This window comes from Schistocerca piceifrons, chromosome X (genome assembly GCF_021461385.2).
Source record: "Schistocerca piceifrons isolate TAMUIC-IGC-003096 chromosome X, iqSchPice1.1, whole genome shotgun sequence".
Classification (NCBI taxonomy): Eukaryota; Metazoa; Arthropoda; class Insecta; order Orthoptera; family Acrididae; genus Schistocerca; species Schistocerca piceifrons.
In genome coordinates this window covers 165808824-165880912 of record NC_060149.1, presented here as the reverse complement: position 1 = coordinate 165880912, position 72089 = coordinate 165808824, and the positions used below count along the sequence as shown (strand labels likewise).

Sequence of the window (72089 nt, the reverse complement as noted above, 5' to 3'; positions counted from 1 at the left end):
CTAAATGTGGTTATTTGACAGCAGAAATTACCCTCTTTGCCAATATCAGGATGCACAGTAACAGGGGCATTTAGTGCTAAGGGGCAAAGGATAACAAAGCAGTTATGGGTAGCAGTAGAGCTACAAGGAATCGAAATGGAATGTACTTTCTTGATAGTATTCAGAATTTCTACACCGTGCATGTGGGGGATAGATTTTTTGTATGATTATAGTGCAATCCTTGATATTAAAGAAGGTGTTTGTACTTTGATTGTTAAAGACAAACCACTGAAGGTAACATTAATGAAGAAAAGAGTTATGTAATGAAATATTGTCAGCATTTAATTGTTAATTGTTTTCTGGTAAATGCTCTACATTGTCTGAATAATGACCATGTTAAGCCAATTGATGCTGAGGCTGATATGTCGAGCATCGACGAGAAAGTCCGGGAACCGGTATATTTATCTACACAACAATTGTATTTACCAGTATTCAATAAAAAACCAGGTGTGATTAAAATCTTCGAGTATAATATTGAAACTTACCTGCATACCACATTTTGTAATACAACGTATTCAATTCCATGGTCAAAAAGGGAAGTGGTAACTAAGGAAATAAAAAAGATGTTGGACTGGGGAATTATCGAGACCTCGATGTCCTGATATTCTAGCCCACTATTAGCAGTAACTAAGCCTAATGGTGTTATACAATTAGTCTTATACGCTCGAGATATCAAAAAAATTATTAAGCCCATTAGGACTCGACCAGAAAATGTAGAAGAACTCGTCCAGAAATTTCACGGGGTGAAGTTCCTGACCTCCCTAGACCTCAGATGCTCGTATTCGCGAATGGTGACGAATGGCTTGGTAATTTACCATATATACGTAATAAGGAAAGGGATCACAGTGAGGTTATACGTAAAGCTTATTTACAGTTAAAACATAAGGCTAATACACGAAAAATCCAATTTGATAAGAAATTAGGTGTCGCAATTAGTTATAAAGTTGGTGACTCTGTATTGTTAAAAAATCATCCGAAATCATCAAAGAAAAAGAAACTAAACCGAAAATGTAGTCTATGTAATGGACCATACCAAGTTGTGAAAATACCACACGCTGGAAGTTACCTTCTAGAAGACGAACAACAGAAGAAAATAATAGGAGTCTATCCTCACATAGAAATAGAAAAGTATTTTAGTTAAGCCAGCATTCATATTTTTATACGACAGGATCCATTGTGAAGCAAGAGATGATTAACAATGTATCATCTTTCTATCTAGATTTAGTAAATAAGTGGTTAGTAATAATAATTATTTTGATAATTAAGTTAAATTGAGTCATCCAAGAAGATGATAGGTTTTACAAAGGATCAACTAATTACTATGAGTTTTATGAAGTTGTTGCAAGAGCCATCAAGAATTGCTGGATTTTTCTTAATTAATTAAGTATGTATTTATTATAGATTAATTATAAATGTTTGTTTAAAATATTTTTATTAATAAGCCTCCACATGTGATCTTATAAAAGAGGCATCACACTCATGTACATGCAAGCACACTAAAAAATATAATCAGAATCAGTTCAGGTAGAAAATTGATGTAAAAGAAAGATCACTTATTTTGGGGGAGAGCATGTGAAAACCGTAAAGAAGGGAGACACAGAGACCGATGAGGGAAAAAGGGAGTGAGAAGCGTTTGAATGACAGGACATTAACAATAAAGTGATGATAGTGTTGAACAAAATGGGTTCAAATGGGTCTCAGCACTATGGGACTTAACATCTGTGGTCATCAGTCCCCTAGAACTTAGAACTACTTAAACCTAACTAACCTAAGGACATCACACACATCCATGCCCTAGGCAGGATTCGAACCTGCGACCGTAGCGGTCACGCGGTTCCAGACTGAAGCGCCTAGAACCACACGGCCACACCGGCCGGCAGTGTTGAACAGTCTATGTGTTAATAAACTAATGAGACTAGTATCAAAGGTCAAATATTATTCAGACTAATAAATAATATTGTTAGATAAACACAAAAACAAAGTTTTGGTAGGAACCAGTAAATGGATAGTGTCCTGTGAGTACACAAGAGAGAGAAGTGTGAATTAAGTGCTAAAGATTCGCGACAGTGGTGATGCAAACCATCAGGCTGCAGATTGTAGTGAGTCCTTAGTACAGTCTACCAGGGGCGACACCACTTCACAACAAAGGTCAACAATCAACCGCAAATAATCGGATCGTAATCGCTGCTTGGTACGATCTGATGCTGTGGGAGCTTCGCCAGGGGTTCAGAGAAGAAAAAATGGGCTTCGAACTGGGCCATGTTTCGCAGCTCACATGGTCCAGTGCTGACGCAGCGTCAGTGCGACGATGAGTCGACAACACAGTGCAATATGATGTGAATTATATAAGTGATGAACCATAAGTTCATGTTATTGTATTGATCAATGTAATAATTCAATTTTGTATATGTAGGTGTATGAGTGGTGTAATATTTCAATTTTGTACGTGTATGTGTGTGAATATGTGTGTGAAAATTAAAAACAGGGCCCTGACCTAGATGGGGACTTCGAAACGAGAAATAAAATACCCACTTCATCGTCCAGGGGGCATATGTAACACCCCAAAAAACCCGAAACCCCAAATAAGAATGTCATGATAATTTAAAGTAGGGAACAGTGTTATCCTGACAGGTACGACAACTTTGACAATAATATAACACCTTAAAGTTTTGATGAACACCAATTTCAATAATTACTGAGTATGTCATGATATAAAGCTAGAAAGAAAGTAAGGTTATTTTTTATTAGCTCCTTTACAGGTGAACCACTATTTCCTAAAATTCTACCAATAAACCGAAGTCGACCATTCGAATTCTCTACCACAGTTTTTACATGCTCGTTCCACCTCATATCGCTTTGCAACGTTACGCCCAGATATTTAAACGACTTGACTGTGACAAGCAGGACACTAGTATCACTGTATCCGAACATTACAGGTTTGTTCTTCCTATTCATTGGCATTAACTTACATTTTTCCACATTTAGAGCTAGTTGCTATTCATTACACCAACTGGAAATTTTGTCTAAGTCGTCTTGTATCCTCCTACAGTCACTCAACTTTGACATCTTACCGTACACCGTGTCATCAATCAGCAAACAAACGCAGAATGCTGCCCACCCTGTCCGTCAAATCATTTATATATATAGAAAACAACAGTGATCCTATCACACTTCACCTGGAGCACTCCTGACGATACCGTTGTCTCTGATGAACACTCGCCGTCGAGGACAACATATTGGAGTCTATTATTTAAGAATTCTTCTAGCCACTTATAGATCTGTGAACGTATTCCATATGCTCGCACCTTTGTTAACAGCCTGCAATAGAGCACAACGTCAAATGCTTACTGGAAATCTAAAAATATGGAATCTAGCTGTCGCTCTTCATCCATAGTTCTCAGTATATCATGTGAGAAAAGGGCAAGCTGAGTTTCGCACGAGCGATGCTTTCTAAAACCATGCTGATTCGCGGACATAAGTTGCTTAGCCCCAAGAAGATTTATTATATTCGAACTGAGAATGTGTTCAACGCTTCTGCAGCGAACAGAAGTTATGGATATTGTTCTATAATTTTGCGGGTCCGTTATTTTACCTTTCTTATATATTGGAGGCACCTGCGCTTTTAACCAGTCACCTGGGACTTTGTGCCAGGCGAGATATTCACGATAGATGCAAGCTAGGTAAAGGGCCAATTCCGTACAGTACTCTTTGTAAAATCGAACTGGGATTCCATCTGGACCTCTACTAATCTTCGCTTGTCATCGTTTGAACGTAGAATGCCACAGCCTCTGCTTCCTCAGCATCTTCCGAATGTCGTTATTAAACCACGGTTCTTTCTTAACCTCTATCCACTAACTATGCACGTAACTCTCCAGACCACGACTTACAATCTGCTTAAACTTAGCCCATAGTTCCTCTACATCCATCTTACTGGTACTAAGTGATGCCAGTTCACTGTCTAAGTAAGATGGTAATAACTTCTTATCTGCTCTATCTAGCAGAAACACTGTCCTAGCCTTTTTGACCGGTTTATTAACTTTCGTAATCATCGTATAATGACATCATGATCGCTAATTCCCTTTTGTATACTGACATTGCTAATAATGTCAGGCCTGTTTGTAGCTACAAAGTCCACGATATTTCCTTTGTGTGGGCTGCCGATCTACCTGCTCAAAACAATTTTCAGAAAATGAGTTCAAAAGGGTTTCGCATTACTGTCTGTACCCCTGCAATGAATCCATAGACATTCTAATCCAAATTTGGCGGGTTAAAATCGCCGCCAACTAGTATTGCATGATCTGAGTATTTACGTGTTATTGACCATAGACTTTCCTTGAACGACTCTAGAACTGTCACAGCGGAATTGAGTGCCTGGTAAAAACACCAAACAATTAAGTTAGTTTCCCCTACACTTGTTATACGTGACCCGACAACTTCACTATCACTCTCAACTTCGACGTCAATAGAGACAGTATTTTTGTCAACTGCAATGAGAAGTCCCCCTCTTATGGTGGCCTCTAAGCTGTCTTTCCGATAAACATTCCACGACTCTCTAAATATCTCAGGGCTTTTCAATTCGGGTTTCAGCCAGCTCTCAGTCCCAAGAATAATTTGAACCCGAGAACTTTCCTGGAGGGCAGTAAATTTGGGCACTTTATTACGAATACTTCGACAGTTTACTGATAAAATTGTGACAGTGGAAGTGTCTTTATTCTGAACACCGTTTGACTTCCCTTGCTGTGAATCGACTGGCAAGTGTTCATCAGAGCGCCTCAAACTACCACCTAGCCTAAAAAACCCTCATGTGCACTCGACAAGTACTGTGCTACCCGAGTAGCTGCTTCCTTTGTGTAGTGCACTACTGACCTATCAAGAGGAGTCCTACAAATCCCCACAAGATAAAGTAGGTTCAGAAATTTGCAGCCAATACCGTCAGAGAGTGGACGAAGCCTTTGGCTGACACCCTCCTCTCGGCTCCAAACCAAAGGACCCAGATCAACTCTGGGAACGATGCTGCAAATTGCGAGCCCTGCTTGCACCCTGAGGGCGAGGCCGGCAGTCTTCACTACGTCCGTCAGTCGCCTGTACGAACTGAGAATCGCCTCAGAACCCATGCGACAGGCATCGTAGGCGCCGACGTGAGAGCCTCAACTTGCAGACGACTGCACCTCGCGCACTCGATAGCCATCGGCAAGGCCGCCTCCACATCTCAGATGAGGCTCCCCATCAGACATACTGAGTGCACATTGCCTTTCTTTCCATCTGTGAACGTTGTCTGCCAAAGAGGCTACATAACGCACCTAACATTGAAGCTCTCAATAACCAGTAAACCCGTTCCTCCGTGTACCTGCTCGGACCCTGCTGAAGGAGCGGACACCTGTCCATTAACAGTGTGAATGGGCGGGTCCAGGCTGCCAGTATCCACATTGGCCCTCCGGCTCGAGCGACGACAACGCGTTACCACCCGCTACTCACCTTGCTGCTGTGAGGGCAGATCCACCGTGTCGTGTGCACTAGGAGGTGCCTTGGTAGCAGAGACCATGGGCAAAACAAGTGATACCTGAGGTGTCCCATGCGACACGCCAGATTTTCCGCCCCCGCTACACCTTGAGGCAGCAGCCTGAAGGTGATTGGCTGTAGCCAGTAGCACATTTAGCTGTTCACGAACTGTGGCCAGCTGCTCCTTCGTCCATACACAAAATGCACACATCCTACCTATCCTAACAAGACTAACTGAAAACTATAAAATCAGACAATCGTAGATATGTGACTTGCTATCCTCCTGATGTGTCACCATTGGATGCTGATGCATTAAAGAGTTACATAGCTTGCTGTTCAGTAAGTCACGTTGGGAATTACTGTCAGTTTTCCACAATATGTTTCGTTTGCTAGGCATTTAATATTTCATTGATTTTGTTCATCATTTCATCTGAATGTAGAAATTTGAAGTAAATTTGCCAAGAACTTTAACGTAAAACGTTCAGATATATACACTGGTGTTCAAAATTAGAGCAACAAACTACTATTTTCCCATTCTGTGTCTCATGAACGATATAATCATACAAACTCTCGACAGATGTGTATATGATCATGTTCTGCGTGGAAGATGGCATTTGGGCTATGGGCAACCACACCAACAGTGACGTCAGGGCACCTATCAAACAGGTTAGTGCTTGCCGATTAGTTCCATGTCCACAGTTGCTATGTACACAGTCACAGACAGTGATCATGACACAGAGAACACGCCTACCAGACTCTCTGCAATGGAGGGCCTAGGAAGAATGGAAGCAGGATAGTCACAAGCTGGTGTGGCCCACTGGCTTAATGTGAATCTTTCTGTTGTTTCTCAGGTGTGGCGCCAGTTTATAGAGACCGAGAAAGTATCTTGAAGACCAGGTCAGGACTAACCACGTGTAGTGCAGAAAGAGAGGACTGTTGCTTGGATGTAAAGGCAGCATGGTACCCCCTTAGTACTGCATAACAACTGGCATCTGACCTTGCAGCATTCACTGGAAACATTGTATCGAGGCAAGAAGTGTACAGAAGGCTTCAGCAGAGTGCCCTTCATTGTCGGAGACCTGCTGTATGTGTATCTCTGAGGCGTCCTCACAAAAGGAAACTTCTAGAGTGGAGCTGTCAACATGTCACGTGGATGGTCGAACAATGGGCCAATGTTCTTCTCATAGATGAGTGCCGATTTCGTTCGGAGAGTGATTCTCGATGGATTCGCATCTGGAGGGAACATGGAACACGATTTCGGGATCCAAACATTATGGAAAGAAACCACTATCTAGGAGGATGCGTAACGGTGTTGGCTGGGATTGTGCTGACCACTCGAAAATCTCTTCTTGAAATTGTATGGCTGAGCTGGCAAGGTTTAACTGCTGTCACGTATCGTGAAGAGATCTTGGGACATCGTGTGTGTTTGTAGCGAGGTGCTGTGGGTCCAGACATTGTATCGATAGACTACAATGCTCGAACTCATAGAGCACAGGTGGTTGATGTTTTCTTGGGATGAAAGATATTGTACAGATGGCGTGTCCTGCTCGCACTTCCGATTTGAATCCGATAGGGCATATGTGGGATGCACTAGGGACGCGGATTACGAACACCAACCATTCTCCAAGACTTGCTAGCAACTATGCAGGAAGAATGGGCGTTACTGAGTCAATATGAGACTGATGACATCATTCACCACATGCCCCGACGTTGTCAGACCTGTAATGCTGCCATAGGTGTTCACACCTAATACTGAGCACATTAACCAGTTGTCAGAATGTTTGTGCAAATCCGTTAAGCTGGAAAAAACGAAGAACATTTTTGTTTACCGTTGTGCATGCTGCAGTTGTTTATGTTATGTATTATTCACACTGTTTCTACTTTAATATCGACTATTTTATGATAAAGTAAGTGCATCCTTGAAAAATTTCCGTTTGTTGCTTTAATCTTGGACACACACACACACACACACACACGCACACACACACACACACACACACACACACACACACACACACACACACACACACACACACCCACACACACATGCACAAATTACCTATATTACATGTTCATTTGGGCACCATACAGAAATTTGAAGTAAATCGGACATTACTGTTAGAGATTTTTTGTAACAACTGTTGCCATTTACGTATTGCATACATATATATGTTTCAAGTAACATAACAAAATCTTATATAAACAGTGATCTTCTTCTTGTATTGAAGGTAAAGTGTGCAAAACTTCATCAAGATCGAATAAATCTGAAAATTTGTATAACCTAGAAACAAAGAAACAAAACAAATAAACAGACAATGACATGCTTCAAAATCAGGATTGATAGACTTAAAAGACTGAAGGATTACTATGAAATTAAATTAATGATTTTCAATTCACACTTTAATCATGCCAACCACGTTGAAGAACAGCATATGTCCTGCAACTGCACTTCACTTTCAACAGTGCCAGCTTTAAAATCCAATGAAGATAACACACAATACCGACGTTAATGACTGAATAGTGCCGCGAAACTTCTTTAATGACACATCCATTCGTTTCATTCATTTACATAACATTTATGACTTCCAATATAAGAATGTTCAAAGAAAAGATATCTCTTCCACCAGCTGCAGGTCACAAACTGCACACTTCGACACTATGAATAAAGCATTTTACCAACGTCAAAACAGTATTTTACAAATCTTTTACACACTCTTTTACACACGCTTTTACACACAGGGATCATGAGAATAAAATTAGAGTTATTGCTGCATGCAAAGAGGCATTCAAAAAATCATTCTTCCTGTACTCCATACATGAATGGAACAGGAGGAAACCCTAAAACCGGTACAATGGGCTGTACCCTCTGCCATGCATCTCATGATGGTTTGCTAAGTATAGATGCAGATGTAGATGTAGACTTCCAACACTAACAGGGAAGCACAATAAATCGAAGTCTACCACCCACTGAAACCATGTCTGAGCCTATGTGATCATTCCATTTCGTATATAAATGAGCCCCTCACTTTCAGACAAAAGCTTAAAACCTTTTTAGTAAGTAAAAGTTGTTATACTGTAAAAGAATATTTAACATAGATGTAGATTATTAGCAACATATGACATTATCACCAAAATATTATGTAATTATAAATATGTGTATGACTAGTTATAAAAACTACACAAAATATGAGAAACCTGTTTAATTGTAAATATAAATGTGTGCTCATGTGTTGTAATCTGACGACATCCATACAATATTTATTGTTCCACAGATGAATAAATAAATAAATAAACAAATAAATAAATCCCTACACAGTGCTACACCCAGGTATTTGTATGAGTTGTCCGATTCCAACAGTGACTCATTGATATTGTAGTCATAGGATATTACGTTTTTCCGTTTTGTGAAGTACACAATTTTACATTTCTGAACATTTAAATCAAGTTTCCAATCTTTGCAACACTTTGAAATCTTATGAAGATCTAAATGGATATTTATGCAACTTCTTTCAGATAGTACTTCATTATAAATAACTGCATCATCTGCAAAAAGCTTGTTGTTACTATTAATATTGTCTGCAAGGTCATTAAGGGATGTTAGAAGGGAAAAAATATTTTTCACCCTTTCGGATTTTTATCTCATTATAAAATTTACAATTTTCCGAATAAAATGATATATATATATATATATATATATATATATATATATATATATATATATCGCTTATAAACTCACATGGGAAGTATTCTATTTTATTTTCTTAAATATAGTCTACACCGGTTGAAAATAGTAAAATTTTTATGTGCATTATTTCAAGATCTAATAAAATCGGTAATTTTTTATACAGAAGGCTGTGGATTCCTGTGTTACAAAGGTTAACAGTATTGGTCATGTCCAGAAGAGGATGGGCATCAGGTTGAGGAAGCTGAAATAAAGTTTGAGAGATAAGAAACTTTCTGATGGTAAAACCATAAGAGGCAGGCTGACAGAAAAAATGATTGATGAACTACAGCAGTATTATGGGATGGCCATTAGAAATAATACTGAGGATTAGTTGAAAATGAAGCAGGCAGTATGGGCTTCCTTCTTCCACAGACTGTAAACTGATGAAAAACCAGTACACCACCTTTACCCTTCTGGACATGATTCATGGTGCCATTACTGCAATGCCCAGGCCGGCCGGAGTGGCCGTGCAGTTCTAGGCGCTACAGTCTGGAACCGCGAGACCGCTACGGTAGCAGGTTCGAATCCTGCCTCGGGCATGGATGTGTGTGATGTCCTTAGGTTAGTTAGGTTTAAGTAGTTCTATGTTCTAGGGGACTGATGACCTCAGAAGTTGAGTCCCATAGTGCTCAGAGCCATTTGAACCATTTTTTTGCAATGCCCTGTACTCAAACAATTCATACAGCCATAAACATTCCATCCCAGCAGCAGTCATGGGTATCATAAAACCTATTTACAGAGGCCTAGCAAATCGTGAATTACTGAAGAAGTGTCTGCATAGTCAGACACAAGATCCCAATGAGTCATTCAATATCTTATATGGACTCGCTTACCAAAAGATGTTTTTGTTGGAATGAAGACACTAAAGTGGGGGGGATCAGTGATGCTGTTATTTTTTTAATGATGGCAACATTGGTAGGGTGAAAGTGCTACAGCATATGGGAATTAATCCTGGAGCCAACTGCATCAGTGAACTTGAATGGATGAACAAGGTTTCTCATTCATAAAGCAGAGTTGGCCACTAAGGAGTCCAGAAAGAAGAAAAAACTTGGAAAAAGATCAAGAAGACGATATACAGTATGGTGCCGGGTGCTTCTGAGTGACTAAAAATATAAAATTAAGCCTATATTTATTGAGTTACAGTCTTATGAAACTTTAGAAGCCATTCGTGAAAATTTACATTTTCTGTTGTATTTTTCCCTAAATCTCAGAAACCACTTCGAGTGGAGTATTCAGATTTTCAGAGTGTAATAACATACATAACCTGAGTCTACTGAACTAAAAGAAGAACATAATGTTATGCGTAATTAAAATTATTTACGATAATGTACAAAAAAGTACACAAAATTTTAACTGTGTAATTAAAAAATTGTATTTCCGAAAGCGGTGGCTGAAATACAATTATTGTAGTTCAGTAGACTCAGAACACACGATTAAAAGTTTCATGTCAATGGCTTCAGTGGTTACTGAAATACAGGGAAGCCAAGTCACTAAATTTAACATTGTCGGGACAGGGCGTTCCAACTTCCTTCATATACAACATGATCAGCAAGGGTCCAGACACATTTCCTTATGGTACACCCAAAGTCACTTCTACATCTAATGATGAGTCTACAAGATAATATGCTGTGTCCTCCTACCAAAAAATCCAGTCACAAATTTTACTTAATGCCCCATATGATCTGACTTTTTACAATAAGTGTAGATGTGATACTGAGTAAAATCTAGCATCAGCGCTCCTTATATCAGCCATGTATGCTGATTATGAGCTGCCTCCACAAAGGTTATGTTCGACTATCAGTCGGAGACAAGGCAGTTCTTTGGTTCTGCTAATAACAGTGAAATTTAGGTACTCTTCCTACACTCCCATCCCTCTGCATATCACAACCAAATGAAGCTATTGACAAAGGATGACAGATGACATGGTGGTCAGTCAGCCCTGATAGGCCCGTCTTGGCCAGAACACAGAGTTTTGTTTTGCTTTGTTTGTAGAACCAGCCAGTTATATACTGCCTCATAGGCCATTCTAGTTTCACCCATGTGTTAGTTCAGAATTTCACTCCACTGACGTACTGAGTATCACTTCATAATATTGGACTTCTATTCAAAGGAACCTATTGCGATATCCTGCTGCCTGGTTTTTGGTTCCCTGCACAACTGAAAGAATCTTTGAATGGCATAATCGAATCATTATTGTTACTCATTCCGGACTGTAGGTTCTCTCACAGTGCACATATTGTTTTATCTGTTCTTTTGGATCTTAAAAAAACCATGGGATTGCTCGTGTCCTTGGATCAGCTGATGGCACAGGAGCAGCAACAATTCACACTATATCGAGTTGGTGTGGGAGGAGCCTTCAGCAGTACAAGCATATTACAGCACTCGACTAGCACGATATCTAATTCAACGTAACTGTGCCTACAATGACTTTGTGGCCTCCATCTACTCTGATACTGAGTGTGAGCTAGTACTGGTATTACACCCACAAGTATGAGTGTAGAACACATATAGCCATTCCAGCTAATCACAAGCATTGACCTAGCTCATGACGAATCTACCAACATAAAGTGTGAAGTTAATGACAACTTTAATTTTTCTACTGTCATGAATTACAGTTCTTTAATTAAAACTATTATTTTGTATTTAACTCATGAACTACTTACGTTTGTGACTGTTTCAAACAACAGTTCTTTATTGTTATGCTTATTTGTTCATTTGAAGCTGTTTTATTGCCAAGAGTTGTTTTTTAGACTCTTTCTTTTCAGTCTATCTGAGTTTAATTACCTTGATAACGCAGTCACATAAATTTGGGTCAGAGCAATCATTCTTCAGGTGTTTATTACATATGATTTGTTATTAATTTCTAACATGCCTTAGTGCAATGAGGAGCGTCATTTTTTTCAGTTTATCATTTTAAACTTCTGTTTCTTAAGTCTATTTAATTTAATATGTTGTTAAAGTTGATGCTCGGAAAAATTTAGTGAAGTAGATGATTTGGTCCCTGCCACACATTAATATATTTTCAGTTTTACAATGTTTCATTCGTTTCTAAATAGTTACAACATTACTTAGAAGATGTAATCGGTGGTGCTTCCCCAGTGAAAACCATGTTTTTTGCTTCAAAATTATGTTCCGTGATTTCGATCTGACTTATGATCAGATTGGCATCCATATGGTGATTATCCAGTCGCCTTAAGGACGTTGGATACTACAATCTCACAGGAAGATCTTACAAGTCATGCAGCAACTATACTATTATGAATAACCCCAGTCTGTTACCTCTTTTAATAAAACTTCATTTATGGATCCTAAAAAACCGATCTGTAAATAAGAGTTGATTATTTTCATATTGTGTTCTAATCCTTTTCATACAAGAGTTTCAGTTTCTTGCAGTCCTTAAAACTATTTCTGAAATCAGCTGTGGCTGTGCTTGTAATGTTGCCACCATCAGTCCTGTGTCACCAAGTGTAGTCACTGCATGGTGATGTAACAATTGTATTCGCATTTCAAGATTTGCATTGTTAAATGAAAATAATATATTCTTATCCTTAGATTTAGGGCCTCACTGAGGTTATCGAATTAATCTATACTGATTTTTTTCAGGAAGAGGGGAGGATATGTGAAGCTCAATCATACCTGGGGCAATGGGATGCGTGGCCCCCTCCTAGTTCGTAGGGAAAGGAAAAAAAATAGTGAAGTCAGGTGTCTTTCTTTGAAGAAAATGATTAGAAAGTCGATATTATGCAGGGTTTTAACAGGGTGGACCTAGAACTTTTTGTAGCTTTTCGTCCATCCACTTTTCACAGACACGACAGCAATAGACTGGTTCACGCAGCAATAGCTAAATCGCGTCAGCAAAGCCGCCCTACCAGTCAAATCACGCACCAGGATCACCTGACTTGTGAGACTGAGGGCTTTAGGAACAGCAGCTGCGAAAGTCTCTCTCTTCTGTTCCAAGCTTCTGCCATAGTAGGCGCTAAATGGCTTTGTCTTTATTACCTTTGCATTTCCCTTTCCCTTTTTCTCTGAGATAGTTCTGGGGCTACTGGAGCTACCTTATCTCATCCCTCTGGCGGTTCTCACCATTAACCCCTTCCCCCAAACTCGACCCCCTCCTCTCTCTCTCTCTCTCTCTCTCTCTCTCTCTCTCTCTCTCTCTCTCTCTGACCAAATAAACTGATACGGTTTGGAACATAAGTTCCACATACACTCCTGGAAATGGAAAAAAGAACACATTGACACCAGTGTGTCAGACCCACCATACTTGCTCCGGACACTGCGAGAGGGCTGTACAAGCCCGTATGTGCAGTTGACGGACTTTGAGCGAGGGCGTATAGTGGGCATGCGGGAGGCCGGGTGGACGTACCGCCGAATTGCTCAACACGTGGGGCGTGAGGTCTCCACAGTACATCGATGTTGTCGCCAGTGGTCGGCGGAAGGTGCACGTGCCCGTCGACCTGGGACCGGACCGCAGCGACGCACGGATGCACGCCAAGACCGTAGGATCCTACGCAGTGCCGTAGGGGACCGCACCGCCACTTCCCAGCAAATTAGGGACACTGTTGCTCCTGGGGTATCGGCGAGGACCATTCGCAACCGTCTCCATGAAGCTGGGCTACGGTCCCGCACACCGTTAGGCCGTCTTCCGCTCACGCCCAAACATCGTGCAGCCCGCCTCCAGTGGTGTCGCGACATGCGTGAATGGAGGGACGAATGGAGACGTGTCGTCTTCAGCGATGAAAGTCGCTTCTGCCTTGGTGCCAGTGATGGTCGTATGCGTGTTTGGCGCCGTGCAGGTGAGCGCCACAATCAGGATTGCATACGACCGAGGCACACAGGGCCAACACCCGGCATCATGGTGTGGGGAGCGATCTCCTACACTGGCCGTACACCACTGGTGATCGTCGAGGGGACACTGAGTAGTGCACGGTACATCCAAACCGTCATCGAACCCATCGTTCTACCATTCCTAGACCGGCAAGGGAACTTGCTGTTCCAACAGGACAATGCACGTCCGCATGTATCCCGTGCCACCCAACGTGCTCTAGAAGGTGTAAGTCAACTACCCTGGCCAGCAAGATCTCCGAATCTGTCCCCCATTGAGCATGTTTGGGACTGGATGAAGCGTCGTCTCACGCGGTCTGCTCGTCCAGCGCGAACACTGGTCCAACTGAGGCGCCAGGTGGAAATGGCATGGCAAGCCGTTCCACAGGACTACATCCTGCATCTCTACGATCGTCTCCATGGGAGAATAGCAGCCTGCATTGCTGCGAAAGGTGGATATACACTGTACTAGTGCCGACATTGTGCATGCTCTGTTGCCTGTGTCTATGTGCCTGTGGTTCTGTCAGTGTGATCATGTGATGTATCTGACCCCAGGAATGTGTCAATAAAGTTTCCCCTTCCTGGGACAATGAATTCACGGTGTTCTTTTTTCAATTTCCAGGAGTGTATTAATTACAAGCACACACTGCTCTCCAATACTGACTACACCCAAAAATTCGTGTACATCGATGTTTATGTAAGTGATATCATGACAAACAATGTTACCGTCATGCAGTCAGCTGCCAGTTCAGTTAACAGATATGGAAGGATAGTGCAGCACCAATAAAATTAAACACAGTCTGCAAAAATGCACTATTTTCTATTGCAACGAGAAACGTTCCATGAATGGAACATGTCTCTAGCTAAATGCCCATCAAACAGGAGGACAGCCACGTACCTTGGCTTAACTTTTGACATGAACCTTACTTTCTAACAGTGTGTCCAAGAGGAGCATCAAATATCTATGGGCATGGCAAAAGCACAGCTATTACGTTTCCAAAGACGACTGTTATAGGCAAACACTAAAGTATGTTCTGCAAAGCGATAGTTCCACCCACGATCCTATATGGAAGCTCACTATCGGGATTAACCAATAACTACACATTACATCAGATCCAGATTGTGTAAAATAAATGCGTCTAGTGTATAGAACTAACACCCATGTTCACCAGGAATGATGACCTACATCGACAGCTGAAGGTACTGGACCAAATCAAGGCGAGATTATGGCAGACCATGAGAAAATAGACAGTATCCGTCATTTCACACACTATGTCAGGCACTACGATCCTACATCCAAGGCACCACTTCAATGTGCTGAGATCATTAATTGACTGAATTTTAAAAGCTTCCAATATTTTAAATTTTATCCTCACATAGATACATAAAGGTAGCTTACTATGTCAAACTTAGGCAGAGCTAAAATACTGTCCCTCAAGCACCCTGTCAAGCATTTAATTAAAAAAGTAAATCCTCAATCTTCAACTATACATTTAAGAAATAGAACCCCAACAGAGAGGTGGGAACTTACCATGACACGTTAAAAAAACCGCGAGATTTGTGGGAATTTTTTTGAATGCACAGGCATCTATGCAGACATATTATTTGGTGTGGACTGGCCTATCCACACTAGACGTAAATGGAACGACGTTAGATGGTGGTCTGTTCACATTAGACAGAACGTCACCACAATGTTACTTTGCTTAGACCAGTGTGGGACAGTGAAGTAAGTTTTAAAGATAGCATTCATATATAAAAAGTCAGAATGTAGTATCAAAATTAATAAACTAGGAATGATAAAATTTAATTGCTGAGAAGTGAAACAACAGACAAAGTGTAAAAAACATTTCCAAACACATTTATTTTCTCGCCGAAAAATTACACACAAACTCACCTGTTTATATTACCCATTGTGTTTTCTTTCTTCTAAGTCTCAAATATATTTATTAAGGCCAGTTCACACTGTCTGTCATGGCACCATCACGTCATGCCACCACCACGTCAAGGTGTATTCACACTGTGTGTCACATCATGGCACATCAAGTCAATTCATGTCACATGATCTCAACTCGCTTTGCTCTCCTCGGCTGTTATTTTTGCGGGAATTACGATTTTAGCGAGATGATTTTCAACTGTTTCTACATGCATTGTGCCCATACACAATGCGATAGTGTATATGCAGGGATGCTGTAGTCCACATTTGTACGAAAATGACATTTATTGGACTCAAATGGTTTGCTGCTTGCAGGGATAACTTGTATAATAAGAGGAGGGAGACAGATGTACAAAAAACCACAAATCTAATGTGTTGGCCGGAAAAATGTCTTTATGTGGTACAGGGGGAAATTTCACAGACTGTTCAAGGAGCTTGAGGAACAGGAATCTGTATTTTATATTTTGGAAAGTAGAAGCATTAATTTTTTCATACGTTAAGTCAAACCACACCAATAATTACTAAATGGAACACTGTGATACGGCTGCTATCACAACGCATGAAAATTTGGTTTAATGTTAACTGTAGTTGCTAGTCCAGTCCAATTTTTTGTGAATTAGTCATATCTCCCTCAATACCATTCCCATCAAGATGAACAGGTTTTCTTCACATGTTGCGTTTAACTTTTAATAGTTCAATTGCCTTATTTGTAAGGGGATTGGCTAGTGAAACCACATATATATTGACCACTGATGCTTGCAAAACCGTTTCACGCACAGCTCAGAGAGCTGCTTAACAATAAATAGGCCTGCCATAAATACATGTTTAAACAAATAACTTGCAGTGTCTTAAGGTTTCAGTACAGTTCTTTATGTAACACTAAAAATGCCTGACAACATTCAAATAAATTCCACCTACTTATCAATCTGATTTTATTCACAGTACTTTTTTCACTTCAAATTGCAGCCATGTTGCAACTTATTTCACTGTAAAATATTAAATGCACACTAGCATCCACAAAAATCCACTTTATAAATGTAGTAGAGGGCAAGTAATGTTAGTACACTCATGTTGTACACTTGAGACTGCTGTCTCACTGGTTCAGTTAACCTGTTGTCATTTGTAATATATTTTAACAAAAGAAATAACGAAACAACACAATTTGTAGCAAGTGACGAACAAAGAACAACTGGTGTGGGCCACAAAAACTACGGCAAAATGAAATGAGAGCTCTTCCCATGGCTGTGTATTAGGAGGAAATGAGCTCGAGAGTTACATGATCAGCAATGGCTGAATAACGTCAACCACCAAAACTTTCCTCCAGAGATGCTATGATGCAACGAGATGGGATGACCATTGTGGATGCTGCCATTTGAAATGCATTGCAGAATGTTTTGATGGGACAGGATGGGAGGTGACCTGACGGCCAGTGTGAATGCTTTTCGTCAATTATACACAAATATTACGATACATATGTGTTGCATACACGAAGTTTTGTAGATTCCTATATGCAAACTTTTTTTACATAATATACAATATACATATAATCCACTAAAAGGAAACTAATATGTCAAAAAAGCTCAATTTTTCTGTTTCATTAGAGCTGACTTTTTCGACATTTAAAAAATATAATTCAATAAAAATTGCTTCATTAAGGCCAATTCACACTGGAAATCATGTAACATCACAGCACCATCATGTCAGAGTGTATTCACGCTCTCCATCACATCATGTCACGTCAGTTTGGTTAGCCTCGTGCCATACTGAAGGATGAAAGTTAGGTTACGAGACACCAGCCATGATACAAAATATCGAATTATAGAACCAGAACTGAGGAACTAACAATGATAAAAATTATACAGGATCCAAGCGAACATCATAACGTATGTTCTTGACCAGTTTTGTGTGGTATAGTGCTGAGAAGTGAAACAACATTTTAAAAGTTAGACATTTAATTGATAGCGAAAGTATATACATTACATACAAACACATCAAACAATATTTATAAGGGAATAAATAGAGACTGTTTACAGTTGCTGTTATTAGGTATACATCCTGAGTGTTTAGAAATTTTTAAATTTAGATAAATAGGAGAGTGCAAAATTAATAGCATCTGTTGTATTACAGTTATACTTATCAACGTGTTTATTCAACTATAACCACTGTCAATAATAATAATAATAATAACAGTAATAATAGTAATAGTAATAATAGGCATAGCTTGTCTCAAAAAAGAAAGAATTGTTTTTGTGAGATTATGTTGTTCTTTACACAATTAAGTACAGTTTATGGCCAGAACGAAATAATGTTTCAGCTTTCACTACTCTCTGATCCGCATTTTTGTGTAAGTGGAAGTTTACATGCTTTTGAATTTTTTCAGACAAATGAACAAGATTCCTAATTCATGAATTACACAAATCAAAAAAAGCTTTGCATCACCCCGATTCCCAGAACACCTGAAGATAGATGATGACTGTGGATACTGTATCACAGACACAGTCCCTTTGACTGCTCAGAGATATCACTAATCCCGCCCAAAGATGTAAACAACCATGCATGAGCAGCGCCTATTAAGGCCGGTTCCCACTAGAGCGCGGCAGCGCGTCGTGCAGCAACGGCAGTGGCAAGCGTTTTCCGATTTGTCGCGGCGGCTCGCGGAATTGGCGTTCCCATCTGGAAGCGGCAGACGCTAGCGGTAGCCAACGACGGACAGCCACCGAGGTACGGGGCGGGACCCACTGAAACGCCCGGTGCGTTTGATTAACTATATCTTACACCTACATGAAGGAAAGACGAAGTTGGGTGAAGACATACCAATTTTTCATTTTCTGTACAATGTACTCTTTCACATATTTCATTATTCATGTTTTCTCATTTCACCATAAACAGATTTCATGACTACCGTTCATGATTGTTCACTATCTCCTAACACATTGAAACAATGTACGACAAAAGAGATTATTCAGATAGTTAAGTGAGACAAAAATTTAAAATGTGATAGTATTCTGATAATAATCATCTGTTGAAATGCTATTCTACTGTTTTATCTATTAATGTAAGCAGTGAATTTACTCTTCCATGCACTCCTCCACAAAACATTTAAACCAAAACTGAAATCAGCTGAACACCATATCTTTCAACCACTGTCTGACAACTATTGCATTCACTTGCAGCTTTCTATAACTATCACTGGCTAGCCACACACACATACAGATATAAGGAGAACAGAAGTAAACAAACATTAGTTTTCAGCATATAATTCTTTACGTTGGCAACATGTACACAATCAAACCATACGGGAAGGGACATGAGGTGAACACACTGTAGCCAGCCGCTGTGACCATGTGGTTCTGTCGCTGCAGTCCGGAACCACGGGACTGCTACGGTCGCAGGTTCGAATCCTGCCTCGGGTATGGATGTGTGTGATGTCCTTAGGTTAGTTAGGTTTAAGTAGTACTAAGTTCTAGGGGACTTATGACCTAAGATGTTGCGTCCCGTAGTGCTCAGAGCCATTTGAACCATTTTTTGAACACACTGTAGTTACGACTTCAAATCAGTGTTTTCGGTAAAATGTCTACATCTAGTGACAGAAGAAAAAAAGAGCGAACATGGAAATGTGCTTATGTTCCATAATCTAAGTTTTAGTTCAACCTCCAGCATGTGTCCGCCAAAAACTCGATTCACTGTAAGTTATCAGTTATTCACGTAAAAAAAGATGTGAACTGTTTTATGATCTGCAAGTATCACATATCAAAACAATACTGAATCATTCTATATTCCACCGAGATGCCTTAAAGTAAAGCCGAAACGGGTTTTGAACCAATAAAGTACACTGGATAAAGGAAAAAACGTTTGTTACTTACCAAAGGAAATAATCAATAGCTGTAGATACTTAGCAAATTACATCTTATGACATACCAGCAAATTAGTCCCAGTTTAACTTCTCATTCCACGTGCTATTAAATGCCGTTTAAAAAAATTCATCTATCCCTTCTGAAAAACTGTAGTTACTTTCATATCTCGGTACATAAACAGATTTTGAATATTTATCATACGACGAAATACATGACTTTTTACGAGTTATCCTTTGAAAAAAAAAACACGTTTCGATTTCCTGAACCGTTTACGAAATTTGCAGTTGATACAACCACATGGTTTACGACGAACAGGACGAAGTATCGGTGGCGTCGCGAGCGACCTGCGCGCGGTCGCCGCACAGCCCGTCCGCCGACGTATCATTCAATATCTCGAGAACGGTGATGGCTATAGTTCTGCTCTCAGCTTTAAAAACAATTTCGATATGTTGACTAAATTTCATACGCAATAATGTATTACCTAAAATGAACTGTACGCAAAGTCCACGCAATGCGTTTTTACCTCTGCACACTCATTAAAATTTCGTGTAAAGGTTTACGTAAATGCGATACAGCAAGTAACCACGAAGAATAACGAAAAGAAATTCGGTCATTTATCTAGAGAAGATATCAGGCTGTAACATGCCCAAGGATCAAATTTTTCTACCGAATAGTTTCCTTGGAATCGGATGATATGTATTTCATAGCTGCCGCCGCGTCCGCGCCAGCGGTTCGGCGAAAGTTCGTGTGGCCCGGGATTCCGTACCTGACGCCACGCTCAGCGCGTTCTGTGATTGGCGGCGCGGACCTGGAGCGCGGCACGCGGCAGCGGAAGCGGTTCGACATGGACAAACCGCGACGCAGAGCCCACCGCGCCCTGCCGCGGACGGCGTTTCCATGGCAACCACGCCGCTGACGCGCGGTTTTGACGCGCGGCAGTCTTAGTGGGAACCGGCCCATAGACGGACGGGGTCCGACAACCGATCAGTTCCAGTCATTCCATCAGGAAGGAGGTACACGACTCGCGTTGTCTGTAGTTCAACCATGCCTAGACGGTCAATACCGCGGTTCGATCGCGTCCGCGTTGTTACTGTGTGCCATTAAGGGCTCTCAACAAGTGAAGTGTCCAGGAGTCTCGGAGTGAACCAAAGCGATGTTGTTTGGACATGGAGGAGATACAGAGAGACAGGAACTGTCGATGACATGCCTCGCTCAGGCCGCCCAAGGGCTATTACTGCAGTGGATGACCATTACCTACGGATTATGGCTCAGAGGAACCCTGAAAGCAACGCCATTATGTTGAATAATGGTTTTCGTGTAGCCACAGGAGGTCGTGTTATGACTCAAACTGGGTGTAATATGCTGTATGATGCGTAACTTCACTCCCGACATCCCCTGGCGAGGTCCATCTTTTCAACCACAACACCATACAATGCGGTGCAGATGGGCCGAATAGCATGCTAAATGGACCGCTCAGGATTGGCATCACGTTCTCTTCACCGATGAGTGTCACATATGCCATCAACCAGACAATCGTTGGAGACGTGTTTGGGGGCAACCCAGTCAGGTTGAACGCCTTAGACACACTAACCAGCGAGTGCAGCAAGATGGAAGTTCCCCGATGTTATGGGGTGGCATTATGTGGGTCCAACGTACACCGCTGGTGGTCATGGAAGGCGCCATCACAGCTGTACGATACGTGAATGCCATCCTCTGTCCGATAGTACAAACATATCAGCAGCACATTGGTGAGGCATTCGTCTTCATGGACGATAATTCACGCCCCCATCGTGCACATCTTGTAAATGGCTTCCTTCAGGATAACGACATCGCTCGACTAGAGTGGCCAGCATATTCTCCAGACATGAACCCTATCGAACAAGCCTGGGATAGACTGAAAAGGGCTGTTTATGGACGACGTGACTCGCCAACCATTCTCAGGGATCTAGGCCAAATTGCCATTGAGGAATGGGACAATCTGGACCAACACTGCCTTAATGAACTTGTGGATAGTATGCCACAAGGAATACAGGCATTCATCAATGCAAGAGGACTTGCTACCGGGTGTTAGATATAACTGTGTGTACAGCAATCTGCACCACCACCTTTGAAGGTTTCGTTGTATGGTGGTACAACATACAATGTGCGGTTTTCATGTGCAATAAAAAGGACGGAAATGATGTTTATGTTGAGCTCTATTCCAATTTTCTGTACAGGTTCCGAAACTCTCGAAGCTGAGGTGATGCATAACTTTTTTGATGTGTGTAGTTAACAAATTAACTTCCAAGCTGAAAATGAGGCATTCTTATGTTACACCCACACAACAACTTACGCTTATTATACACTTCTTTGTTAAATGTTCGCGTGCCGGCCGCGGTGGTCTTGCGGTTCTAGGCGCTGCAGTCCGGAACCGCGGGACTGCTACGGTCGCATGTTCGAATCCTGCCTCGGGCATGGATGTGTGTGATGTCCTTAGGTTAGTTAGGTTTAAGTAGTTCTAAGTTCTAGGGGACTGATGACCTAAGATGTTAAGTCCCATAGTGCTCAGAGCCTTTGAACCATTAAATGTTCGCTTATAGTCCCGCTTATTTGATTTTGTCACTTTCTCAGATAATGGATCTTGTCTGGGAGGCCCTACTTCCTTTATGGCTAGCTTTTCTTGGTAATTTTCTTTTCTGTTAGCGCTTGATACAGTTTCAACTGAGTTCATGTTGACACTTCACATGAAAACCTATTCCTGCACAGTAAAAAATAAACTTCAAACACAAACTGCCATCTAATAAAATTATTAAATTCAAGTAATACTATCGCTCAACAAGGTGGAACATGAATGAGGCGCTAAGAGACATAAGGCCCAAAAGCACACTGTCTTCATCCTCCGATATTTGAGTGAATATCATAGAAACTAGTGAGACATCTTTCCGTGAATGTTCGGATGTACATACAGTGTGGGCCTATAGTACAGATAAACCTGACTCACGATAAGATCAAAAGATGTCAGAAACATGGATATATGCTACAGTCTCACAATCGACGATAATGTACTTCATTGTTCTCAATGCGTCAAATATATTACTGTATGATAAGATGCAAAACTTTATGTCCTATATCACATTCAGAATTCCAGAAAACAGGTTTTTCTTTCGGTATAACTATAACATATTCTAATGTCCGATCTAATGTCACTATGTAGTGAGTGAATTGGCTTGTCTGAGGAATATGCTACCACCTAGTGGGATTTATGTCAATCGAATGTGAATAAGTCTGCTGCAGTGTGCTACCACCTGGTGGCATTGACTTAAAATTGAAATTGAGTGCGCGCCATGACCCATGCACATCGTTCATCAAATCCGTATGTATTTGGGCCGTAAGGCAATTACATCACGCTACCTGCACATGTACAGAAGCTCCTTAAAACGTGCACAACTGAAGACGAGCTTGCGACCCTGATGCCAACTTTCACCTAGTGTATAGGAGCAATGTAGCGCAGCATCGTAGGTTCAGTGCCGTGTATTTCGGATTACTGCATCTACATACGTTTAACAGGATTCAAAGAAAAATAATCAATAAATCCGCAAGGTGTCAAAAATTAGGGTGTTCACATGCTCTTGTGCTCTTACACAACAGCCGCCACTGCCTGTTTGACTTATTCATTATGTTTTCTTATGTAATTAAGCACATCTTTGTATTTTTCCCCTTCATTAGGGGTGACTTTTTCACTTAAAATGCTAGGCCTCTTTAATGAAAATTGCTTAATCAACTTATGTTATTATTTACATTCTATGGCAGAATGACCCATCATGGAGGAATTACACGGGAATCGGTAAATATCATGTATATGTACAGACAAACAAATGATTACAATTTCAGGAAAAATTGAATGATTTATTCAATAGGAAGAGCTTCACAAAGTGAACAAGTCAATAGCGCACTGGTCCGCCGCTGGCCCTTTTGAAGCAGTTCTTCAGCTTGGTATTGGTTGAAAGAGTTGTTGGATATCCTCCTGAGACATAATGTGCCAAATTCTGTCGAATAGGTGCGTTATATCGTCAAACGCCATCGCTGTCCAAGATGTCTCCAGAACTGGTTATCAGGGCTCGGTTCGAAGTGGGGCTTATCACTGAAGACAATTCTACTGCAGTTAATGAAATTCCACGCTGAAGAGGTGTCTGGAGACTATCGGACAGCAGTGGGATACCAACCTGAATGTCGTCTGCCACACAGCTCGACAACCAGGACTACTGGTCTGGGATACCATTTCTTCTCATAGCTGGGTCTCTTTGGTTGTCATCTGCGGCACCCTTACAGCACAGCGGTAGGTCGACGATATTCTACGCCACTTTTTGTTGCCCTTCATGGTAATCCATCATAGGCTTATATTTCAGCAAGATAATGCCCACCAGGACAAGACTAGAGTTTCTACTGCTTGTTTTCATGCTTGTCAAACACTACCGATGTTTTCCAGCAAGGTCGCCGAGTCTCTCCGCAACTGAGAATGTCTGGAGCATTATATGCAGGTCCCTCCAACCAGTTCGGCATTTTGACCTGCCATTTGGACAGATATTGGCACAATATCCCTCAGGAGGACATCCAAAAACTCTGTCACTGAGTGCCAAGTCGAAGACCTGCTTGCATAAGGACCAGAGGTGGACTAATGAGTTGTCGACTTGTTCAATTTGTGAAGCTCTTTCTCTTGAATAAGTCATTCAATTTGTCTGAAATTGTAATCATGTTTCTGTCTGTACATGTAAGTCGCATCTACCGATTTCCATCTCATTCGGATAATTTCTCCGTGGTATATCAATTGTTCTTTCCTTTTGTTTTTTTTCTTAGAGTGTATATACATCGTGGCCACTAGGTCTGTTCTGTTATTGTAAAACCTAAATAATTTTTCAATTTCAGATATCTGACCCCACTTGTAGAAGAACACTCAATGGAAAAAATACGCAAGTCGCTATGGAACCCTTTAGCAGTTGACGATAGCGTTCTTCTTCACCAACGTCATAGTCAAGCCTTTAATCCCGAGAAACCGTGACTTTGACTTTCCGTTCTGTTCCGGTCCGCTTATGGCCTTTGTGAATGCCACCATTCGCAATACAATTATGAATTGTGGAATCAGGTTTGACGAACCGTTCCGTCATGTGAATCGACCTCTCTGTGGGCCATAATCGAGGATGGCCACTCATCGATTCTCATTCCAACTATCGTACTAACAATTATCATATAAGTGTTTATTTATACGATGCTTTAGATTTACGATTAAATGTGCAATACGTATAAAAGCCGTTCAGTAAATTGATATCGAATTTGCGATTGTGTTGAGAATTCCCTGCAATTCCGAACGGAGACATTAAGAGAAAAGAACACTTACTGCTTTACGAAGTATATTTTATGCGTTCAGTCGAGTTGGGGTGCAGAAAACACACTGAAGGAACGAAGATTCTGTCAGGAGGACGTGTTGCAACAATATACGACAGCTATATTACAACGATGAAATATTCTAACTATGTTAAATTTAGGTATCCAGTTCTGTTTGGGAGTTTTCTTTTATTCGCTATAACCGCATTTAATTACCGGTGAGCATATTTCTTGGGACAGTCACCGATTAATAGCATTAAGAGATGTTAATTATACTACGTATTCCAGACATTCATTACTTGGAGATATGGAAGAAAGCCGTATTGTGATGCGGAAAGAAGATGAAGCCGGCAAGAAAGCTATCAGAGATTTCATAAGAGAGAAACGATCTACATGATTAAAAGATGGGAGGTGAGTTACATAATTGGATTTGCATTTGATAGGCATGAATTATTTGTTTCAGGTACTGCATATGTTCGTTGAATTAAGTATTACAAGTAATACATAAGCATCTCAATTAATTACACGTGAAATATCGCTCTTATACACCTAGTCAAATATTGATGAAGGCACTGTTTACAGATTAAGGATTTCAGTGACAAAGTGCAGTGCAGTACATTGCAATAATTTTATTCACCTCTGAACATTTTTGCAAGTAATAAAGATGATGTGCATACTATCATACAAAAATCTGTAGCTGCCCCTAAATGACATAAGATACCTGAACCCAGATTCCATTAAATAACTTCAACAGGTGTATGTGTCTTCTTCGTGTATCACCCCCGTGTGTGACACATAATTGTCTTATGTCACATACTATGGTATTGCTACAGTTGAAAAAAGTTGTGAATTTAGTTATGTAAATAATGAGCCACCGAGCGAGGTGGTGCAGTGGTTGGCGACTGGACTCGCATTCGGGAGGATGACGGTTCAATCCTGTGTCCGGCCATCCTGATTTAGGTTTTCCGTGATTTCCCTAAATCGCTCCAGGCAAATGCCGGGATGGTTCCTTTGAAAGGGCACGGCTGACTTCCTTCCCCGTCCTTCCCTAATCCGATGAGACCGATGACCTCACTGTTTGGTCTCTTCCCCCAAACAATCCAATCCAAATCCAATGATGAGCCGTCTTTTAGATAATCTGTTGACAGAGATAAAGCTAATATCTCTATAGACCCAAACTGTTAAGAATGTAAAAAATCGTTGAGAGAGAGAGAGAGGCGGGGAGGGGGGGGGTCATATGAAATATTAGATTTAAGATACTTTTGTGGTTTTTTGTTATTGTCATGGATTTTGTTTTAATTTTTCAGTATTGTTTTAGAATGGTGACATTCTTACGGTATATTTAGTTTGTCCCTACCCAAGACCATCAACTTTCTGCACCATTAGTTTCATTTTATTGCTGAAGTGAATATTTTATGGCTGTATTTAGTGACTTTGTTTGCCATATTGTATACACTGGGACTAAGAGTGTCTGCTATCTTGATAGCATCATGGGTCAAAGCTGACAGGCGGAATCAGACACTTCCATATTGCCCACAGCTTCTTATAGGGCAGGTGGATCACATAACAGTTTGGTGGTCAGTTTGTTGTACAGGTATCCTAATGCAGTGTTTAGTCAATGTGAAAATGCAGAAGTTTGGCTGTTATAGTATCAAAGCAACTGGAATCACTCAATAGAGGAAAGTCCACTGGACCTGACAGGATACCAATTCGATTCTACACAGAGTACGCGAAAGAACTTGCCCCCCTTCTAACAGCCATGTACCGCAAGTCTCTAGAGGAACGGAGGGTTCCAAATGATTGGAAAAGAGCACAGATAGTCCCAGTCTTCAAGAAGGGTCGTCGAGCAGATGCGCAAAACTATAGACCTATATCTCTTACGTCGATCTCTTGTAGAATTTTAGAACATGTTTTTTGCTCGCGTATCATGTCATTTCTGGAAACCCAGAATCTACTATGTAGGAATCAACATGGATTCCGGAAACAGCGATCGTGTGAGACCCAACTCGCCTTATTTGTTCATGAGACCCAGAAAATATTAGATACAGGCTCCCAGGTAGATGCTTTTTTTCTTGACTTCCGGAAGGCGTTCGATACAGTTCCGCACTGTCGCCTGATAAACAAAGTAAGAGCCTACGGAATATCAGACCAGCTGTGTGGCTGGATTGAAGAGTTTTTAGCAAACAGAACACAGCATGTTGTTATCAATGGGGAGACGTCTACAGACGTTAAAGTAACCTCTGGCGTGCCACAGGGGAGTGTTATGGGACCATTGCTTTTCACAATATATATAAATGACTTAGTAGATAGTGTCGGAAGTTCCATGCGGCTTTTCGCAGATGATGCTGTAGTATACAGAGAAGTTGCAGCATTAGAAAATTGTAGCGAAATGCAGGAAGATCTGCAGCGGATAGGCACTTGGTGCAGGGAGTGGCAACTGACCCTTAACATAGACAAATGTAATGTATTGCGAATACATAGAAAGAAGGATCCTTTATTGTATGATTATATGATAGCGGAACAAACACTGGTAGCAGTTACTTCTGTAAAATATCTGGGAGTATGCGTGCGGAACGATTTGAAGTGGAATGATCATATAAAATTAATTGTTGGTAAGGCGGGTACCAGGTTGAGATTCATTGGGAGAGTCCTTAGAAAATGTAGTCCATCAACAAAGGAGGTGGCTTACAAAACACTCGTTCGACCTATACTTGAGTATTGCTCATCAGTGTGGGATCCGTACCAGATCGGTCTGACGGAGGAGATAGAGAAGATCCAAAGAAGAGCGGCGCGTTTCGTCACAGGGTTATTTGGTAACCGTGATAGCGTTACGGAGATGTTTAATAAACTCAAGTGGCAGACTCTGCAAGAGAGGCGCTCTGCATCGCGGTGTAGCTTGCTCGCCAGGTTTCGAGAGGGTGCGTTTCTGGATGAGGTATCGAATATATTGCTTCCCTCTACTTATACCTCCCGAGGAGATCACGAATGTAAAATTAGAGAGATTAGAGCGCGCACGGAGGCTTTCAGACAGTCGTTCTTCCCGCGAACCATACGCGACTGGAACAGGAAAGGGAGGTAATGACAGTGGCACGTAAAGTGCCCTCCGCCACACACCGTTGGTTGGCTTGCGGAGTATCAATGTAGATGTAGATGCTGGAAACATACTGAAATCTGATATCGTCAGTTTTTGTTCATATATGTTGTTAACTTGCTTCAAATTAACTGGTACTGCTATCATGTTGCATCACAGCTTGTCTAGGTTTTGCATCAAGTGCCATTAATGTTGTATTCTGTGTGTACAATAGTGTATTATGTGCCATAGTACATAAGTAAATGACTTCATTTATGTAAGAAAGAAACAGGGATTGTCAAAGGATTGAGTCTTCTGGAGTACTCTTTGTTCATGGAAGTAAATTTCATATTGAGTAATTTGCTGCCAGTTTACTACTGACAATGTGAGCAATTGGGTAAAGTGCACCTTCTCTTACTCCCTAAACAGTGGAACTTTCCAATAATGCTGTGTGGAAGATCATGTCAGAAGCTTTGCAGAGGTCCAGAGGTGTTACCCTTGTCATTGATTAATTTTGAGAGCAGTCATTGACCTTTGTAATGATATTTTCAACTCCATTGACTGTAAAAACTCTTATTCTGAACTGTATGCTAAGCAGATTATTACTTTCAAAAAATGACTCAGCTTTTTGTCTATACAGTATTCGGATCTAGTGAACAATGTGAGCCAGTGGAGTATTCTTTTGAGTGTGACATCATATGTTATATAATTGGCATCAGTGACGTTCCTGTTTTATCCTTTAGCTGTAGTGTGGTTTGTGTTCTCTAACAATATGTTGTTTAGTTATTGATGGTAGATAAGCTTGTGCTGTGTACGGAACCTATATAGTTCTGATTTAGATGGGAGGTGTATTGAAGATAGTGCTACTGCCATTTTGTTTCTCATCTTTATGGTGGTTGTGACTGTTGGTCTGTAGTGAGCCAGAGATCTAGGTTAATTTGGAAGATAAGAGACTTTCTTTTTAACATTACATGTTACATAGATACAATTAAGTCTTTACTGAAAATCTCTCATTTTGTGCTGTGGTATGATATTGTCAAGTTTGTAATATGCATCAAAGTGTTAATAACATCCCCATCCAAAAATTGCTGTTCCTGTAGAGGACCCAGTGGGGGAGGAGAGAGACAGTATACCAATAATGTTATTATTTCTTAATATTGAAGCATTATACCGGGTGATCAAAAAGTCAGTATAAATCTGAAAACTGAATAAATCACGGAATAATGTAGATAGAGAGGTACAAATTGTCTCACATGCTTGGAATGACATGGGGTTTTATTAGAACCAAAAAAAAATACAAACGTTCAAAAAATGTTCGACAGATGCCACTTCATCTGATCAGAATAGCAATGATTAGCATAACAAAGTAAGACAAAGCAAAGATGATGTTCTTTACAGGAAATGCGCAATATGTCCACCATCATTCCTCAACAATAGCTATAGTCGAGGAATAATGTTGTGAACAGCACTGTAAAGCTGTCTTTCAGCATCCCTAGAGATGTCGGTCGATCACGATACACTTGTGACTTCCGGTAACCCCAAAACAATAATCGCACGAACTGAGGTCTGGGGACCTAGGAGGCCAAGCATGACGAAAGTGGCGGCTGAGCACACGATCGTCACCAAATGACGCGCGCAAGAGATCTTTCACGCGTCTAGCAATATGGGGTGGAGCGCCACCCTGCATAAACATCGTATGTTCCAGCAGGTGTTTATCAGCCAGGCTAGGGATGATGCGATTCTGTAACATATCGGCGTACCTCTCACCCGTCACAGTGGCAGTTTTGCTGTCCAGCACCATCTGTCGGACAGTTTGTGAACTTACTTTTTTTTTGTTCTAATAAAATCCCATGTCATTCCAAGCATGTGTGTCAATTTTTACCTCTCTGTCTACATTATTAAGTTTTCGAATTTATACTGACTTTTTGATCACCCTCTAGCTGCAGCCTCAAAATGTTCTTCTGTGCGTATCTTCCTTTCAAGTGATTCATACATTAAATTTGAACTATCCTTGACATAAATAGAACTTCCAACCTGTTTTACACTTGATCTGCCGCTGTCTCTGGAATTCCGTGGGAAGCATCCACATCTACATGGATACTCTGCAAATAAGTGCCTGGCAGAGGGTTCATGGAACCACCTTCTCAATTCTCTATTATTCCAATCTTGTATAGCGCTCAGAAAGAATGGACACCTATATCTTTTGGTACGAGCTCTGATTTCCCTTATTTTATGGTGATGATTGTTTCTCCCCCCTATGTAGGTCTGTGTCAACAAAATATTTTCACATTAGGAGGAGAAAGTTGGTGACAGAGTATTTTGTGAGAAGATTCCATTGCAAAGAAAAATGCCTTTCTTTTAATGATGTCCAGCCCAAATTCTGTATCATTTCTGTTACACACTCTCCCATATTTCGCAATAATACAAAATGTGCTGCCTTTCTTTGAACTTTTTCGATGTCCTCCATCAGTTCTATCTGATAAGGACCCCACACCGCGCAGCAGTATTCTAAAAGAGGACGGACAAGCGTAGTGTAGGCAGTCTCCTTAGTAGGTCTGTTACATTTTCTAAGTGTCCTGCCAATAAAACGCAGTCTTTGGTTAGCCTTCCCCACAACATTTTCTGTGTTCTTCCAATTTAAGTTGTTCGTAATTGTAATACCTAGGTATATAGTTGAATTTACAGCTTTTAGATTAGACTGATTTATCGTGTATCCGGGTTTAACGAGTTCCTTTAGGCACTCGTGTGGATGACCTCACACTTTTCGTTATTTAGGGTCAACTGCCACTTTTCGCACCATTCAGATATCTTTTCTAAATCGTTTTGCAGTCTGTTTTGATCTTCTGATGACTTTATTAGTCGATAAATGACAGCATCACCTGTAAACAACCTAAGACAGCTGCTCAGATTGCTCTCATATCGTTCGCAACTCCCATGCAGAATGGCTCCGCTCACAGCATGGCCCCTATGGGCTGTTGCTTAGACAGTGGGACTGGCGGCATATTACATTCAACTGAGAAAAAAATGGAAGTGTTAGGAGCAGCCTTGGAAAGGAGTTTGGTAAAAATCATTCCACTATTTGGCACTTCAGGCTGGTGTGTCACCAGTACCTGCTCATAGAGGTGTGCACAAACTCAAACTGGAACCGAAACCTTACAAAGTAACAGTAATGCATCAACTTACTGTTTGGTTACTGTTAGACATCAGTAATGCAACTGATCATTGTAGTCTGTGCATGTTGATGGAGAGGTTGATCCTGAAATGATCTTTATTTCTGATGAAGCATGTATGCATTTATTGATTTAAGCTGGCATTGATAGTCCACATAAGTTAGGTGACGAGGATCTGCATTGTGTGAAAAAATAAGTTTTGGGTGCAGTCATTTTCTACCAAATCCTTAACTTCTGAGATGTAAATTAATATTAATAATAATACTGTAACTTTTTTTGACAGAACTAACAGAGAACAGAAAGGTATATGGTTATTTCATGTTGACAATCCAAGAGCAAGCAATACAATGTCTGTGACAGTATTGTGAAGTGTTGCTAATAGGATAGTTTACACACCAGTCTGAAATGCTGAATGGCACAAAATTGTTTCCAAGGCCACCGCTAATTCATCCAGTTTATGAGTATCACCAATAACCAACCTTCCAAACAATCTGAATGGGCTATTAGATTTCTAGTAATGTCAGAGACAGCACTTGCAGCATATGTGAAAGAACAGTTCCCTTTATGGTTGTGATTAACCAGCCTTATATTTAGAGATTGTCTTTTAATATGTAAGTGAGTTATGACGGAGTGACTTATCTGACTTTCCACGTTTTTCTATACACATGGCATTTGACGAATTGCACTTAGTGGGTCCTTGTACTTCATTTTTCGATGATAAATCAACTTTTTGCAATGCAGTAGTGTTATTGATTTTGTACATAATGTAATATAATTACACAAATCTGATATTATTTCTCCTCTTTGTTGATGGAGACCCTGTCTTGTATGGCTTATTGTGTTCATCTTATTTAAATCTGTAAGTGTTATATTAATATGTTTACCAAGTATTTTGGTTGTTGTTGTTGTTGTTGTTGTTGTTGTGGTTGTTGTTGTGGTCTTCAGTCCGAGGACTGGTTGGTGCAGCTGTCCGTATACCCCATCCTCTGCGACTCCCATCATCTCTGAATAACTACTTCATCTCTTAGTCTCCCTCTACGATTTTTACCCCTCGCACTTCCCTTTATACTAAATCTGTGATCTCTTGATGTCTCAGAATGTGTCCTATCAACCAATCCCTCCTTGTGTATTCAGATTGTGCCACAAAATTCTTTTCTCCACAATTCTGTTCAGTGTCTCCTCATTAGTTACCTCATCTACCCATCTAATCTTCAGCATTTTCTGTAGCACCACATTTCAAAAGCTTCGATTCTCTTCTTGTCTAAGCTGTTCACTGTTAATGTTTCACTTCCACATGTGTCCACACTCCACACACATACTTTCAGGAAAGACTTCCTAACACACAAATCTATATTCGATGTTAACAAATTTTTCTTCTCCAAAAATGATTTTTGTGCCACTGTCAATCTAGATTTTATACTCCTTCTGTGGCCATCATCAGTTATTTTGCTGCCCAAATAGCAAAGCTCTATTACTTTCAGTGTCTCATTTCGTACTCTAATTACCTCAGCATCACCTGATGTAATTTGACTACTACATTCGATTATCCATGCTTTGCTTTTGTAGATGTTCATCTTATATCCCCCCCCCCCCCCTTTCAAGGACCATTTATTCCATCTAAATGCTCATCCAAGTCCTTTGTTATTTCTGACACAATTACTGCGTCATTGACAAACCTTAAAGCTTTTATTTCTTCTCCCTGAACTTTAATCCCTACTCCAAAATTGTCTTTGGTTTCCCTTACTGCTTGCTCAGTAGACAGATTGAATAACACTGGGGATAGGTTATTCTGGTTTCTGTAAAAGTTGTGAATAGCCTTTTGCTCCCTGTACTTTACCTTTGCTATCTTCAGAATTTCAAAGAGTATGCCAGTCAGCAATGTCAAAAGCTTTCTCCAAGTCTACAAGTGTTATGAACATAGGTTTGCCTTTTCTTAACCTATCTCCTAAGAGAAGTCATAGTGTCACTATTACCTCGTGTTCCTACATTTCTTCGGAATCCAAATTGATCTTTCCTGAGGTTGGCCTCTACCTGTTTTTCCATTCTTCTGTAAAGAATTGGTGTACATATTTTGCAACCATGATTTATTAAACTGATAGTTCGGTAATATTCACACCTGTCAGCACCTGCTTTCTTTGAAATTGGATTTCTCATATTCTTATTGAAGTCTGAGGTTATTTCTCCTGTCTCATACATCTTACACACCAGATGGAAGAGATTAGCCATGGCTATCAGTAGTTCTGATGAAATGTTGTCTGCTCAAGGGGTCTTGTTTTGACTTTGGTCTTTCAATGCTCTGAGTGATTCTTCTAACAGTATAATGTCTCCCATCTCCTCTTCACCTAAATCCTCTTCCACTTCTATTATATTTCCTTCAAGTTCATCTCCTTTGTATAGACCCTCTATACACTATTTCCACCTTTCAGTCTTCCCTTCTTTGCTTTGTACTGGTTTTCCATCTGAGCTTTTGATATTCATACAGCTGCTTCGCTTTTCTCCAAAAGTCTTCAATTTTCCTGTAGGTGGTATCTATTTTTCCACTTATGAAGTATGCTTCTAAATCCTTACATATGTCCTATAGCAATTCCTGTTTAGGCATTTTGCATTTCCTCTCAATCTCATTTTTAGATGTTTCTATTCCCTTTTGCCTAGTTCCTTCGTTGAAATTTTATATTTTCTCCTTTCATCAGTTACATTCAGTGTATCTTGTGTTATCAAAGGGTTTCTACCAGGCTTTGTCTTTTTACCTATTTTATCCCCTGCTCCCTTCACTATTTCATCTCTTATAGCTACCCATTCGTCTTCTACTCTATTCCTTTTCTCTGTTCTTGTCAACTATTGCCTAACAGTTCCTCTGAAACACTCAACTTCCTCCGGTTCTTGTAACTTATCCAGGTCTCCTTAATTTCCTACCTTTTCCCAGTTTCTTTTGTCTTGATCTACAATCATGATCAATACATTGTGGTCAGAGTTAACATCTGCACCTGAGAGTAGCTTAAAATTTAAAATCTGGTTCCTAAATCTCCATGTTACCATTATAAAATAATTTTCCGCTGTATGCAGGTCTCTTCTCTGTATGCAACCTTCTTTCGTGATTCGTAAGCCAAGAGTTCACAAGGATTAATTTATGCTTTGTGTCTCCCTGTGGGTCTGGGGCTTAGAATAGGCCCAAAGTATTCCTGCCTGTCATAAGAGGCGACTAAAAGGAGTGTCTCACTTTTCGGTCCTGTGAGTTCAGGTCCCATTCTATGGTTTGACCTGCCACTTTCAAAATTCGACAGAAGTGCGGGCCATATGGGGAAGGGTGCCTTACATAATGCACGAGTTCCCTTACATTTGACCTTCTGAATCTCTTGTCATGGCTTTGCCTCTCCACCTGCGGTTCAACTATTTGGGCGACGACACTTTCTGGTGTATGTCATCTTCTTCTGTTGTCTCCTGTCTTCATTTGCCCCCATGACAATATTGGATTTCTCTGCACCCATTATCTAGCACGGTAGCCAGTCCGTTATGGTGGGGACGTCATGTACCCATTTGGTGGTAGCCCCCTGACAACACAGGGATCACACTGCTGATGCCTGAGATGTAAACTCCCCACGTATGCGAAGGAGTAGATGCCTGTCTTCCTGGGGCATCAGGACTCCCAGCAATAGGCATCGTGCCAGTTGACCTTTGCTGTGGCTGGATGGCGCCCGTGGGGAGAGCCCCTGATCAGAGTGAGTGGCATCAGGGCGGATGACCCTCAATGAAGCGGACTAAGTCATCTCTTGCTGGTGACTGTATGGCACCAGCAGTCTCTAAGAAGGGCAAGATAGAATACAATGCCGACAGGTGTGACCCTAAATCGTTTCCCTCCCTTGCTACACCACAGGAGAAAAGTAGAGCTACAGAGCGGAGAGAGCCATATTCGCCTCAGTTTTTAGTCTTTAGCAGAACCAATGGGGACTGTTTTCTACCTACAAAGCCCCCGTTTTTCATTGAACACCTTGAGGATAAATTTGGAGAAGTGACAGCGCTGTCCAAGATGTGAAACAGCGAGGTCTTGATTCAGACAGCATCCCCAGCCCAATCCCGAGTGTTATTCACCTGTGGCAAGCTAGGTGATATTCCTGTTTTCGTCACACCCCATAAAAGCCTCAACATCGTCCAGGGGATTATTTTCCATTGTGGCCTCCTCTTGCAGTCCGACTACATGCTCTGCGCTAATTTATAACTGCAGGGTGTTCATTTCATCCTGCGCATGTATAGGGGACCCAAAGAAAACAGGGTTGCTACCAGTGGCTTCATCTTGGTCTTTGAGGGTTATTCATTGCCTGAAAAGGTCAAGGTGATGGTTTACTGCTGTGATGTTGAACCTTACGTCCTTCCCCGTATGTGGTGCTTTAAGTGCTGGAAGTTCGAGCACGTCTTCCCGCTGCACTTCCAGCACCACATGTCTAGACTGTGAACATCCACTGCATCCAGATACTCCATGTGCGCCACGTCCCACTTGCATCAACTGTGGAGAGCACCACTGCCTCTGCTCGCCAGACTGCCCAGCACTCCAAAAGGAGCGGAAAATCGTGGAGTAAAAGACCCCAGATCGGTTGACTTACACAGAGGCTAAATGTAAATTCGAAAGATTACACCCCATTTGGTTGACGTCAACATACACTGCAGGTACATCACCATCCCAAGTGCCAGTGGTTCCTCACTCTGTACCACGAACAGTGGGCCCCATTGGTGATAGGGGGCAAATCTTCCTCTGTTGCTCCCAAAGGACCTACTTTGGGAGCAAGGTCACCCCAAACGCTGGGGACATTGGTCCCCTCCCTCTGCTGGAGAAGCAACTGCCTCCTCTGGCTCCTCTCATGCGGAAGGGGTCCCTTTGGGCCCTCTCTCCCAAGGTCTCTACTATTGCCATGGCGGATACTCGCCAATGGCTCAAGGAGCCAAAAGCTGCTGGATGAAGAGCTTCATGGTCTTCCTCCATGCCTGAAGCTGCTTCAGAGAAATCTTCCCAGTAAGCCCCCTAAAGAGAAGTGAGAGAGCAAGCAAACTAAGAAGAAGTCTTCTAAGAAACAGGACCCTCTGGTGGCCCCAACACCACCACTCCCTATCAATTCTGCATCTGAGGATGCAGTGGAGATCTTAGTGTCCCCTGTGGACCTGGCTCTCACTGATGCCTCGTCCACCATAGAAATGGCTGAAAATACTCAGTTGGAAGCAGCAGGTGACCCTGAGATATAACCTGCCTCCTTGCGTGCTTCATGCCTTCCCAGCCTCACGGTAACATCATCCTCCAGTGGAATTGTGGCGGTTTTTTCCACCACCTGGCTGAGCTATGGCAACTATTAAGATTTACACCTGCTTTCTTCATTGCCCTCCAGGAAACCTGGTTCCCGGCAATGTGGACCCCTGCCCTCCGTGGCTATAAGGGATATTACAGGAACCATAGCAACTATAATAGAGTGTCAGATGGAGTTTGCGTCTATGTCCTTAACTCAGTATGCAGCGAATGTGTGCCCCATCAAAGCCCTTTAAACCCCTTTTGAAGCTGTGGCTGTCAGGATAAGGATGACGCAGGTAATAACTGCCTGCAATGTATATCTTTCTCCAGATGGTGTAGTACCCCTGAACGCATTGGCTGGACTGATTGATCAACTCCCTAAACCTTTCCTACTTTTGGGAGATTTTAATGCTCATAACCCCTTGTGGCGTGGCACAGTTCTTACTGGCAGAGGCAGAGATGTTGAAAATTTACTGTCACAACTCGAACTCTGCCTCTTAAATACTGGGGCCGCCACACATTTCAGTGTGGCACATGCACATATTCGGCCATTGATCTCTTGGTTTGCAGTCCTGTTCTTCTCCCATCTATCCACTGGAGAGCACATGACGACCTGGGTGGTAGTGACCACGTCCCCATCTTCCTGTCACTGCCCTGGTGTCAGGCCCACGGATGCCTGCCCAGATGGGCTTTAAACAAGGCAGACCAGGAAGCCTACACCTCTGCTGTCACCGTTGAATCTCCCCCACATGGTAACGTTGATGTGTTGGTTGAGCAGGTAACTACAACAATCGTTTCTGTGGCGGAAAATGTGATCCCTTGTTCTTTAGGGTGCCCCTGGTGAGAGACAGTCCCTTGGTGGGCACCGGAAGTTGCTGAGTCAATTAAGGAGCGTCAGCGAGCACTGCAGCAGCATAAGCGGCACACTTCCCTGGAGCACCTCATAGCCTTTAAATGGTTCCGTTCCGCGTTCATCAGCTTATCAAAATGCGGAAACAGGAGTGGTGGGAGAGGTATGTGTCGACCATTGGGTGCCATATGCCACCTTCCCAAGTCTGGGCAAAGGTCAAACGAGATTTTGGGTACCAGACCCCAACAGGTGTTACCATAAATGGCGTGTTATCTACCAACGCAAATGCGATTGCTGAGCACTATGCTTGCGCCTCTGCATCAGAGAATTACCCCCCAGCCTTTCACCCTATCAAATGGCAGATGGAAAGGAAAGTCCTCTCATTCACTACACACCACAGTGTACCATAAACGCCCCATTTACAGAGTGGGAGCCCCTCAGTGCCCTTGCACATTGGCCTGACACAGCTCCTGGGCCCGATCATATCCACATTCAGATGATTAAAGATCTCTCATCTGACTACAAGTGATATCTACTCGTGATCTTCAACCGGATCTGGTGCGATAGCATCTTTCCATCGCACTGGTGGGACAGCACCTTCATACCAGTGCTCAAACCCGGCAAAAACCCATTTGATGTGGATAGCTATCGGGCCATCAGCCTCACCAACGTTCTGTGTAAGCTGCTGGAACGTATGGTGTGTCGGCGGTTGGGATGGGTCCTGGAGTCACATGGCGTACTGGCTCCGTGACAGGGCAGCTTTTGCCTGGGTCGCTCTTCCACTGATAATGTTGTGTCCCTCAAGTCTGCCATCCGAACAGCCTTTTCCAGATGCCAACACCTTGTTGCTGCATTTTTTATTTACGAAAAGTGTATGACACGACCTGGCAACATCATATCCTTGCCACATTATACGAGTGGGGTATCTGAGGCCCACTCCCAATTTTTATCCAGAATTTCCTGTCGCTTCGTACTTTCCATGTCCAAGTTGGTGCCTCCCATAGTTCACCTCCCCCCCCCCCTCTCGCCCCCCCTCCCCCCCCCCTCCCCATATGCAGGAGAATGGGGTCCCACAGGACTCTGTATTGAGTGTATCTCTATTTTTAGTGGCCATTAATGGTCTAGCAGCAGCTGTAGGGCCGTCCGTCTCACCGTCTCTGTATGCAGACGACTTCTGCATTTCGTACTGCTCCACCAGTACTAGTGTTGCTGAGCAGTGCCTACAGGGAGCCATCCGCAGGGCGCAGTCATGGGCTCTAGCCCACGGCTTTTTGTTTTCGGCCGCAAAGTCGTGTGTTTTGCACTTCTGTCGTCGTCCTACTATTCATCCAGAACCAGAACTTTACCTTACTGATGATTCCCTCACTGTATTGGAGATGTATTGATTTTTAGGACTAGTTTTCGACGCCTGATTGACTAGGCTTCCTCACCTTCATCAGCTTAAGCGGAATTGCTGCCAGCACCTCAATGCCCTTCGTTGCCTGAGCAACACCGACTGTGGTGCAGATCGTTCTACACTACTGCAGCTATACAGAGCCCTTGTTCAATCCCGTCTTGACTGTGGGTGTCTGGTTTATGGTTCGGTGGTGCCCTCAGCATTGTGTTTACTCGATCCAGTGCACCACTGAGGCATTCAACTAGCGACGGAAGCTTTCAGGATGAGTCCGGTGACCAGTGTCCTTGCAGAGGTTGGAGTCCCTCCATTGCAGGACATGCATGCACAGTTGCTGCCCAGTTACGTTGCACATGTTTGTAGTTCTCCTGGGCATCCGAATTACTGTCTCCTTTTCCCACCCACACTGTTCATCTCCTGCATCGGCAGCCCTGGTCAGGGCTTGCAATTGCAGTTCGCGTCCGATCTCTTCTATCTGAACTGGTGTCCTATCCTTTACCACCTTACTCGAGGTCCAATCACGTACACCTCCATGGTGCACACTTAGGCCACAGCTTCGCCTGGACCTTTCACATGGCTCTCCGCTGTCACTTCATCTCAATTCTTGATATGTACCAAGGCCATGAACTGGTTTACACCGATGGCTGATGGTCACATCGGCATCGCATATGTCCATGGAGGACATATTGAACAGAATTCCTTGCCCGATGGCTGCAGTGTTTTCACTGCTGAGCTGGTGGCTATATCTCGTGCTCTTGAGCACATCCTTTCATGCCCTGAGGATTCGTTTCTTCTGTGTACCATTTCCTTGAGCAGCCTACAAGCTATTGACCAGTGCTACCCTCGTCATCCTTTGGTAACGATCATCCAGGAGTCCATCTATGCCCTGGAACGGTCTGGTCATTTAGTGGTGTTTGTGTGGAGCCCGGGACATGTCGGAATCCCAGGCAATGAACTTGCTGACAGGCTGGCCAAACAGGCTACATGGAAACCGCTTATGGAGTTCGGCATTCCAATAACTGACCTGCATTCGTTTTTACGTTGCCAGGTTTTTCGGCTTTAGGAGACGGAATGGCATAGTCTCAGTATGCACAACAAACTGCGTGCCATTAAGGAGACTATGAATGTGTGGCAATCCTCCTTGCGGGCCTCTCGCAGGGACTCTGTGGCTCTCCGCCGGCTCTGGATTGGCCATGCTTGGGTGACCCACGGCTACCTCCTGTGCTGTGAAGACCTGCCTCAGTGTCGATACGGCGCCCGGTTGACAGTGGACTATATTCTGCTGCACTGTCGCACTTTGAGTGCCCTGCGACGAAATCTTTGGCTACCGGACTCGTTGCCGCTAATTTTATCTGACAACACCTCATCGCCTCATTTAGTTTTACGTTTTATTCGTGGGGTTGGGTTTTATCGTTTGATCTAAATTTTAGTGCATGTCCTTTGTCCCTCTGTCCCTTCTACCCTAGTGGAGGTATTAATTTGTTGCAGAGTGGCTGGCTTCTCCTTTTTATTCTCATGATCAGCCAGCCATGGTAATTTGTTTTGTCATTTTAATCTCTTCTACATGTTTCGTGAGTTTCTGTGGTTTTCTTCTCCCCGTTTTCCCATTTAAGCGTTTGTTGCAATTCCGTCGTTCTTGTGGGTTTTCCTTTCTCTCCGTTTTGTGTTGTCAGTCTTGCTTGTTTTATTCTCACCCTTGTGGCATTGTGTTATTCGGAACAAGGGACTGATGACCTAGCAGTTTGGTCCCTTCCCCCCACTTTTAAACCAACCAACCAACCAACCAACCTTATGCTTTATGCCAAATTGTATTGAGCATCTTCCTCTTTCATTCCTTTCCCCTAGTGTATACTCGCCTACAGTTTTTTGTTCTCTTCCTATTCCTATCTTCAAATTCCAGTCCCCTGCCACTATTGAATTTACATCTCCCTTAAATATCTGAATAATTTCTTTTGTCTCATCATCCATTTTTTGATCTCATCATCAGTGGAGCTAGTTGACATATAAGCATGTACTACTGCTGTGGGTGTTGGCTATGTGCCTATCTTGGCTACAGTAATGCATACAGTATGCTGTTCATAGTAGCTTACCTTTATTGCTATTTTCTTACTCATTCTGAAGCCTACTCCTGAATTACCCTTATTTGATTTTGTATTCATGACCCTCTATTCACCTGACCAGAGGACCTGTTCCTCCTACCACCAAATTTCACTAATTCTCACTCTATATAACTTAAGTCTATCCATTTCCATTTTTAAATGTTCTAACATACCAACACAATTAATGGATCTAACCTGCCATGCCCTGGTCCATAGAACACCAATTGTGTTTCTCCCGATGATGATATCCTCCCGAGTAGTCACTGCCCAGAGATCAGAATTGGGGTACTGTTTTACCTCCAGAAAATTTTATCTGAGAAAATGTCATAATTTAAGCATGCAGTAGAGCTGCATGCCCCCTGGAAAAATTACAGCTGTAGTTTCCCTTTGCTTTCAGCCATTCGCAGTACCAGCAAAGCAATGCCAATTGGTTTATGTTACAGGGCCAGGTCAGTCAATCATGCAAGTACTGGAAGGGCTGCTGCCCCCCTTCAGGAACCACATGTTTGTCTGGCCTCTCAAGACACACTCCTTCGTTCTGGTTGCACCTGTGGTATGGCTATTTGTATCGCTGAAGCATGCAAGTTGCCCCGCAAAAGGAAGGTCCGTGGTCGTGTGTCTGGGGGGATTTTGATTAAGTTGGTGTTAAATTTTGCTTTGTCATGTGCAGTGCATGGCAGAGGGTATTTCCCTTTATAGCACATATTAGTGTTTCTTGCTATTCTGTTTGTGTATGGAATGTGGGAAGAATGATTGCTTAAATGTCTCTGTGTATGCTATAATTAGTCTAATCGTGTCTTCTCAGTTTTTACAGGAGCAATACTTGTGGGGTAGTAGTAGATTCCTCAATTAATGTGTGTTGGGAACATGAAAGATGATTGCATTCTTATGATGCAATGTGTTCTCAAGATTTTTCACAGCCACTTATTCTTGGTGCAGTAAAGATTGTTAGTGTAGTGTCCATTTGTATGAGGTTGATGAACACACTATAATTCATCAAACATTATAAAATGATTTTAAAAATGTAATTTTTTACAATTTATACAGTATTAAGCAAACAAAATTTTGTTCCCTTGAGTCTCTCTGCACTCTCTCTGTCCCACTAGTATTGGATTACAATATTCACTAGCAGTCAGAGTAGCAGTAGCATCGTGCTAGGTTCACTTTCTCTCAGTACACTGTCTTCTATAAGCTCTGCATGCTCTCAGAGTAATCTCTGACTGCAATGGCTTAAAAAGAAGCGTGGTCCAATCACAGTTGCAGCAGTGAGGTGCTGAGAATTTGGTGTCCTCTGGTCACGTGTGTGTGTGTGTGTGTGTGTGTGTGTGTGTGTGAATGTGTGTGTGTGTGTGTGTGTGTTTGTGTGTGTTTGTTTGTTTTAAAAACTCTTATTTCTGGCAATGTGAGCTGCATGTGATGCGCTATGTGCAGTCGACAAAGACACTGTCAACACCACATCTACTCCCTCACTGCCAAAGAAAAGGAGTGGGGCACCGTCACTCACAATGAGTGCAGGTGCTGATGGGCTGAAGTTTGTGCTGTGGTGCTGCTGATGGATTTGGTTGTGGCAGATGGTGTCAGTCACCCACATCCTAACATTTGTCTTGCGAACCCCTGGGAATATCTGTGAAAAAGCTGGAGGGGGACATCCATCCAAAGTTACAGGTGGGTGCAGCATTGGTGCTGCTTTGGATGCTGAAGGCTCTATGGCTGATGAAGGCCCAATGTCTGTGTCTGACATCACTGTGAAGAGAGATGGATCCTGCAGAGTAATAGCAGCTTTGTAGGCAGGCAGGGGCCCGACCTCCATAGCAGAGTCATCTGACAGCCCATGCACCCAAACGTCAAGCCCCAGCATGAACTGCTTTGGGGTAAGAATATGACAGTCTGGGTTACAGGTAGCATCTCTGAAACATTAATATCTACAGCTTAGTCACAGAAATGTAGATGATTTTGGTGCTGTTGGTGAGTGCCTGTCTTGCCATAAATGGTGTAATGAGCTTGGCTGATGCTGGAGTGATGATGCAGGATTAATAGCTCTGAGGCTCGTTAAAGACACAATAGAAAACTTTGTCCTTAGAGCAGAACTTTGTTATGAAGTTGGCGTCTGTAGCAGGCTGTCAAGGGTGATAGGCTGTGATAGGGGCTAAGAAGTGAGCTATTTCCCTTGAGCAAGAAGCACCAAATTTGGATATCTGAACCTTAAAAGTTCAAATGAAATGTTGGGCTCCACTGTTTGAGGAGAGATAGGTGCCATTCAGATATGATGAATCCCGTTTTGTTGAAGTTCCAACAAACAAAACTGAGGACTATTTTCCAAAACAATTGTTTATGATTTAATGGAATAAAACTGTATGAGAACTTGGTGCAGAAATTGGAGCCCAGAACAGTAATAAAACCACAGCAGGACACCCAGTCTCTGCCAGTCAGAGCCATCACCACAACTCTGCAGTCACCAGTTTGTGAACCAATGACCACCATCTGTTGGCCCAACCTGGCCGACCAGGTGACACTCCGCCAGCTGCCCACCCCTGCTCTCCAGTCGTCAATCCATGTGTCAACTCCAGCCAATGCCATTGCCATGCCACTGGGATGCCATGATCTGCTGTAAAGACTGAAGACATTGCTGGCGGCCACATTCTTCACCATAGCCATATGAAGCCTCTTGCAGCATGTGCATCTGTCACTGAGTCAGTGCATGGGGGTCGATGCTTGACTGAGTAAGCAGCTTGCCTCTGCACAACAGGCCGTAACTACACCTACCACTCAGCATGGAATATTACGTGAAGAAGGAAATGCACTGCAGTGACTGCTAGTTGGGAGGGGGGGGGGGGGTATTAAATGCTTGTTTGCATTTGTGGAGGAGTCAGGTTGAATGATTAAATAAAGGACCATGCGTGTCTACCACAGGTCTGTTTCTGCTTCCCAACATCTCCCAAACCATGCGTGTATGCCCAAAAAACCTTTGCATTGTAATTCAGAATGACACAGGAACTATCCACTGACACCAGAGAAGCGACTTTCAAGTACACTGTCCCAATATGGGAATATACATGATTAATGTAAGAGTACAGGTTGCAGACACATGGTTGACGACGTACAGAAGTTTGGTTCATATTTGGATAGCCAAATGGTAAGGCGACCACTCACAATGAGTGGGAAATCCGTGTTCGAGTCCTAGTGTGGCACAAATTTTCATTGTCATCATTTCATTATACAGCTGATAGTTATCCATATTCACAACTGCAAATACATTTAATGTATGGCTGTAGTCACTGCAGTGCCTGTTCCTTTGGACATGCATGCCTGTCCAAAGGAAAATTGCATCATGGTTCAGAATAGCACAGGCACTGCAGTATCATAAATACAATTCACTCTTATGTGAATGGCATGTATACATATCCAGTTAAAAGCTTCTCACTGTCTACCAAGTAGTATCCACCCATTGGCTGGCTTCAATTTGATACAGAGGCACATAGTCAACACCTACTCTATACCATGAAAAAGGCTGCTTATGTGCAATACTTTGTAAAGTTTAGCCTTGACGATCGTGAGTCAACTACTTTTTAATATTTTTGGTTACAACATTAAATGGAGCACCTGTGTGTGTCTACTATCAATAACGAATTTATAATGTTGACTATCCCATAAAATAAGTAATAAAAGTAAATATGACTTGGAGGGGACATTAGATCATTAAGAAATTTTGCACTGTCATAATGTTTGTAAATGTTACTTTGTGGGAAGTGTTTCCTTTTGATAAAGCTCACTGTTCATGTACCTCAAATAAAAGGTGCTGTTTAGTTGGGTTCCTTTTCTTGAATATACCTTCATAAATTAGATTTCCTTTAAACAACAACAGTATGTTCAAGTAAACACATGGTTAGGGTATTAAGGCCTACAGTGAATGTTGTGAAGTCAAATTTGCACAGATGCATCATTTCACTGCCATATGCAATTCTAATGTCTGCCTCTTTTGTCTGGAATGCAGTAAATTCTACTGTAGATTTTCTCTGGAATACAGTTTTGCAATTTAAAGGAGTCTGGTGGCCAGTATAACAAGTCTTCGTGGAGATTTCCACAATGTATAGAATTTCATAGCTCAGAAGACTTAACACTGAATTTAGATTAGCACTCTCATATTCAGTGAATAAACTGTGATGCGAACACACATTTCATAACTTGTTTTTCAAGCATTTTTCAGTTGTTTATCATGGATGGAGATTTTTGGATTGGGTTGTTCAGAGAATTATAAAAACTCATTGGCACAGTCATTCTGCTGTTCATTATTATCATTTGCCCAACTAAAATGCGTATGGAACTTTGTAATGTGTATACTGTTCTTTGATGATGAAATGGAGATTATAAAAATTATTACAAAATTACCATAAAAACAATCAATACAACATTAAAGGTTTCCTTTGTACTAAGTAAACTCTTACAACTTACAGCACCCACCAGTTATTCTGTGCTTCACTTTGTAATGCCCCATTTACTCATTTCATTTTGCTTTGTGATCTTACTTTACCATCCTATTCAAAATAATGCTGAGCTTTCTACATAAGCTGTTGTACATGATAATCTTGCAGTTGGTAGATCACATTCATAGGTAGAGCTGTATTTCAGGTAGAGCTGTATCTACATTTATATAATTTTGGCAAACACCTTGTGTTGTAGGTTACCCATTTACAAAGTACTCCTTAATAAGAAAATGTCAAATTTATTTTGGGAATTTGTCAGCTTGTCAAATGCAGGAACAGGAAGGATGGCCGTATATACTTGCAGGGATCTAAAAGAGAGAAATGAACTGCAACTGGTCAAAGGAGTCAAATCTCTTCCTTGTAGTTTCATTGTCAAATATCTTGCTGTAGGGAACTGTAATTGAAGTGTGGATACCTGTTTATCTTTAGCAAAAGGACTGACTCAAAAATGATGAAATACTTAAAGTGCTTTCAGAGTTCAGTCACACCAGCCCCTCAGGTTTAATATTGCCCCTTATTTCCTGAACCGATGGTTTAAATGGCAGCAAAGACACAAGGGGTGTACCTGCAGCAGCAGTGGGCAGGCACTGGAAAGAACACACACACACACACACACACACACACACACACACCACTTTTCATTGTCTTTACTAAAGAATTTACAACTCTATAGCTAGTATTCCTGCTGTCTTGTTCTTCTTCACTATCTCGTTGATGTATTTATGTAGTTCTGTAATGTAATGTATTGCTGTTATCAAATGTTATTTTCACTAATAGTTTTTTTTTATCTTAAATACCCCTATATGGTAACATTTTTTCTGTATAAAGTCTTTTCATCTGTTTTTGCGGATGACAGATTTTCCCTTGTTTCTTTCTTACACGGTTTCTTAATTTCCTTCCCTAGTGAGCTCTGTGTTGCTTCACTTATGTACGCCACACATCACAAACATTTTCAGTGCCTGACATGTATTTGTAGTTGAGAATATGGACAGCCATCAACTATATAATGGAATGCCAACGATGACAATTTGTGCCAGACTGGGACTCAGACCTGGGTTTCCGCTTATCACAAGTGGTCACCTTACCAGTAGGCTCTCCGAGCACGTTCACAGCCAGGCTCGAACTTCTATATTTGTCTACTATGTGTCAACCACCCGTATACGTTGTCTACTATGTGTCAACAACCCGCACTCATACATCCGTTCTGTATATTCTCGTACAGGGGAAACATTTTAATGGAAAGTTGCTTGCCCAGGGTCAGCAGATTAATACGGTATTGCAGTGTCTGTGCTGTTCAGAAGTACAATCCAATCTTCCTTTGGTCATTATTGTATTTATCTGCCGAAACTGGTTACATGACTTTAAATTAAAATGTCTCCCCTGTATGGGAATATACATAATGGATGTACACAACTGGCCATTAAAATTCCTACACCACGAAGATGAAGTGCTACAGACGCGAAATTTAACCAACAGGAAGAAGATGCTGTGATATGCAAATGATTAGCTTTTCAGAGCATTCACACAAGATTGGTGCTGACATGAGGAAAGTTTCCAACCGATTTCCCATACATAAACAGCAGTTGACCAGCGTTGCCTGGTGAAACGTTGTTGTGATGCCTCGTATAAGGAGGAGAAATGCGTACCATCACGTTTTCGACTTTGGTAAAGGTCGGATCGTAGCCTATCGTGATTGCGATTTATCGTATCGCGACATTGCTGCTTGCGTTGGTCAAGATCCAATGACTGTTAGCAGAATATGGAATCGGTGGGTTCAGGAGGGTAATACGGATCGCCGTGCTGGATGCCAATGGCCTCGATCACTAGCATTCGAGATGACAGGCATCTTATCTGCATGGCTGTAACGGATCGTGCAGCCATGTCTCGATCCCTGAGTCAACAGATGGGGACGTTTGCAAGACAACAACCATATGCACTAACAGTTCGATGACGTTTGCAGCAGCATGGACTATCAGTTTGGTGACCATGGCTGCGGTTACCCTTGACGCTGCATCACAGACAGGATCGCCTGTGATGGTGTACTCAACAACGAACCTAGGTGCAAGAATGGCAAAACGTAATTTTTTCAGATGAATCCAGGTTCTGTTTACAGCATCATGATGGTCGCATCTGTGTTTGGCGACATAGCGGTGAACGCACATTGGAAGCGTGTATTCGTCATCGCCATACTGGTGTATCACCCGGCATGATGGTATGGGGTGCCATTGGTTACGTGTCTCGGTCACCTCTTGTTCGCATTGACGGCACTTTGAACAGTGGACGTTACATTTCAGATGTGTTATGACCCGTGGCTCTACCCTTCATTCGATCCCTGCGAAACCCTACATTTCAGCAGGATAATGCACGACCGCATGTTGCAGGTCCTGTACGGGCCTTTCTGGATACAGAAAATGTTAGACTGCTGGCCTGGCCAGCACATTCTCCAGATCTCTCACAAACTGAAAACGTCTGGTCAATGGTGGCCGAGCAACTGGCTCATCACAATATGCCAGTCACTACTCTTGATGAACTGTGGTATCGTGTTGAAGCTGCATGGGCAGCTGTACCTGTACGTGCCATCCGAGCTCTGTTTGACTCAATGCCCAGGCGTATCAAGGCCGTTATTACGGCCAGAGGTGGTTGTTCTGGGTACTGATTTCTCAGGATGTATGCACCCAAATTGCGTGAAAATGTAATCACATGTCAGTTCTAGTATAATATATTTGTCCGATGAATATCCGTTTATCATCTGCATTTCTTCTTGGTGTAGCAATTTTAATGGCCAGTTGTGTATAAGTACAAGTCGTAGACACTTGGTTGACAACATGTGGAAGTTCGGGTCTGTCCATGAAATGGGCTCAGATAGCCTAATGCTAATGTGACCACACATGATAAGTGGAAAATCCTGATTAGCATCCTAGTCTGGCATAAATTTTCATTGTCATCATTCCATTCATTTATTTTATAATGGCTGTGGTTGTCAAAGGAACATTGCATCATACCTCTGAACAACACAGGCATTGCAATATTGTATTTTCATTGTCAGTCAAAACTGGTTTCAGTACTTTGATAACTGAGTGGGGTGCAAACACCTTCCTACATCACTTCCATCTTAATGCCATTGTTAAAATGAATGTAGGTTGCCAAAACAAATATAAATCAGAAATATGGCCGTAGGGTGTGCTTACTGCTGTTGATTATCTATGCAACACTTGTATTCCTTGTTTTTGTATGTTTTATTTACTTCTGAACTATTTTCTTCTTCTGCAATGTTGACTTCAAATGAAATTGTCCATTGTTGTGGCAAAATGTTATTTCAGCATATTGTAAGTAGATTTCTAAGTAGTAGCTTGTGATGTCCCTCTTTTGCTGTTAGTTAGGAAAAAAGGTAAAGGGGCAATGCAAATGTCAAAGAACTGGATTCATTAAAGAAATTGACTAAAAAAATTGAAGGATTAAATAAAATTCTGGATTGTGACATTCTTTCAGAGCAATCAGAGAGTGAAGGTGATTTAGAAGTAACAGAAGGCGATGATGATTGACAGGTACATGATGAAAGTGAAAATGCTTTTGCTTCTAGTGATAATGAACATACTAGTGCTACTAATCAAATAGGAAATAGTGACTGTGAAGAAAATAAGCCCTCTTAATTTTTATTATTTGGGGATGAATGGTGAAAAGTGGCAGTTATTTCCATACCATGCCTATTGACGTAATGGTGTTTCTGTTATTTTGCCATTGTGGCTTCCTTATTTTGTTCTGATTCTTTCCCATCTGAACATGAATATACATGAATGTCTCTCTCTCTCTCTCTCTCTCTCTCTCTCTCTCTCTCTCTCTCTCTCTCTCTCTCTCGCCCTCCTCCCTCCCCGTTCCCCTCTCTGCGTCTCTCTGCCTGTCTCCCTTCCTCCCCCCCCCCCCCCCCCCCAACCCACCCCTTTCAACCTTTCCCACCAGAATGTTAGTCTGAATGATATTGATCCACAGTGTGTTAGGTAGTAATATTCTGCAACTGTGCTTAACTGTCCATTATATAATTATACAGCTTCCGTATCTTGGGCCATATGATATTGTAGTGTAATTGGTTATCATAACAGAGTGCTGATTAGCTTGATGTAGGTATGTATCTGTAAAAGAAAATGTCAAACCTTTTTTTGTTCAGTCATCTAGTTTAAATTTCTTGCTATGTTTACTTCTTGATATAGTTTGTAAGTGTTTCATTGTAAGTGCAATGATATTTCCAAACTTTGCACCTTCTTTAGTCATGATTTTTGCCTTGATTCCTTTCAGTAATTTTCTGTGAGGAGCTGTTTCAAATTATTTTGTCTTTCATTTATCCTTCACACTCTCACATCATCAAAAATTGACTACTAAAAATACTTCTGTTACTAAATGTAATTATAATTTCATGCACCAGCAGACTTTTTTGTGGTTTTCCACTTTAATAGTTGTTTTTTTTTCCCAGCCCACAATGCAGCTGCTGAACCATCTGATCAAAAATGTGAACTAATGGGGTAAGAGAAATGTGTTAAAGCTTTTGAAAATGTGTTTGTGACCAGTTTTCACAGGACATTTGTTGCTGGTTTTTTAAAACTGGAAATAAAAGGCTGAAATGTTTGACTGAATCTACTGAAATGGAGTAAGCGTGTTCCTAAAAGGCTACAGTAGTGGCATGATTCAGCTGAGCCACATTTATTTTACAGAAAACAAAAGTCATAGTGCCTAATAAGCAATGTTTGATTAAATGTAGTGGAAATTTTTATGATGATAATTATGTGTTGCAATATAATGAAGAACAAAAATACTTTGTGTTAGTATTTACTTTCATAATTGTTACAGATCCTTCTGTTCCTTTCTTAGTATACTGTAATTTCTTTTTAAGTGAGTAAGGCACAAGCGATAGAAGAAAACAGATGGAGTCTAATCAGTGAGATTAAGAGGTGGTAGTAGTACTGCAGGAAGCATTAAAATTAACTAGGATATAAAACGTGAAGAGAAGCAGTGGAATATATAAAAAAAGATTTGGATGAAGAATAACGAGCCATCACAAGTAGCTATGCATTGATTATTTTAATTTAGTGTATATCAGTTTTCTGAATCTTCAAAAATTAAATTTTACTTTCCTGGAAAGGTTATCAGTTGCAAAATTGATTAAGTATGTAGATAAACAAAGTTGCCACTTCTTTGGATAAGGATGGAGGACAATAAGTTTGCATTTTATATTGGCAGTGGTTTCAGTTTACGTTGCAGCCATCATTGTTTTCATTATTAAGCTTCAAGAACAGGACCTTATCTCTTGTCTAAGCTCCAGTGTTTAAAGAAAGGTAAGTATGTAGCTGATATACAAAAATAACTACAGGTGTGAATATAGTTTCCACCCATGACAAGAAACATGAAAAAGTTTACACTCTGAGCAATTATAGCAACGTGTTTATTTTAGGTTAAGATGGAGGAAAAACCAATAAAAACATCTAGTGGCCCATGAAGGAGTGTTTAATTAGTTGATTACCACATAGGAATATTAAAAATAATTGTGTTCTTCCATTACACTTTTTTGGATTATCACTAAAATCTAAACTATTATCACCATTTCTAAGTCATGTTGGTTTGTATAACCAGTGCCTCAATGTTTTTCACGAATATTGTCTTATTATCTATTAATAAAATTGGCAAAACATCATCAGCAGAGTGTATGAGAAAACTTCAAGAAAAATTGCAGGAACATGCCAAGAAGTACAACACCCATAAGGAAACAGAAAGAGAATGGGATAGAGGACATGGAAGTGAACGTAAAGGCATCCTCTTATGAACAAAAAGAGCTTTAATTGAACATAGCAAGAAGGAAGCTGAAAGGAAAAGTTCAGGCATCATGTAAAATTTGTACTGATGGAAGATGAGCTTGAGAACTGTGCTTCCCAGACAGCATTACATAACTGTCTACAGCACCTTGGCAAAGCTGTTTCTTAAGTAAAAAAAGGTGCTTCTTTCCAGCCCCTGAAAAAATCAGCAATTATGGAAAAAGCTTGTATAGAAAAGCCTGTCTGCATAGGTAGCAAAGTAGTTTTGTCTGTTGACAAGAGGAGGTCATTACGTAAACCTACAGATGATAATCTGCTTAAAATACAAAACTTTTTCACAAGTGATGAAATAAGTAGTCAAATGCCTGGTGTAAAGAATGTCAAGTTTATTGTATCCCAAGCAACTGGGAGAACATGACAGTAAAGGAAACTCTGTTTTATGCAAAAAAAATCCAGATATTGAAATCAAGATTTCTAAATTTTATGAATTGCGACCTAAAAATATTGTTTTAACCTCGTAAATGCCTCACAGTCTATATCACTCTAACTTCAACTACCTCTTTGAGGCCATTTATCAAAAAATAAGTATTTTCTGTGCTAGTCACTTTGACCTTGTGTGTCTTGTTTGCTGTGATCTAGAAAGAGAAGTGTATGTAAGAAGTGCATCATGAATTTGCACACATTAATTAATGGAGAGCTTGATGTCTATGAAATAGTTTCTTGGAAACAATGAATTGGACAAGAGTCTCACCCTAAACAGATTATTGCTAATGAAACTGCAGATGAACCTATCACTGAGCTTCAGTTAAAACTCAAGAAACTGAAATAGCAATTTGTCAAAAGTGATGCTTGGTGGCTGGGTCAGGATATGTGGCCTTCCGGAGATCTTCATAAGAAAAGCAGTGGATTTAAGAAGTTGAAACACTGTATATTCTGAAATCGTGGGGTACAGTGAGCATGCCCTATGGTCAGCATATGAGCCGGCAGTCAATCTGAGGCACCATAGTGGCCACCAGTTTCGCAGCAGAGTCAGAGAAATCAGGAGAGGGAGCAACTTTGATGAGGCACTTGGTATGTCAGGATACTTTCTGGAGCAAACTGCCTTTTCTACTGAGGGGATGCTTTGAGCTGGCACTTAGGCTGCAAGAGGAAGTACTGAACTACTAGCTGCAGAAATTTGTGTGTGAGAAATTTTTCAATTATCAATAAATTAACCCCAGTACCTCCTCTACTGATGGTGGCTTGCTAAATCCTCCCACTTCCTTTGAAGAGATGACTAAAATTTTAAGAAAGCAGCTTCCATGGAGAGATGGGTTGCTGAACCAGGGGACTTACAAAACTACAGGCTGCAAATGCTCAAATCTTCCAGGTTGGACAACTGGATTTATAATAGTTAATACAAAAATTTTATCTAACAAAGGGGACCACATGGCAATCAGATTTTTATAATTTTTTTTTATATTTATGGTATTTGAAGCTCAGAACACAAATATACCTCTCCCAAACAGTTTGACGCTACTGTCAAAAATTCTAAAGGGAGTAGACTATTTAATACCCTAAAATAAGGTGGCAATCTTTTGACAAGCAGTGTGGCTTGGTGGTAGTGCTAGCTTGCTGTGTGGTGGCCTCAGTTCGAGTCCTGGCGGAATCAAATTTTCAAACAAAGGTGCATGTTCTATGGGCATTTAAATGAAGAGCAAAATACAAAAAGACATTGAAAAGATTAATATGTGATGTTTTTTTAATGATACAATATTAAGTCTTTTATACAGGATCAGTAATTAAGGATTTTTGTTTGTAATGAAAACTGGACTTTTGTGTGCAATACATAATTAGAAATAAGACAGCCTCCATTTTAATGAACATGGCTAATAGGTGTGTTAAGCAGCACATATTTGACGAATTTTATATTTAAATGATGTAAGTATTCTAAATGAATGGAAAAAAGTAAAAACCGGAATGAGACTTGATCTAGCAGTCTTGTAAATCTTATATATTTTAGACTTCATGGAAATGCTCATAGAACATGCATTTTCTTTTCTTTTTTTTTTTTTTTTTTTAATCGATTCCACCTAGAATTGAACCCAGGTGCCCCATGCAGCAAGCAAGCACTCTGCCACAGAACCACACTGCATCTCGACAAATTTCTACTTTGTTTTAGCATATAATATTAGTTGGAAAACTTAAAAGTTGTTTTTCTCAGGAGTTTTTGAGCGCTGCATCGAACTGATTTGGGGAGGGTATATTTGAGTTCTGAACTTAATGTACCATAAGTATAGAAAATTGCAAAAATCCAATTGCCATGTGGTCCCCTTGTAAGATTGACGTGACTAGCCTGAATTGTTGTTGCTGAGATCCTAGGGGGTGGACCTCCGGGGAATGGCATGGCCGTATGGTAAGGTGGCACTCCCTTCAGTGTCTCTGTAGCTGAAAAGGCAGGTACAAGCACTAGACTACAGCACTTGCATCACTAGCATAAGCCTAGAGTCTTGGGGGGGGGGGGGGTGTCCTACACAATAGGAGCACCTTAAAGGCTAGGGGAAGGTTTGTAAAATCCTCTAATCAAAAGCTAATGAGTCAGATGAAACTTAAACTATGGTCTGTGTGACTCTAGTCAATGCCAGTCTGAGCCAACCGTACATGAAATTAGAGGAGGATAAAATGTGTTTCAGTGTACTTTCAACTTTTTAGAAGTCAAAGACCTGCCTTTTCTACATGAGGCAGGGGTAAGTCCTACAGCACTTGTGTTTGTCCATGGACACCTGCAGATTGGGGCCACTAGTGACATACTTGGAACAAGTGGGTGGGAAAGAAAGGTAAGGAGAGACAGCTAGCTTGCAAGGACTCTGCAGTATGATCATTGCACTGGGTGCATATGTTTCACCCTTTGCTGTCAATTATTTAAACTTCAATTATAGGCATTACAACTAATACATTGGTGTGCAAAATTTAAGATTGAAAGTAACTATCACATGATGTGTCACTTCCAAGTAATATAGTTCTATCTAACTTGAACCCTGTGTAGAGCTGTTTGAGGGCAGTGCTGAAGGCAACTAGAAGAAAACATGAGATGAATAGAAACGACACTTTCATTCAAAGAAAATAATTACAGTAAAGTCACTGTGATTTATGATGGTCCCCTGCTCAATACAAATGATGGGACATGACTCTCAATAAGATAAGTGATCACCACGGCAACATTACATCCCTCCACAACATAATCCCTGAACCATCAAAACAATCATGGTACACTGACTGGTCATTGTTATGGTGACACTGTAGTCTTTCTCTATGGGCATCTTTTCAGGGGTGCATTTGGCACTGAATACATTTTTATGGGTAGAACTGCACAATCACAGTGAATTGTGCTGTTGGAGGGGATCTTGAAATGAGAGGACATTTGGCAAAAGTACTGGCCTGGCCAGCCCCTCCAACTTAAATCACATCAAGCACATGTGGGAAATGCTGGGAGATGTACTGCAGCACATCCACATGCGCCAATGACCTTTCAGCAGTTGTCACATGTGCTGGGGGAGGAAAGGAACGTGCTACCACAAGAAGTCTTTATTAACCTAGTGGCCAGCATGCAGTAGAGCATGAATTGTCATCCATAGTGATCGCACACCCTATCAAGAACCATGTCCCACCATTTGTAATGTTCAGGGTACCATCATAAGTCCCAGTGACTTCAGTGTACTTATTCTCTTTGAATAAAAGTATCATTTTTTTCAGTTAACTTCTATGCTTTACTGAAACAGTACTGTGTATGGTCCAAGTTTCATTGAACTATGTTACTTGGCACTGACACATCATGTGAAAGCTACTTTTGTCCTTTCGCACACCAGTGCATATACCTGGTGTACATACACCAAAACTTACAGTCATGTGCCGTGGGTCTGGAGAAAATGATTTGGAAATTCGAAAAGATGGGTTCTTTTGGTGTGCATCCTGGTAGAGGGAGGAAACAAATTGATCCAACTTCAGTGGAAGCAGTGGCCACAGCAATGCAGGAGGAAACAAGTGGTTGTGTGCAAATGTGTAGTGCACAGAGAATTGCCTGAACATTGGACATACCCTTGAGCACAGTGTGTAAAATTCTACGAATCCTTCTTTCTATCCATTCAAAATTACCCAGGTGCACAAGTTGCTTCCTGTTTGACTTGCCAGCAAGAGAGACCTTTGCTTTAGAATTTCTTGCTCTCGTGGAAGTGGGCAATGATTGGCCATGGAAGATTTTGTGGACAGACAAAGCCCACTTCCATCTGACAATACACAGAATTGTTGGATATGGGCAACAGAAAATTGACATGCAAATCAACCAGTACCACTTCATTCTGAAAAGGTCACTTTGTGGTGCGAGTTTATGGCTTAATGTATCATAGGGCCATATTTTATTGAAGGGACAGGTGCTTCCAGTCCTGTTACCTGTACCATCACTGGTAATTGCTATGAGTGTCTTTTGTGCAATCGCATCACTCCAGCTCTCCACCCATGTGGATGGGATCATTTTTATGCAAGATGGTGGACCTCTGCACATTGCAAATCCCGTTAAGCAGCTGCTGAAGCGCCATTTCGGAAATGCTAGAATTATCAGCCGCCATTTCCCTACAGCCTGGCCATACTGATCACCTGATCTTAATCCGTGTGACTTCTGGCCGTGGGACTATCTGAAATATTTTGTGTTCAGTGTTCAGTGCAAACCTAGCTGCATTGAAGGCACGCATTGCACAACACATTCTGAACGTGACCCCGGAAACACTTTGATCAGTTGTGGAACATGCTGTTTCTCAATTTCAACTTGTTGCAGAAAATGGTGGACAGCATTGTGAACATGTTTTGCATCATCACTTGGAAATTAATAATCTGATTTGATCTTGATTGATACTTTTTATGCGGTTTTTGGCCTCAGGACAATTAAAAACCAATGTGATTGATGCTTTTTATGTGGTTTTTCCCCTCAGGACAATTAAAAACTGATGTGAGTAATGCTTTTTATGTGGTTTTTGGTCTCAGGACGTTTAAAAACCGATTTTTCCCACCTGATATGATATGATCTTGCTGTGGTGGATGGCTTACGTAACTAACAGTATGACACCTGTACATCCATGCTTACAGAATAGTACAGTTAGTTTAACATCAAACGTACTCCTTAGGCATTGTTGTATGATTCATTTTTCATTTGTAGACAACCACTATTAAATAACGATGCTTACAGCACCATCTGTTGCTACATTTTGTAACTATTTATTTTTCTTCTGCCATACGTTTTCCCCCCTTCTTCAATAATATTCCATTGCAATTTGACGTCATTCTGACCAGTCGTGTTATTTCTACAGCCATTTGGAAGTTTTTGTATGTTTACAGATTTGCAGTGGAGAATTAAATGCCTATGAATTTTTAAGTGTGGCAGCACACGCCATTTAAATGAAGGAGGAATCTGAGTTAATACTTTTTGTTGTACATTAACTTTTTCACACAAAAAATTGTGATATTTTTTTTTTAAACAATGACTTTTGAAATCTCCAAATTGCAAACAAATATTCCAGTTACCTTCATTTACAAAAATTCCAATACTAAAGTACCATTAATTTAAAGATAGAGATATTTTTAAATTCACATTAAAGGTGGCAAATGTTTGAAATGTTCACATTTTGAATTATCAGCCATTATATTTTACGTTGTTTTGTGGAAATTTCTGCAATATAAATTTGCATATTTTATTTAAAACTGGTATTACATAAACAAACTTCTATTATCCTGGATTTGAAAATATAAATTGACTGGACTGAAAAATATGAACTGAAGTTTTTATCTGTATGAGTTTGTAACTTGTGTATGAAATGAGATGATGTTAAATTATTTTAAGTGATCTTAAACAATGATTAACATTTGTGGCAGTAAGAAACATAATCACAAATGTAGGTCAGCATATTGTTCAACTGAAAACTGCATTTCCTACTCATATATGAATCTGGTATCAAATAATGAATAAAGTAAATTCTTCCACATGACAGTCACATCTAAAACATTTGTAGATTCAGATGATCTTTTTACAGTGTTCACTGGAATATTCTCATTGAAATTCTGAAGGTAGGAGTGATAAAACATAAGGAGCCAAAGATTATGTATAACTTGTACAGAAATTAGGTTGCTGTTATAAGAGTTGCAGGACTTGAAAGGGAAGCAAGGGACCACACAGTACACAAAACTTGTCCAATCTGGACTCTGGCATGTAGGGGGAAGGCTGGCTATGGGCTCAAGTTTGTTAAACCTCTTTTGTCATGGTTTCTGATAGTAAATCTGGTGTAGGTTCTCCAAGGTTGCATCACTTGTGTGTTAAATAGTGTACAATGGCTTACATTAGCAAAGTTAGATATTCAATCAATATTTAGTGATTTTGAAGTTGAAAATCAATATCATCAATGGCTTTGTAGGTCAAACACACGAAATCACTTCTGGAAGTTCAGAGTTTTAGTATGGAACTAATTTCATCTTTATCTGATTGTGAAATTATGGATGATAGCTGGGAATAAGTATTATCTTCATTGTAGCTTGAATAAGATTTCATCATAATCATAATTTTATTTGCAATGCTGCTAAGGGTCAACTATTTCAAGCATGCTTTAGAGATTTGCTTATCTTTCTATTAGTGGGTGAATCACGATGATGCACATAGTAGCAGGGCTCTTGCTCATATATGGACCTCCACTAATCACCTATGCCATGATGATAGATGAGCCAATCCAAGCCAGCTGAAGGGGTGGCAATCAGGTGTCATAGCAGGGTGGACAAAATTATGTTTAGTCAAGTAAATTGACCACACTGTTAGTTCCTGATTAAACAGTGAAATGAAATTGCTTGTGAAACCGAACAAAATTTTTTCAAAGAGCCACAATTAGTGGACATTATTACGCAAAAGGCTTACAAGAAAGTCTTGAAAGGACACTGAATATTCCAGGAAACAAGCCATGAATAATTTGTTTGGTATATGACACTGCTACAGAGGTATTAATTTTGTGCCTATGTGTCAAAAATTAATCTAAATGTGTGATCAGTTCATCATTAAATCTTCACATTTTACTGTTCCCTTTCCATTATTTTTGAAGAAGGACATTATGAAGTAACAGTAATGAGATCAAAATCATGTTGTACCTAATGGATGGTAGTATTGAAAATGGGTGACAAGTTGAATTGAAGGCTCCAGTACAGTTTGTTTTACTCATAGCAGCACATGTGTGAACTTAGGGCATGGCTGAACAAAGACGCACACTGTCGATTGTGCCGGTATTAGCTACATTCTGCATGAATATATACACTCTTCATAATGGCCGTCATGTGATGGAGAAGAGGAGAACCAACAGAATAAAAATTTGCACTTTGTGTGATGTATCTGTGTGGTGCCCCTCACAAAATTTATTGGTATTTTCAGTGTATAACTAGATTGCTGTGTCCTAATGGGATAGCATTATGGCATTCTCTAAGTAAACCATGGGCACATAGTGTGAATGTATCTTTCTTTTAATATTACTTGTGGTACAGTACTACATCTCACAGCAAAGAGGTTTCTTTTATTGCAAAGACATGGGTTACTGAGTGTGGAAAATATGATCAAGACTAATTTTTTGCAATGGAGATGGCCAGGCTTGTGATGTACTGTGTAATCATACTCTACCAGCTTGAATGCCCATAAAGTAAAGTGACTACTGGGGTCCTTTAAACTTAACATCCATACAAGTGCAATGTGGTCAGTGATCACAATGAACTTGCATCCATATGTGTAGCATTTAAAATAATTAACTCCAAACACAAGGGCTAAAAGTTCTTTCTTAGTAGTGCTATAAGTAATATCAGCTGAATTCATCTGCCTTGAGGCATAACCTATAGGCGTATAAGCCTTTCCTCACCATTGTAACCACGAGAAAGAATTGTGCCCACCATGTAATCAGATGCATCCGTGGAAAAATGGTTTTTCAAAAACTGGGTAGATTAATAAAGGTGAACTTGTTAAAACATCATTAATTTTTCTCATAGCTATGTCACATTCTTCTGTCCATTCAAATTGAACAATTTTCTTTTTATGTCATCTCGTTGTCTCTGTAGAGCTGTAGCATGGGAAACAAGGAGAGGATGTTGTTTGGTGGCCAGTATCCTCTTGATATAACACAAATTGCATGCATAGACTAACTGGATTCTCTATTCATACAAATAAAAAGTTACTTATCTCACAATATTCTTTGTGGTACAAGCTCTTCTGTGGAGTCCACATTAGCCTCACTGCTGGTGAAGTACAAAGTCTGCTAAGTACACTTCTCTGGTGTGCTATATGCTGCCTGTCTCTGAGCTAGAGGCTGTGACTGTGACTTGGCTCGGTGGCTCGCTTGAAGACTGGAGCTCACTTGGTGTGAAAGACTCGAACTCACTCGAACTAACTGGCCCTCCAGTCCGTGGTGGCTGTCCAAATATTGGTGGTCGAGCGGGAGTTGGCAGCACGTTTCCTGTGAGTCTGTTTCTGGAATCTATCTATTGCAACCTCTTTGCCACATCGTGTGTTGGTGCCAGCTTATGCCAGCACACTTCTTTAACAACTTTGTCAATAGCTTGGTTGTCATAGCTTAATCCTTCATAAAACAGTGAAAAAATTTCCTAGTCCCAGAAATGTTTGCAACTCTTTAACATTTGTAGATACTCAAAAATTGTCTAAGCTTCTGTCAACCTGGGATCTGGCTTAACTCCATCTGCACTAATAATATGTCCCAAGTACTGGACCTGTGACTTAACAAATGAACACTTCTCTGTCCTCAAACTTAGGTGTGCATTGTGCAACCTATACAGCACTTTCCTTAATCTCTCTGCATGTTCCTCAATTGTTCTTGAAAAAATTATTGTGTTATCCAGATACACCAGACACTTAGTAGGATCCAAACCTCTCAATAGTAATTTCAGTGAACCTTTAAAAAGTGGCAGGTACATTACTTAGTTCAAAAGGCATATGAAGAAAGCCATATAATCCAGTGGGAACCACAAACACGGTTTTCAATTGATCTTGTGATAGGGATTTGGTGGTCATCAGAGCGCATGTCAAGGGTCGCATCAATAAGGGGTAGAGGGTAAGTGTCAGGTGTAGTGACTTTGTTTACTGCCCTCATATTGACATGTGGACAACAGGATTTCTCTCAATTTAATGATTTTTATGGCACCATGACCACACATGATGACCATGCGCGTGCAGAGGGTTGAATTATCACTGCCGCTAGCTACTTTTGAATAGTTTCTTGAACAAGAGCAACTGATCTAGCATCTCCTGTGGGAATTTCATGCTGTACAAGGTCAGTTGTTGACAAACACTGCCATTCCTCAAATAGCCATGCACATTCTTCCAGAACTGGGTACAAAAGATTCCTATGTGAATAGTGCAGGAAATTATTCCATAAAATGATATTGAAATCTTGTTTGCATCTCCTCACTACTTCCATGTCAAACCCAAATTTTTTCCTGTTGATTTGCAGGTCGACACACAAGTTCCAGACATTATTATTATCTCCTCACTGAAGCCACTTACATTGTGCCATGGTGGCTTGAGTGCATTTGTGTCATGTTGGGACACAAATAAAACACTAATTTGAGTTCCAGTATCTACTAACAGATGGGCAGTCTTCCCTCTGAGCTTAACTTCTAGTACTAAATTTACAACCTCATTAATTCTTTGCTTCTTGACTGTGTTCATAGTTCTGGCTTGGAGAAAGGGTGGGTGGCAGGGCGTGCCGATCTCTCTTTTCCCCACTGTGTACTGTTCCTCTGAGGCATCCCATTCCGTCTACCAGAGTAACCCTCTGTAGAAAACTTTGTCTCTTGTGTTGTGGACATTTGTCACTTGTACGCCCAATTGTGCAGCATTTTGTGGAACAAGGAGCATGACAGCGGGGCTTTCCATATCACTGGGAGTTGGTATCATTAACAAAAACTCAGTGCAATTCAGTACTGTGTTTGGAGGGCAAAAAGAACAGTCCTGCTTCTTCGCTTATTAATGCTAATCGAACTGCCTCATGCAGAGAGGTGGGGGAGGCTACTTTTACCTCACTCTTGATCTGCAGGTTAATCCCCAGTATAAATACACCAATCGCTCTAACTTTGCCCTCCTTGATTAGCACATCATTATGGGTTTGATTCTTCCCTAAGGTATAAGTGCAGCAAGCTACAGTTCTGATGCAGTCAGCAAATGCTTCGAATTTTCTCCATTCTTCTGTCGGAGTGTTGTTAACTGGACTCAGTAATAAACGACATTCTCGAATGAAATTTTCACTCTGCAGTGGAGTGTGCGCTGATATGAAACTTCCTGGCAGATTATAACTGTGTGCCCCACCGAGACTCGAACTCGGGACCTTTGCCTTTCGCGGGCAAGTGCTCTACCATCTGAGCTACCGAAGCACGACTCACGCCCGGACCTCACAGCTTTACTTCTGCCAGTATCAAGTCTCCTACCTTCCAAACTTTGGAAGGTAGGAGACTCCACACTCCACTAACACCTTCTCCAGGACATCAAAATTGACTGCAGCATGCAATGAGCGACTGATTCTGCATGTGTATCGCCAGAAACTTTTAATCTTTTATATTTAAAATAAAGCTGTCTGGCCAGGAACATGTTTTTCCTATATCATGGAAATTTTGGAGGACCTCATCTCAGTGAACTGATGTAGATACATGGAGATATCACACAACGATCAGTGGCACAGGTGGGAAGGCATGATAGAGACAACCACCTACAAGATTATAAGTTAACAGAACTATGATGTTGTAGAGAGAAGTAATTTGCATAGTCTATTTCTGCAACAAGAAGAGACATAAGTTGTTACCTGCACAAACTCTAGATATAGAAGTGGAAATTAATCAGTAGTAATAAACTCATAATGGTACTGACCTGTAGATATTCACCTGACTGATTAATCAAACATTTTAATGCTCGTGGCACCAGAGGTGGTAGAGGGAGGGGGCTGATGGTGGTAAGAGAGGGGCACGGTCAGTTTAAAGCTGCCAACAAGCAGGCCCACTTGCTTTCGTTTTTGTGCTAGTTGCAAGAATCTGTTTCTGCCAGCTTTAAGAAAGGCATGAGTGTTTGTGAATAGAGCATCAGCACTAAATTCTGATTCACATGAGATCCCAGAATCAGCATATGTAACCTGAAACATTTACAGTTTTTGGGTTAGTTTCAGCACCACATGCTGGGAAGGAAGGATGAGAAACATGAAACCAGCACCTTTGATACAACTACAGGCCAGTGCTGGGAAACTGTGTGCAAGACTCATGGCAAATAAAATTGTAAAATCTAAGTTAACATGTTTTGTGTGTGTGTGTGTGTGTGTGTGTGTGCGTGTGTGTGTGTGTGGGGGGGGGGGGGGGAGAGAGAGAGAGAGAGAGAGAGAGAGAGAGAGAGAGAGAGAGAGAGAGAGAGAGATGAAAAGGCAGCACATATCTATTGTTATATGCAGACTCTTCAGCTGCCCTCAACAATACTTTCTGCCAATATGCAAACATGTAGTGTGTCATAAAACATGATTAAGTGGCTAGCATTCTTAATAAATATTTTCCTCCTATACAGTCCTGTTGCAAAAGCACCCACAGTTGTTGGCAAAACCTAGTTGTGAAAATTGGACTAATGACCAGCAAAAAATGAGTTTTATACTTCTGTAGTGACCTATTTTTGTATTGACCCTAGCTTTATTTAAAGAACACCATTGCAAGACATTATCCTCAGACTTGTATGGCCTTAAGGCATCAATTATAGGTGTAGACACTGGGTATACTGTAATGCAATCAAGCCCATGACACATTAAGAATACTACAATACCAGTGCATATTGTTTGAAAAGGAAAAGTTCGTATAAAAACCACCTCTGTAAAAATTAATTATTTTATGCTTAAATATTTATACTCCATATATTTAGAACTGCTGAAGTTTTAACATAGAATTTTGTAATTTCAATTACATTAAAGTCTCTGAGAAAAATGTAAACTTTTTCTTTGTATCATACCTCTGTTCTTCTTCATTGTGTACAGACTTGGCAGGAAGTTGTGATGAATGGTGGGCAAGTCTCTGGGTGTGGGTGCAGAAAACAGACGTGTCCTTACAATGTCTGAAAAGTTTCAGACTGCAAATATTTAAAAGTTCAGATACCATACTTTACTCCATTTGGAAATTTGAGAAGTACCAGATTTTCATAATCCTTACATTAGTTAATTTTCTACATACTGGCCCAGCCTGTGGCCATTATCATGCCTTGAAGAAGGATATGAAGCTAACATCAAGACACTCAACTAGGTAAATACTTTGTATCTTAGTATGTGATATGCCTTTTAATATATCATTGAGGAGGCATATCGCAAGTAATTTCGTCACCCAGGATATTTAGTAGGAGCAGCAGTAGTTTTTTTATATAGTACGAATAAATATTAATCCAATGTATTACTGTATCACAAGTAGATGTGTCACCCAGGGTATTTAGTAGTAGCATTAGCAGTTTTTGTTGTAAATTTTTATATGGTATGAAAAAATATTAATCTGATGTATTTCCCAGATAACCTAAAAGTGAAAGAGAAAATTTACAAGGAATTCAAAAGTCATCAGAGTGGAGCTGAAATAGAAAAGATAAAAAGATAAGTGGACAACAGAGCTGGAGAACAAAGAGCACATAGCCGGACACATAACAGCAGAAGTACATAATTTCAGCTTTCTTCTTTAGTTATCTCATTAGAGGAAGGATAGTGATAGAAAACTTATTACTTGTTACTCTAATTCTGCTCAGGACTTGTTTGAGGAAGATGATTGATGTTTAGGATTTCAATGCCAGAGTATGGAAAATTCAGTAGGTTTAGGAAACAAACCATTGTTAGAATAATTTGTGAGAGAAATAACAACAGCTATAAATGTTTTAACTAAAAACAGTGATGCTCTAGGCAAGTGGATTACTGAAAGCAGTGATGCCTTGAAAAATGAGTTAACACATGAATTAATGCAAAACACTGATGAAGCCTTAAAACTGAACTAACACAAAACACTGACACTTTGAAATTTGGGTTAGGAAACAGAATTTCTGAAAGTTGTGATGCTGTTAAATTGGAGCTAGGAAATCAGATTCTGGCTTTCCGAGAAGAACTAAGAAATCAAATTATTGCCATCACAAATAAATTAAGTGATGAAACTGAAACCACAAATTCTAAAATCACAGAAATAAGTGACAGAGTCACAAACGCAGTATCCAGTTTGCAGAGTGTTGACCAAAAAGTGACTGATTTGTAAGGAAATTTATGAGGTGAAATTTTATAACTAAAATGTAATTGAAGTGATAAAGTTGTTTCTGTTAACAAATCTTGTGGAATAAAATTTTGTACTGTTGAAAAGATCATTTCAGAAAGGCACAGTGAATATAATAATAGTGTGTCATTTTCAGAGAATTATTTGCTTGATGTCCAGAAACAATATTATGTAGTTTAAATGATTGTGTGACTACAAATAACAGTTTTTGACACAGGTTGTAATGTTTTGTCCAATACAGTAATGAAGAGTCTTCATGGAGATGGCAGCTTGAATCCTTTTTCTTTCTTGTCACATAGTAAATACAATTTCATTCCAAATGTGACTGACAGTCTTAAAATGAAATTTGTGAAAGAACGTGCGAATGACGAGGCACTGTCATGGCCAAATCTGACTTACACAAAAGATTTATCATATCAGGATTTTCAGAAGAGTTTCCTTTATAAGTTTGGGTCAGAGTCAAAACAAGCACAGAGTACACAGAGGGGTATGAAGGAATTTTGTGAAAATCAATTAAAGAAACATGTTCATCTGAACTCACCTTTTGATGAACTAACACAAATTGATGTACTGAGAAGGTTACCTGAGAATATCATATAGGGGGGTTCATGTATGGGCCTGATGAACCAGCTGAACAGTTTCGCATATGTGTAGATAAGGTGGACAGAGTTCTTGAAAGAAATAATAAAATGTTTTGGTTGAAATCATTTCAGATGGGATCAGGGTTACAGTGTAAACTGGGGAGAAAATAATTGCCATTGGTGAAGGTAGTAATCACAGAAATCAAGAAATGGGACCACCGAGAGCATTTGATAACAGAGGGAGACAATGTAACAAAGAATATGAGTGGAACAATAGAAACTGGAAATCATAATCAATATCCATCTCAACACCAGTCAGGGTACTAAAATTGTTGGGAGTCCACAATGTAGGAGCAAAAAAGAATAATTTCAATACATGGACCAATAATGGTAATATATTTCCAATACAAGATGGTTACTACTACGGGAGGGAGGGAGGGAGGGGAGGTTAATACAAAAGAATACCAAGTTAATAAAATAAGAGTAGATCAAAAGTTTTTGGACCATTTTTGACAAGTTTTGGTTGAGGAACAGAATACAAGGGAAAGAAAAATCTAAATTTTAAGTTGCAGCAGAGTGATGCAGAAAATTTTTGTGATGTTAATGTGAGAAAATTTTTAAATGAGATCATTGATGATAACTTAAATATTTATGACATATTTTCTGAAAGTGAAGAAGTAGTGGAACATGAACAGATTGAGAAACATATGGTAGATGAAGATGTAACAAGTATTTGTCATGTAAATGATATTATTGATGAGGAAAGTATTATGAATAATGAAATGAAAATGGGGATTATTTTGTTGGATTAAAAGATGATTTGATGGGTGATGTTGAAGATGGTTCCACATTATTAATTAAATTGACAGAGGTAAGTAGAATGTGAATGAAGTGTCTGAATCTATTATATGTAAAAATGCTAATGATGCCCATAACTTAGTCACTGAAAGTGTTCAGTACAAATCAGTGTGTGGGTTGTCTAATCAGTCTTCAGTTATAGATCCTGAGGTTAGTAATAAAAGTTTTCTGTACAGTGTGGATAAATATTGGGGAAGAGCTATATATTAATTCACATTGAAAAAATAATAGCAGTCTTGGGCAATAGAGTTTTTTCTGATTGGTGGGAAGAAAACTGCAATGAAATTTATGAATAATGTAAAAGAAAGGTAGGGGCGAGTGACAGTTTAACTATGTTTTTTGGTAACTTGTGTAATGACCACTATATTATGTTTCTGATGTAAATATTGATTGAATGAAGAATGCGAATGACTTAATTTGAAACGGGGGCAGGAGAATTCAAAATAGCAAGGATATGAAATATAGTGAAGTTGAAAAGGATTTATTAGAAGAAGACAGTGATATAAAGACAGGTAATGAATTAGGAAATCCTTATGCTTAAGAGGAAATATAAAATTGGGAAGAGAAAGGAAGGTAGCAGAATTTCTGGACTATCAGAAGCTTTAAGTAATGAAATTAGACAAAATAAGAACTATATTGAATAGTCAGTAATAGGAGTTGAATTGGGATTAGAGGGACTACTACAGCACAGCAAGGTGGTAAGAAATCAAACTTTACTGACATTTGAAATTGAGGGTATAGAATTTGAACATAGTTGTTTGATAATTTCAGAACAAAGCAAAGATTTTATTTTGCGAACAGACTGGTTACACAAAGTTATGGGGAAAGCATTACATTGACAGACAAAAAGAAAATATAATCCAAACAAAATTTATGAAGGATTTAGAGGAAGGTACTTTATGGGACAGTGGGTAGATAATCAAATTGTCCTTACTTTTGTTATGTCATTATGAAAAGACATGTAAATTGTGTTTGCATATTTTACACCTACCTTCACCATTTACAAGAGCCTGTGGTGCAAGGTACCCTCCGCCATGCAGCATATGGTGGCTTGTAGAGTATCGAGGTAGATGTATCCAGAATGAGATTTTCACTCTGCAGCGGAGTGTGCGCTGATATGAAACTTCCTGGCAGATTAAAACTGTGTGCCGGAAGGTTTGGAAGGTAGGAGACGAGGTACTGGCAGAAGTAAAGCTGTGAGGGCGGGGCGTGAGGCGTGCTTGGGTAACTCAGTTGGTAGAGCACTTGCCTGCGAAAGGCAAAGGTCCCGAGTTTGAGTCTCGGTCCGGCACACAGATTTAATCTGCCAGGAAGTTTCAAGGTAGATGTAGATAGAAAACTATCTTTGCTGTCTGCCAGAAAGTGATGGAGAACATACTAACCATAATTTCCAGTCCGCAAGTCCACATAATTCTTTGTGCTCACTGAAAGAAATCATTCCTACTTGCTATTTACACAGTGGGATAAGGAAATATGACTTTAAATAAAAGTTTTGAGTTTTAACTGATTGATATATTCTTTAAAAGTTTATGTGCACAAAATATAATATCACTAATAATAATAATAATAATAATAATAATAATAATAAACCCCGTGAAGGCCCGGGAAAAGAATAGGCCTCCGGTATGTTCTACCAGTCGTAAAAGGCGATGAAAAGAACAAACCACTAATAGGGCTAACCCCCCTTTAGTGTGATTAGTTAGTTCAGAACAGAACTAAAGAAGCCTCGGACAAGCGCCATCATGGTCGGGGACGACGCTTGAACCCTATGCCCGCCCACAACAGTAACGACACTGCTAGCCAACTGGAAAATGATTCAAATCCAAATAGAGGTGTTTTGCAGGATATGCTTCCTGCAACCACCCTAGAAGGAAAACAAAGACACAGGATGAGATGGTCAGATGAAGTTAATCGACACCTCATGTTCTGTTATTACCAAGCAACAAACCTAGGAACCAACACAAATGGATACAGATCACTAGTAAACACAACATTTATTACCAGATACCCAGAATTAAATTTTTTAACAGAACAACGACTAGCTGATCAGATCCGTGTAATAATCAAAAATAACAGGATACCCCAGTCAGAATTAGAAAACATCAAACAACAAGTACAACAAATACTGGAACAAAATAATGTACAATCAGAAGAAGAAGAAGAAGAAGAAGAAGAAAATACAGTAATGGACTCAAACATCCCAGAGCAAACAAACAAAGAACAGCACGCATCAATTAAACAATCAGAGGAAAATGAAATCTTAAGACAGCCACCAGAACAAGCACAAATAGAACACGAAGTGACACACATGTTAGATATAGACGAAAAATTTCAGTTGACATATATAGAATACAAAGCCACAAATACAGACATTAGACCATTCTTGCAAAGACCGCCAAATAACCCACAAGTTGAAACAACAATAAAAACTATCAATACAATCATACACAACAAAATAAATGAAAATACAACTATGGAAGAGTTACAACTACTGGTTTATATAGGAGCTCTCACTACACTAAATATACACACTAGGCAGAGATCAGAACAAACCAACACACAGAAGAAACCCACAAAACCAGCATGGCAACACAGGATACAGATCAGAATAGAAAAACTGAGAAAAGACATCAGACAGCTAGCACAATTTATAAGAAATGAAATATCAGACAAAAAACAGAAAAGGTTAGGTAAAATCTCACAACAAGAAGCGATAGAGCAATTAGATGAAAAGAAGCAGAAATTAGAAGCATTGGCCAAACGACTTAGGAGATACAAAAAAAGTGAAAATAGAAGGAAATAAAACCAAACATTCAAACACAAACCAAAAGAAATTTTACCAGACAATAGATAAGACACTCACATTAAACTAGACAATCCACCAAACATAACAGACATGGAACACTTCTGGAGCAACATATGGTCAAACCCGGTACAACATAACAGATATGCACGGTGGATACAAGCAGAAACAGACACATACAAGATGATACCACAAATGCCTGAAGTGATAATTTTGCAACATGAAGTCACCCGAGTAATTAATTCTACGCACAATCGGAAAGCCCCTGGAAAAGATAAAATAGCAAATTTCTGGCTAAAGAAGTTCACCTCAACACATTCACATCTAACTTAATTATTTAACATATATCTAAAAACAAAGTTGATGTGGCTTACCAAACGAAAGTGCTGGCAGGTCGATAGACACACAAACAAACACAAATATACACACAAAATTGAAGCTTTCGCAACAAACGGTTGCTTCATCAGGAAAGAGGGAAAGACGAAAGGATGTGGGTTTTAAGGGAGAGGGTAAGGAGTCATTCCAATACTGGGAGCGGAAAGACTTACCTTAGGGGGAAAAAAGGACAGGTATACACTCGCGCGCGCGCACACACACACACACACACACACACACACACACACACACACATCCAACCGTACATACACAGACACACAGACACAAGCAGACAAGCTTTCGCAACAAACGGTTGCTTCATCAGGAAAGAGGGAAGGGAATAATGTCTGCTTGTGTCTGTGTGTCTGTGTATGTACGGATGGATACGTGTGTGTGTGTGTGTGTGTGTGTGTGTGTGTGTGTGTGTGTGTGTGTGTGTGTGTGTGTGCGCACGAGTGTGTACCTGTCCTTTTTTCCTCCTAAGGTAAGTCTTTCCGCTCCCGGAATTGGAATGACTCCTTACCCTCTCCTCCCTCTTTCCTGATGAAGCAACCGTTTGTTGCGAAAGCTTGAATTTTGTGTGTATGTTTGTGTTTGTTTGTGTGTCTATCGACCTGCCAGCACTTTTGTTTGGTAAGTCACATCAACTTTGTTTTTAAATATATTTTTCCCACGTGGAATGTTTCCCTCTATTATATTCATAAATTATTTAACAGTTACACTGCAGACCCATACACAGTCCCTGATACACTTACACAAGGAATAACGTATCTGAAACCTAAAGATCAAGCAGACACAGCAAACCCAGCAAAATATCGCCCCATAACATGCCTACCAACAATATACAAAATATTAACTTCAGTCATTACACAGAAATTAATGACACATACAACACAGAACAAAATTATAAATGAAGAACAAAAAGGCTGCTGCAAAGGAGCACAAGGATGTAAAGAGCAACTGATAATAGATGCAGAGGTGACATATCAAGCTAAAACTAAACAAAGGTCGCTACACTACGCATACATTGATTACCAAAAAGCTTTTGATAGTGTACCCCACTCATGGTTACTACAGACATTGGAAATATACAAAGTAGATGCTAAATTAATACAGTTCCTAAACATAGTAATGAAAAATTGGAAAACCACACTTAATATCCAAACAAATTCAAATAATATCACATCACAGCCAATACAGATTAAGCGTGGAATATACCAAGGAGACTCATTACGTCCCTTCTGGTTCTGCTTTGCTCTGAACCCACTATCCAACATGCTAAATAATACAAATTACGGATATAATATTACTGGAACATACCAACACAAAATCACACATTTGCTATACATGGATGATCTAAAACTACTGGCAGCAACAAATAAAGAAAAAAACTCAACCAATTACTAAAGATAACAGAAGTATTCAGCAGTGATATAAATATGGGTTTTGGAACAGACAAATGTAAGAAAAATAGCATAGTCAAGGGAAAACACACTAAACAAGAAGATTACATATTGGATAACCACAGCGACTGCATAGAAATGATGGAAAAAACAGATGTCTATAAATATCTAGGATACAGACAAAAAATAGGAATAGATAATACAAATATTAAAGAACTACTAAAAGAAAAATATAGACAAAGACTAACAAACATACTGAAAACAAAATTGACAGCAAGAAACAAGACAAAAGCTATAAATACTTATGTTATACCAATATTGACCTACTCATTTGGAGTAGTGAAATGGAGTAACACAGACCTTACATGATCACAATGCCACAAATATAGAATACATCACATACATTCAGCAACAGAAAGATTCACATTAAGTAGAAAGTAAGGAGGAAGGGGATTTGTCGACATAAAAACCTACATTATGGACAGGTAGACAATTTAGGAAAATTCTTTATAGAACGAGCAGAAACTAGTAAAATTCATAGAGCAATCACTCCTATAAATACATCAGCTACACCATTGCAATTTCATAACCGCTTCTACAACCCTTTAGATCACATAACATCAACAGATACGAAGAAAGTAAATTGGAAAAAGAAAACGTTACATGGCAAGCACCCGTATCATCTAACACAGCTACACATCGATCAAGACGCATCCAACACATGGCTAAGAAAAGGTAATATATTCAGTGAGACAGAAGGATTCATGATTGCAATACAGGATCAAACAATAAACACCAGATATTACAGCAAGCATATTATTAAAGATCCCAATACCACAACAGATAAATGCAGACTTTGCAAACAGCAAATAGGAACAGTAGATCACATCACAAGCGGATGTACAATACTAGCAAATACAGAATACACCAGAAGACATGACAATGTAGCAAAAATAATACATCAACAACTTGCCATACAACATAAACTAATAAAACAACACGTTCCCACATGCAAGTATGCACCACAAAATGTACTGGAGAATGATGAATACTAATTATACTGGAATAGAACCATTATAACAGATAAAACAAACACCACCACATAACAAACCTGACATCATACTCACCAATAAAAGGAAGAAATTAACACAACTAATCGAAATATCCATACCCAATACAACAAATATACAGAAGAAAACAGGAGAAAAAATTGAAAAATACATCCAACTGGCTGAGGAAGTCAAGGACATGTGGCATCAGGATAAAGTTGACATTATACCAATTATACTATCAACTACAGGAGTCATACCACACAATATCCACCAGTACATCAATGCAATACAGCTACATCCAAACATATATATACAACTACAGAAATCTGTAATTATTAACATTTGTTCAAT

The 72089-nt window shown here is 40.4% G+C and overlaps 1 long non-coding RNA gene across 1 annotated transcript; it reads left to right on the top strand.

The window, feature by feature from the left end:
• Window positions 1–24983: 24983 nt before the first annotated feature.
• On the top strand, window positions 24984–50367 carry LOC124722014. Its single transcript, XR_007006424.1, has 3 exons — window positions 24984–25449; window positions 25520–25642; window positions 50029–50367. It is a non-coding gene; the product is annotated as an uncharacterized LOC124722014 (long non-coding RNA).
• Window positions 50368–72089: the final 21722 nt, after the last annotated feature.